This window comes from Cannabis sativa, chromosome 7 (assembly GCF_029168945.1).
Source record: "Cannabis sativa cultivar Pink pepper isolate KNU-18-1 chromosome 7, ASM2916894v1, whole genome shotgun sequence".
NCBI classification, from domain to species: Eukaryota; Viridiplantae; Streptophyta; class Magnoliopsida; order Rosales; family Cannabaceae; genus Cannabis; species Cannabis sativa.
The window spans coordinates 23,771,910-23,843,998 of NC_083607.1; the positions used below are offsets into that span (position 1 = coordinate 23,771,910).

The 72,089-nt window shown below is 34.0% G+C and overlaps 3 protein-coding genes and 1 long non-coding RNA gene across 5 annotated transcripts; 1 reads left to right on the top strand and 3 right to left on the bottom strand.

Moving 5' to 3' along the window:
- Positions 1–443: 443 nt before the first annotated feature.
- Positions 444–6,858, bottom strand: LOC115697936 (uncharacterized). 2 transcript variants are annotated; one of them, XM_030625111.2, is made up of 7 exons: positions 6,668–6,858; positions 6,471–6,562; positions 6,311–6,377; positions 6,197–6,227; positions 5,947–6,087; positions 851–876; positions 444–732 (listed from the first exon to the last, which is right to left on the bottom strand). In XM_030625111.2, the coding sequence occupies exons 1-7, from the start codon at positions 6,788–6,790 to the stop codon at positions 673–675; spliced, it is 540 nt and encodes a 179-aa protein (XP_030480971.1). In that variant the 5' UTR covers positions 6,791–6,858; the 3' UTR covers positions 444–672. The 2 variants fall into 2 exon arrangements, with proteins under 2 accessions (XP_030480971.1, XP_060974755.1); XM_061118772.1 differs by lacking the exon at positions 851–876.
- On the top strand, positions 673–3,183 carry LOC133039815 (uncharacterized). Its single transcript, XR_009688726.1, has 2 exons — positions 673–928; positions 1,048–3,183. It is a non-coding gene; the product is annotated as an uncharacterized LOC133039815 (long non-coding RNA).
- A 19,527-nt stretch (positions 6,859–26,385) lies between the features above and the next one.
- On the bottom strand, positions 26,386–37,527 carry LOC115697102 (uncharacterized). Its single transcript, XM_030624008.2, has 2 exons — positions 37,437–37,527; positions 26,386–27,590 (listed from the first exon to the last, which is right to left on the bottom strand). The coding sequence occupies exon 2, from the start codon at positions 27,521–27,523 to the stop codon at positions 27,098–27,100; it is 426 nt and encodes a 141-aa protein (XP_030479868.1). The 5' UTR covers positions 27,524–27,590; positions 37,437–37,527; the 3' UTR covers positions 26,386–27,097.
- On the bottom strand, positions 28,154–30,812 carry LOC115697101 (protein ALP1-like). Its single transcript, XM_030624007.2, has 3 exons — positions 29,099–30,812; positions 28,793–29,018; positions 28,154–28,689 (listed from the first exon to the last, which is right to left on the bottom strand). Exons 1-3 carry the CDS (start codon positions 29,615–29,617, stop codon positions 28,241–28,243), a joined length of 1,194 nt encoding a protein of 397 aa, XP_030479867.1. The 5' UTR covers positions 29,618–30,812; the 3' UTR covers positions 28,154–28,240.
- Positions 37,528–72,089: the final 34,562 nt, after the last annotated feature.

Consider the following 72,089-nt stretch of genomic DNA (forward strand, 5'->3'; position numbering starts at 1 on the left):
TATATATGAGACATTTACTTTGGTGACTTTTCCAGTGACTTTTCCAGCAACGTTGATTTTTCTAGCGACATTGACTTTTCCGTTGACTTTCCGACGACTTTTCCGACGAATTTTCTGGCGACCGTGATTTTTCCGGCAACTTTTCCGTTGCCGTTGACATTTCCGGTGCCTGCGACTTTTCTGGCAAAACTTATTATTATTTTACAAATATGGAATTTCTATTTTTTTTTCTTTTTTATAAAAATATGGCATAAAAAAAACCCATATAAATGTAAAAAAATAAAAAAACCCATATAAATGTAAAAAAAATAAAAAAGAAAACTCATAACCCTGTAGTGTTATTTATTTATGCCATAAAAAAGTAAACTATACCCTCACTTCCCATATGTATGAAAAACCCATAACCCTATAGTGTTATTTATTTATTTATGCATATGTAAAGAAGCTACTGAAACTATCAAAAATTTTGATTGAAGAAATGATTCAGTGTATATACCAAGTGGAGATCAACACAACTTATGTACTTGCCTTTGGGCACCACCTTCTCATCAGAAAAAGAAAAAAAAAAAGCCATATGTACTCTTTAACAAAGATTTGAACAGTCAAATATAAATTGAAATTATACTAAAAAAATGAGAACTTTGTGCGGATCAATGATTCCGATCACTGTGCTCATTTAGGCAATTGCGAATCTAGCTGCATTGTGACTGGTCCATCATTAACCAAACTGACCTATAAAATAAGAAAAATAGAAAGTGAAAATCTAGTAAGTGATCTCTACAGAATAGGTCAAAAACGATAACTCCAACAACAAACATAACACAAGGAAAACTGGACAAGGTAAGCTCACCTTCATCTTTGTTCCAAAGATACCATCTACACACAGCCCAACAAAAGGAAAGGAAGTCAACACAAAAACTGATGCAGGGTATTTCTTGCAATTAGAGTTTGGGTGGTTTATTAGATTTAATATAATTTTATGTAATTGAACATTAAATTGTAGCTTCTAAATGCCGTTTGTCTTTTTTATTGTTGTTGACTAAACAGGTCGTTTGGCCTTTATCTATTTGCGATCAGATCCTTTAAGGCAATTGAGTTTCTACAGCACTCATTTTATTTGAGTGGTGTTGAGAGAGAGGTAGAAGAACTCACTTGATCGAATTCCCAGAAGAAAGCCTCAGATATAAAATAAAAAAAAAAAAAAAAGAAAAGAAAAGAAAAATTACCTGTTTCACCACTGCTACTCCACTGTCTATTATTAAGATTGTTTTGTAAGGAGTAGTGTTAGTTGAGTTAGTTACAAATTCAGTTAGAGGTTGGTGAGAGTTTGTTAGGTAGTTCTCCTTCCTTGAATCATGTGTATAAATACTTGTATTCCTCTGTTTTGAATTAATGAAAAATTAGTTCATGTTTTTCATTCTCTTTCAATCTCTCTCTCCAGAAGCTAAAATAGTATCGGAGCCAACCGATTGGTGAGCTCTTGCTTTTGCTTTTCTTCTTCTTTTTTGTTCTCTCTGCTCCTCCATGGCTCGAGGAGGAGGAACTCAAACTTGAAGTAACAACAATGGAGCAGCTGAACACTCTAATCTTTTTGCAGCTCTCGATGAAAGTAACAAATTTCCCACCATTAATCCACGTAGCCCTTACTTCCTCTCCAGTGGTGACAATGCTTCTTCATCTCTGGTTCCTAAGATACGTATTGGTGCGGATAATTACAGTTCATGGCGAAGGTGAATGATGGTGGCATTGGCGAAAAACAAGATCAAGTTTATTAATAGAAAGATTTTCCAGAACCTGATAAAGATGATGAGGACTATGACTCATGGATCATATGCAACAGTTTGGTAATATCATGAATTTTCCCTTACAATTGCTGATAGTATCACGTACATGAAAAATGCCTCACGAATCTGATTTAAATTGCAAGAAAGATTCCACCGAAAGAATGCTCCTAGAATTTTTAAAGTGAAAAGATCAATGCAGAAGTTGACTCAGGGATCTAATGATGTGACATCATACTACACTCGACTTAAAGGATTGTGGGATTTGCTGCAAAAATACAGGCCACAACCTGTTTGTACCTGTGAAGCAATGAAAATCATTCAAGAGTACCAATATGAAGACAAGGTTCTTGATTGGACTCAATGAATCTTATCTCAAGACTAGATCTCAGATCCTACTTCAAGATCTTTTTCCTAATGTCAATAAGGCTTTTGCTTCCATAATCCTGGAGAAAAAACAGAGAGGAATCATCATTCCTTAAGCTGAAAACAACCAACCTTCAAATGACAATTCCAATCAATTTGCTGGAAGTACACATGACAATCGTGGCAACAACAGATCTGATAGTCACGTTCACAATCGTTGTGATCGATCTGACAATCGACCTACTTGTTCTCATTGTGGTATTCCTAGCTACACCATTGCGAAATGCTGTAGAATTCATGAATATTCCTTGGTCATCATTTAAATGGCAGATTTCCAAGGGAAACTCTTAATCAACCTATCAATCAGCAAGGCTGATCCTCTTGACAATTTCACAACAGGGAGTGAAATGAAGGAAGGCACTAATGAAGAACATGACCTGGCTGCACAGTGTCAAAGGTTGATGGCAATGCTAGCACAGAAAATACAAGGAACATCTTCCCAAACTCAGCAATCTGATCAGCCTATTGTATCAAATGTATCTAGTAAGGCATCTCTTATTCTCAAATCTAGTAGGATCATCGACACTAGTGCCACATATCATGTGTGCTCCAATCTTTCCTTATTTTATTCCATATAGAATAACCACAAAATTACATCAGTAAGTTTGCCAAATGAAACTAACACTAAAGTTTCTTTTGTTGGAAATGTTAAGTTTCGTAATATCATACTTACTAATGTTCTGTGTGTACCTGACTTCCAACATAATTTAATTTCTGTGTGTGCCTTGTCTAATTCAGGTAACTACTCTTTTCTTTCTCTTCCTCACAAATACATTGTTCAGGATATCACCAAGAATCAAGTGATTGGGATGGGTGAAAGGATTGACAATCTTTACTATATGTCTGAGCAAGAATCTCTTATTGTTTGTTCTATGTATAATTCCAATATAAGTGATGAGAATTTGTAGCTTTATAGACTTGGTCATGCCTCTTGTGTAAAGAACCATTCCTTAAATAAAAGCTTACAATTTCAATATTCATATTGTTCTGGCTTTCATTGTTCCATATGCCATTTTGCAAAACAAAGAAAGTTACCTATTGTTAGCAATCATAACATTTTCAAAATCTGTTTTGACCTAAATACATGTTGACATTTAGGGGGCATAAAATACTCAAACTGTTGAAGGCTTTAAATATTTTATCACTATTGTTGATAATTGTTCTAGGTACACATGGGTTCATCTCATTAAAAGCAAATTTGATGCTCAATTAGCTATACCAACCTTCATACATTTAGTAAAAACTCAATACAATGCCCAAATCAAAAGATTTAGGTCTGATAATGCCAAAGAGTAATAATTTCCCACTCTATTCTCATCCTCAGGCATTGTTTGCCCAAATTCTGTTGTGGAAAGGAAGCATCAACACTTATTAAATGTTGCTAGAGCCATTCTATTTCAATCTCATATTCCTTTACCATATTGGGGGGGAATGCATAAGCACTACAACCTACCTCATAAATAGAATTCCCACACCAAACCTTAAACACAAATCACCGTTTGAAATTTTGCATTCCAAAGTTCCTAGTTAAGAATATTTAAGGGCTTTTGGTTGTTTAGCCTATGCCTCTACTTTAGGTGCTGGAAGGTCAAAATTTTCCCCAAGGACTGCTACTTGTGTTTTCCTGGGATACCCTATCGATATGAAGGCTTACAAATTGCTTGATCTTAATACCAAAAAAGTGTTTTGTTCTACGGATGTTATTTGTCATGAGCATATCTTTCCTTTTGTGATCAATGGTCCTACGTCTTCTGAATTCTCTGATTTTTTTCAAGCTGATGCTTCCCAGAATTTCACAGAAAGTTCTCCTCAATCTCAACCAGCACCTTCCTCTTATGTTTCTAGTCCTGATGTCCTTGACATACTTGAATCTATTGTCACTAATAGACCAATAAGGCACACTCAAAAACAGTCTTATCTTCAAGACTATCACTGTTTTCTTTCTACTAACAGTGTTCACTCTCAAGTTTCCAAGTCTTCAACTTCTCATCCTCTTTCTGAGATTCTTGATTACAACAGGCTGTCACCAAAATTTCGAGCAACTGTGCTAGCAATCTCAATCCACTATGAGCCAGAATTTTTCCATCAAGCTAGAGGCGTACTTGTTTGGGACAATGCCATGGACAATGAGCTTGAAGCTTTGAGTCTAATGGCACATGGATTCTTGTTAGCCTTCCTGTTGATCACCATGCCATAGGATGCAAATGGATTTACAAGATTAAATACAATGTTGATGGATCTATTGAAAGGTTCAAGGAAAGACTGGTTGCCAAGGGTTTCAATCAACAAGAGCATTGACTGCAACGAAACTTTTGCTCCTGTTACCAAACTTGTTTCTGTGAAGCTCATCCTCGCTCTTGCTGCAATTCAAGGCTTGTTTTTACATCAATTGGATGTTAATAATGCTTTTCTCCATAGAGATCTGCATGAGAAAGTGTTTATGACTCTAACTCAAGTAAGATTGTTCATCCGATCCAATTCGCACTTTTTTGGTCAACAACATCCAATCCGCACTAAGTGCGGATTTTATATTTTGGATCGATTCCTATCCGCATAGCAGTTTAAATCCAATCCAATCCTTAATAGTGCCGATAGGATCGGTTATTTTGGATCGGTTACTTTTCCTTAATGATAAATTATTTAATATTTCATTAAAATGGAAAAAAATTAAAAAAAAAATATTGTTTTTTAATGTCCAACAATCATCTCTTTTCATCACCATTTACATACAAATCAAAACAATATACATATATGTCAGTATATATATACTCATCTCAGATGAAAAATAAATAAAATAATCATTACAATATATATTTAAATTTACACTAGAATATATATGTATCCATTACTAAAATAAATAAGCTAGTATATATATATCTAAATTTATGTGTATGTGTCATGGTGAATAAGTATGATTTTTCTCGTGTCTTCCATTATAAAAACAAATAAAATGCACCAACTCAATATATTACTAGAAAAGATTTTAGCAGGTTAAGAAATTAAAAGTTTGTATTTTTGTTTAATATTATTAGAAAATTAATATATATTATATATTATAATTTTTTAAAAATATACATAATTAAGTGTTGATTGGAATGGTTACTTTTTGAGGTCAAACAACATCTAATCCGCACAAGTGCAGATTTTAGATTTTCCAATCCAATCCAATTCGTGCAAGTGCGGATATCCACATTTTGCGGATTGAATTGGATTAGATCGTGCGGATTAGATTGAATCGAATACTTTGTGAACAATCCTAATCTCAAGGGTATAGTCCTAAGGGGGATTTATCTCCTAATGTTGTTTGCAAGCTGCAGAAATCCATATATGGTTTAAAGCAAGCTTCTACGCAATGGTTTGAGAAGTTTTCTACACACTTGCAGAAAGATTCCAACACTCAGCTAGATATTAACTATTAATGATCAACGAATGTGATCTACATGGGACTATCAACTAGATGCCCAAGTTTTCCATAGGTTTCTCGCGATCACATTCGTTGAATCATGTAAATTGTAGTATTTTTGTTTTTATATGTAATTTTGATCTGTTTTTTCATTTGTATTCAATTTGTCTGTGGCTAATTATATCAACACAAATAGAAGGTTGGTTTGGTGCTTTTAAATATCATATCGTATCAAAATTACTTATACTGAGATTGTTTTACCTGTCAACTACTTCTAATCTATTACAAACAAGTAAGACTACTGTGACTAGAAGGAAGTCCAGAGCAAAAGCATACCTTTTATTACGTCAGGATTATAAGATTTCTTGAACCTATCAACCAAAGAAGCATAAAAAGGCTCTGCTTTCTGGGGTGCCATTGCAACATGAAAATCTGGTTTGTTACCCTTCAAGAATCCGTACAATGTAAATTGACTCACTGCCACAAAAAAAAAAAAAAAACATTACAATCACCTCATCTTCTAATAATTCTCTTTACCTAGTAGAATTTCATATTTCTCAGTAGAATTTTTTTAAGAACAGTTTACCTAGTAGAATTTCATATTTCCTCTGCATTACCTGCAAAGATAAATAAACTAGATGAAAATTTAAACTTGAAATAATCTAAAAATGTCAGAGACAGAAAGAGAGTTGAAAATTACGTTTAGGTCCCATCCTCTGCCAGTATCCTCATTTGGGAACAATCTCATGTTCAAGACCTTCCGGCATCTACCAAGGATTATTATTGACTTTCTGTATTTTTAATAATAAAATTCGAAAAAAAAAAAGAGAGAATAGATTAGATTAGTAAAAGAAGAGTACATGTATTCGGCATCGGACTCGGAATCGGAGTCATGGATGCCGACGAGGACGAGCAGGCCCGGCCCAATCTGCGAAACAGTGCACCCTTCCACCTGAAATGAAATTGGTGACATTGGTGAGGGTGGTTGTGCGATAAACACGAATGATGTGAAAGAGTAGTAGTGCAGTGAGTGAGTGAGTGAGTGGCTGTAGCTGACCTCGACGCTGGCAGAGGCCACTCGCTGGACCACGGCTCGCATTGCCCTGACTGGCGCCTGTGGGTGGCTTCGCTTGATTCGTGTTGTAGCCAAAGAAGGAAGTAGAACGGAAACAGCGTACATAATGGTCTGTATGTGTACAATGTATATGCTAAGTATGACCCTTACTTTTGGTTGGAGCTAATAAGAGGAATCAAATGAGTTTTTATTTCATTATATGTATTTTAAAGTATTGGAAAAGGGAAATTTTACTATTTGACTCTAATAAAATACCCCATATCAAAATTTATACCTTCCATTAATTTGTACAAAACAATTCCACTATTACTCATTTCTACCCAAAATACCCCTCAAATTGAATTTTCCTATTCTCTCTCTCTTTCCCTCTCTTTCCCTCTCTCTTTCTCTCTCTGTCGTTTGCTATTCGAACGCTGCCCCACGACGACGACCCAACGACCCAATAACGCAATCCACGACCACGACCCCACTCCGGCCACCCACCCACGACCCTGACCCAACCCTCTCTCTATCTACTGTTCTCTTTCTCTCTTTCTCTCTTTCTCTCTGTCTATTGCTCTCGACATTGGAACCCAACCCACCCACACCCACGGCCGACATTGGAACCCAACAAATTTTCAGAGAAACCACCACGAACTGTCGCCACCACCAAGGTCCGTGTTCGTCGAAACAGAACAGAGGTCGTAACCACCAAAACCACGAACAGTCAAAGGTAAGTTTTTTTCTTATTAAAAAATAGAATTTTCATAGATTTGGATGGGAATTTGTGTATGTTATTCTGATTAGATTGTTTTAGGTTGTGTATACGAACTTGTGCTTGTTTTTCTGCATGTTAATCAGTAGTGTTTTATTGTTCAAACAAGTTATCGATGACATATCGATAGGTTATCGATATAATGTCGACAAGATTGAAAGTTGTTTGACCATTAGAATTGTCTGTGTTGTTAGTGTATGTCGATAGGATATCGTTGGTGTATCGATAGGATGTCGACCTTTTTTGGAATAAAAGTGCAGGTCTATAACGTCGATAGCCTATCGACCTTATGTCGATATCTTGTCGACCAGTTGATTGAATTGTTATGTAGTTGATATATGTTTGATAATGTCGATCGCATGTCGACATGATGTCGACCTTATGTCGACGATTTTTGTTTACTGCAAATATAATGTCGACAAGATTGAAAGTTGTTTGACCATTAGAATTGTCTGTGTTGTTAGTGTATGTCGATAGGATATCGTTGGTGTATCGATAGGATGTCGACCTTTTTTGGAATAAAAGTGCAGGTCTATAATGTCGATAGCATATCGACCTTATGTCGATATCTTGTCGACCAGTTGATTGAATTGTTATGTAGTTGATATATGTTTGATAATGTCGATCGCATGTCGACATGATGTCGACCTTATGTCGACGATTTTTGTTTACTGCAAATATAGTCCAGGTTTCTTTGTATGTCGACAGGATGTCGACAGTTTGTCGATATGTTGTCGACAAAGTTATTTTGTTACTGCTTTTGTGATAATGTCGACAACATGTCGACAGTATATCGACAGTTTGTCGACCAAATTATTTGTTTACTAACTGTTTGATAATGTCGACTGAATATCGACATGATGTCGATGTTATGTCGACCATTTTTTAATTTTTTTGGCAGTTATATTGATTTGTTTTTTGTTTTTTCAGATGGCTCCCAGACTCATAATTCCAGCACCCGAGCATTTTACTGGCCGCGTGACATATAGAGGCACCGGAATTTTTGCAAAAATCAAAGCTCGGTTTGAGGAGTTCAATCTGAATAACACGGCGAAGGAAAGCCGTTTCGGCAGCTTTCGGAATGTCGTACCCTTGACATTCTCCTCGGTGTTATTTCACCAGCTGATGCTCCACAAAATGAAAGTGGATGCTCAGGAGGAGTTGAGGATGCGGTTTTACGTTGGTCGGAAGGAGGTCAGATTTGGAGTGCTGGAGTTTGCACTCATTACAGGCCTGGACTTCTCCTCGGAGCCAACAGAAGAGGAGAAGGCTGCGCAGGTCGCTCGCTCAGGGTCAGACTGATTGATCAACAAATATTTCAGCCGGTCTGATAGTGTGAAGACAGAAGCACTCCAAGATAGGTTCACAAACTGTCAGAACCCGGAAGACTTGTACAAGCTCGGCTTGTGCTTGTTTGTGGAGTCAGTGCTTCTGGGCCGCGAGGCAAACGCGCTGATTACGCCTCACATACTTAGATATGTGGAAGACCTCGAGTTCTTCTTCTGGATTCCTTGGGGGAAGCACTCATTCGCCAGACTCATGCACTCGCTTCAAAAAGACATGTTGAAACAGAAGGCCAACTACGAGAAGAAGCTGAGTTCGGATGTTCAGCACGAGTGCAAATACACAGCATATGGCTTCGCACCTGCAGTACAATATTGGGCGTACAAGGCCATTTTGGAGGTTGGGAAGAGGTATGGCACGAATCACGGGATTCGGTTCCCCAGGATGCTTAGCTGGACGAGCAAAGGCGATATTGGGAAGAAAGACGTCAGCGTATTATTTTCTAGGCGGGTATGATTTTCACTTATGTTCAGAATAATTATTTAACATAAATGCTTGTAATAAATGCTAAATAGTTTTATTTTGATATTTTTTGAACCATAAACAGAATCTTGAAGTGGTGAAGGGGCTACTTCCACGGACAGAGGAGGAGGCATTTGTGAGGACCATATCTTACGATGGTGTGGAGAACCTGGTTGATGATGGTGTGGATGACACAGAGGCTGAGCTAGGTAGTCAGGTACCAGAGACTCAGGTCCCAGACACTCAGGAAACAGACACTCAGGTACCAATTTTTGGAACTTTTTTTTTATGTCTTTATTTTTTATTATTTTTGTTTTGTGATATTTGTTACATTGTGGAATTATCGTATGCTTACCGTATTTTTTTGATATATTTTTTTTCAGGCCCCTAGTTCAGAACCTCAGCTCAGTGCACCATCTTCATCAGGCGTTCGGGGTGTCGAGTACACTGATTTAGTGGCGAGGTTGGATAGGATCGAGGCTGACACTCAGGGTCTGTATGCTGCTCATGTCGAGCTGAAGAAGGCATACGAGACCAGCCATGTAGAGCTGAAGGGTGGTCAGAACGTAATTATGGAGCAGCTCAGAGACATATTGGCCATGTTGAATCGTCCGCCAACGACAGCTTCAGCACCGGAGGCCCCAGCAGATCCATCTACCCCACCACCAGCTGCTTCACCCCCAGTAGAAGAGGAGGAGGTCTTCCCCGACGATTACGATCCTTATGAGGGAGCTCCAGCGACTCTGATTGAGGCACAACCTGTTATCCATGTACATGACACCGAGTCGCAGGGTGAGATTCTGTCGATAGAGGCACAACCTGCAGTGGTTAAGAGTCGGAAGAGGAAGAGAAAGCCTCCTGTATGGTTCGGTGACTATACGGAGATGAAGAGGAGACATAGGCCATCTTCGACTTTTGATCCCCTGGAGCCACCGGATGAGAAATTGTTAACCACTTTCCGAAAGTGGTGTGTTGGACTCATTCCAAACCACCGACTTCGTGATTTGAGAAGTGGTGATTGTTGGGTTTTATGCCCTAAATAAAACTCATTTCAATATAATCAGATTTACTTATTAATATAGATCAGAAATAACATTTAATGTTGCATGGTTCACATGATTTATTTCATGATTATATGTACATAATGTATAGATTCATCTGAAACCCTTTTCACATACTTGATCCTGTTTATTGTGCCGTCAACACATTGGAAAGTAAACATGACTATGTGAATAAAGTTTCCTAGATTTATCAGACACAGGGTTTTACTGATATGATAATCTACAACAGAGTTTACTTGCATTTGAAGAAGTGCTATGTTCGTTCCAGGACATTGGTTAAAGTAAAGCTCAGGTTGGATGCATGGAGTATGCATCGGAAGGGACCGATATTGAACTTTGACTTAGATTTAATTAAACTTACCGTAAAATCTATTCAAGTCAATATCGCCTAGTTGATCCTAGATCAAATGATCTTAATCCTGTTATAATTAGGCTCAATCTTGAAAGGCTATTCGTGTTCCTTGAATTGTTAGTTAAGCCTACTTTTAGGTCAGGGTAATACGTACTTTTTGGGAACACGGTAGTGCAATTGAGTGGGAGCGCTAGCATAAACATGGAATCTATAGCTTCTATCTGGCGAATAGTAAGCAAAGGATGATCACCTTCGAGCTTGACCAAACGAAAATAAATGGTGGAGATCTCATTTCACATAAGCTGAAATATCATTTATACGGGGTCAAGTGTTTTAAGGATAAAATACATAGTAGGGTGTTACGATAATTTAATCCCTTTACTGTGTAGATCATTCATATAGAGGATAATTGATCACATTAGGATTATAACAATGGATAACTAATGATGTGTCTATATGGTGGAACATATAGAGCATTCTATATACTGAGAGTGCAATTCTAAGTTCTATGCGTGGATTCAACGAAGAATTAATAAGTTAGTGACTTTTAGTGCTAAATTCTTGATCTACTTATTGGAAGCTCGGTTATATAGACCCATGGTCCCCCCACTAGTTGAGATAATATTGCTTGTAAGACTCATGTAATTGGTTTTGATTAATCAATTATAATTCACAAGTTAGACTATGTCTATTTGTGAAATTTTCACTAAGTAAGGGCGAAATTGTAAAGAAAGAGTTTATAGGGGCATATTTGTTAATTATGATACTTTGTATGGTTCAATTAATAAATATGATAAATGACAATATTATTTAATAATTATTTATAGTTATTAAATAGTTAGAATTGGCATTTAAATGGTTGAATTAGGAAATTGGCATTTTTGAGAAAATCAGATACAAAAGGTGTTAAAATTGCAAAATTGCAAAAAGCAAGGCCCAATCCATTAGTGTATGGCCGGCCACCTATTGTAGTATTTTAAGTTGATTTTTTCATTATTTTAATGCCATATAATTCAAATCTAACCCTAGTGGAATGCTATAAATAGATAGTGAAGGCTTCAGGAAAAACACTTCTTCTGATTCAGAAAACCTGAGCTTTCTCTCTCCCTATCTTTAGCTGCCACTTCTTCTTTCTCTTCCCTCTTGATAATTTCGAAATTACCTTAGTGTATGAGTAGTGCCCACACACATCAAGTGATACCTCAATCATAGTGAGGAAGATCGTGAAGAAAGATCATCAGCAAAGGAGTTTCAGCATCAAAGATTCAGAGAAAGAGATCCAGGTTCAGATATTGATAATGCTCTCCTACAGAAAGGAATCAAGGGCTAGATATCTGAACGGAATGAGTCATATTATTCCGCTGCACCCAATGTAAGGTTTCTTAAACTTTATATGTGTTTAATTTATCGTTTTAGAAAGTTCTTATTTAGGATGTTAATAAACATACTTGTGAGTAGATCTAAGATCCTGGTAAAATAATTTCCAACAATTAGCCTCAGAGCCATGGTAATTGATTTACTTGCAAGAAATTTGGACTTTAAAACGATTGTTTGTATGTTCTTTGGATGGTATCATGTTGTATTGAGTGTTATTTGATGATTGATTGATGTTTGTAAAGTTTCGTGAAAAATAATTGCGATTTTGTTTCTACAATTATTTTTATTGGATAGTATGGGAAAAATTAAGCAAGTTAGCCTTTTACAGAACTCAATTTCGATTTTATTTGAATTAGTTATGAATTTTTAAAGATTTGAAAAAATCGAGTTTTGTCTTTGAAATTTTCTTTGCGATCGCGAAACTGTCCGTACAGTTCACAATTTTTTTGTATTTCTTCGATTTTTCATGCTTTTTCATGGAATTAACTTCCGATTTTTGGTATAGTTTTGTATTTATACTATTACTATTCCTAATTCAATTCTAATTATCTTTTTGAATTAATTTAATATTTTTTAAATTTAATTCAAGATATTAGTGTAATTTGAATTTGAATAGAATTAGTATCTATCTTCTTGCTTAAAAATCTATCTTATTTTAAAATTTGATTATATCTTATCTTATTTTAAATTTAAAAATAAGATATTTATAATCACGTAATTTTTAAATGATATAAGATATTTTGCTAATTTTTTAAATTTTGTTATTTTATTTATTTAAATTACATTTAAAATTTGAAAAAGATATTTATTTATCTTTTCTAATTTTTTATTTAATTTTTATTTATAAAATAACATTTAAAATTTAAAAGTAGTTAGCAAATTTTTGAAATGATATTTAGGTTGGTTGAAACCTAATTTTTCAAAATTGTAGGTTTAATTTTAAATTTAAATTGTTTTTAATTTTCGAATTTTTCAAAAAAAAAAAAAATTCGAATTTTTTTATTATTTTCGAAATTAAATATTTAATTTAAAATTAAATAAATCCTACATCCAACTATCCAACTAACCTTGTTGCAGGAGTATGTGTTTTAGCTTATGTGTAAGTTTTCAAAACCTATTATTACTTGATTGCAAATAGCCATGGTTACTTTTTGCCAGATCTAATGATCTGATGGCTCCCTTGGTCAAGATAATAATTTGTAACAGGTATATTTACAATCTTCTTTCATCTGTGTATGACCTAGCAACATGATAGGACCCATCCAAAGTGTGCCTCTGTGAGCCTATGTGTTTAATTTGATTATAGATACATATAGGTTGTTGTTGCTAAAATAAATTATCATAGTTCTTGATAGAATTTATTTAGGCCCATTTAGTTATTGGGCTTATTCAATTAATAACAATTGTTCTTATTAAGGTTAAATTCCTCTCTTTTGGGCCTTGTGTGAGAGTTGGGAGCCATAGAAGTGGGTACGACATACTGAACCCAGCACCCCCTCACATGAACCACCCCAATTGTGAAGGCCCATTTGCCTGATTTGAACAACTGTACTAGGTTCATTACACTAGTTTAACCTAATAAAATTGATTAGCAACATAATTAATTTCATTTATTTTGAAATTAATTTAAGAAAAACATAGTTTAAAGAATTTTTTATTCTAAGCTAAACTATGTGTATTTTCTTGTATTTAATTAAATATAGAATTATAACCATCTAGATTCTTTCTGGAACTTAATTTAAATTTTTCATTAAATATTCTTATTTAAGTTGATATTTAGTTATCTACAACTAACCAACTTAAATCTGAATATCTTTTGAATTTCAAATTTCAAAATTAAGTTGAGGAATTTTAGGCATTGGTTATTAAGATTCTTTAGATATTTTTTAAGTTAATATCTTTTCGAATATTAACTTAAAATGGAATATTTTCAAATTAAGTGGTTACAACTTAATTTTTGATATTTAATTAAATTTAAATTTGAAAAATATTTAAGTTCTATTTTTTTTTCTAATACAACTTAAATTAGATATTTTTTCAAATTTTGTGGAAAAGATACTTAGTCAAATAAGATATTTTCTAGATAGTTATTTCTAGACTACTTATTATTTCTAATATTAAATAGGAAAATATTATAAATTGTGAAATTAATTATTTAAATAATTAATTTTGGTATAATTTATTTTAAGTATTTTTTTTCCTAGTATTAAACTAGAAATTAATAATTAAGCCTTCTCTACACTTAATTATTTATTTCTTGAATTTAATACATTTAATTAATTTGAAAATTAAAATATCTAAGTTGATTTTTATCATCATACTTAAATATTTCTTTTTCATGACATTTAATTAAATAGAAAATTATTTTTAGTTGAAATTTATTTTTTCAACTAAATTTAAATAATTTTCAAAATATATTTTTTCTTTATTTTATTAATCAATTTTCGAAATTGTATTTCTTAAATGCTAGAATTTCGAATTTTATTTGAAAAATAGATTAAGTTGTAAATTAATTATTTATTTTAATTAATTCTTAAATAAACTTAAATCAATGATTTTTTCATTTATTGATTAATTTAAAATAAATTGAATTAAAATATATTATTAGAAATTGAATTAATTAGTCAAAGGAAAATCTAGATAGGTGATATTTTTGCTTGAAGTATTTTTCTAGTGTATTTAATTAAATAGAAAATTAATATTTAAGTTGATTTTCATCATCATACTTAAATATTTGAAATTTTTCTTATATATATTTAATTAAATAGGAAAATTATATTTTTTTGTTGTAAATTAATTTTATTAATTAATTTTGGGCCAACATTAAATTAGAATAATTTTTCCAGGATTTATTTTTTTATTTTAATATGCATTTTTCGAAAATTGTATTCTTATATACTTTAATTTTTCGAAATGCAATATATATTTATAGAAAATTAAATTTGAGTTGTAAATTAATTTAAATTAATTTTGTAACAACTTAAATTGAATATTTTTCTAAATATTTATTGGAAATTATTACTAAGATGGAAATAATTCATGTTATTTTCATATCCATCTAAGTAAAATTTATAAATATTAAATTAAAATTTATATTTGGAATTTTTCATTCTAAATTGGAAATTTTAATTAAATAAATATATATTTAAAATAAATAAAATAAATAAAGAGAATCAAAGAAAATACAACTCACTTCAAATAATGAGCTTGATTATTATTAAGACATTCGATCCCCATTGTGGGTTTTACACCGCGTTTGTTTTAGTGAGTAATCCTCCCTAATGGAGGAACGTTCATTAGCAATTTCGCACCGTTTAACCTCGCATGATAAGTAGTTTGTAAGTGTTTTGTATGGTATAGATCACCCTAATGGTGGCGACCATACTTGACTTGCAAATTATGAAACAATGGTGGAAGCTCATAAGATAAAATTGCCTTGACTCTCGCCTAAACGGGACAACGCTGAATTCCAATCTTGATCGAATAAAAGATTGCTAGAATGGTTATCATTTTAGATGAGCTGACAACTCTATTCAATGGATGATGCTTTGACTCTCGCCTAAACGGGACACTGTATCAGTTTGTTGAAAAACCTTGGAAATTATTTAGGATTGTAAGTTTTAGTATTTTCACTTGTCATTCCTACTTGCTATATGTTTATAATTTCTGAATTGTGTATGAATTTATATTGAACCATGTTATTTTCTGTTATTAAGTTGTAGTTTAATTTCGAATCTTCATTGTTGGTCTAACATGTTTGTTTTTCTAATGAGATAAATCCCTAATGGATTTTCACCATTAGACATACATAATAGTGTAAGATCTCGAAAGATAAATATTGTATATGCAACATCTAGCTGTTCATCAATTGATGACACCTTAGACTAGTATTTTTACAATATGAAACAAGAAGATTACATAAATAAGATTACTTTGTCTTTCGCTAATCGAAGCATCGTTGGATTCTTATTTATAAACAAAATTATCCTAATTCCTCTTAGCTTATTCACTTCGAATTAGCTTCAAAACATATCATTGGATGAATGGTCTATAAATCATTTCATGTCATTCTATATTTTCTCTTAAGAAATTTAATGACGCATATGATTATAATCCCGAAATTCTATTCCCAATTGATATAAATCCTCAATCTTAGAAATCTCCTACTTGTATGGGCAAATCTGACTTAGAGTTTGTATTAGTAGTGCTGGTCCAAGATAGAATTACTCATAATATTTGGTATAAATTTAAGTCTTTGACTTTAATTTTAGATTCCAAATAGAAATTTTCTTATATTTCTAATTCCAGAATACAATACAGTTAGACTTTCTCAAGTGTTTAATATCCATCTTCTATTAATGGATTAAAACTGTATGGAATATGAGTTAGGTATTCTGTGACCAGGATCCACTTGCACTATTCTAAGAATTCTTTTATAAACCTATGTCATCAAAAGACACTACCACATTTTTTTTAATCTATGGCATTTGTATCTTGTTCATAGTGGATTTGACAAGATCAATCTCTGCAAAGAGTTAATATGCCTATATCCACTGAAAGTAGTTCATCTCATTCGCAGATGGATGTACATTCAGGGGTGGATATGAGTTTTTCGTTGTATTCTTCAAACGATAACTCTAGATTATACCTTTTAGCAAGAAATTTGAAATGTTTGAAAAATTTCATTAATTTCTAGCAATGGTTAAAACCATTAAGGTAAGTGGTTAAAGATCTTGCGAACTGATAGGGGTGGAGAAATAGTTAGTAGATATGCAGTTCAAAGATCATTAAATTGATTTTTGAATTATATCCAAACTTACCTCCCGTAAATTTCGAGTTGCATGTTGATGATTAGTTACTAGTCGTTGCCTAATTCCTTCTATGGTAATACAATTTCAGAATGATGTAATGGTTGTATACTTAATGTAAATCATTACTAGATTCATGGATGACCTAATCAAAATCTTAAGAAAAGCTAGAACTGTTAACCATGGTTTGTTAGCTATTCTAAGTGATTAGGGGTGGACCATCCCATTGTCAATAGATAAGAAAGTGTTTGTTCAAACAAATACTACTTTTCTAAGATAATGACTAAGTCTGAAAACAAGTAGCGAATAAAGGAGATATTTAATTCTTGATTCCAAAAGTGTTCTATCATCTTATATAACATATGATGATCCCACTGCCTCTGTTGTCTTGTCACAACCGAAGAGATCAATACCATTTAGTTTTCTTAGACATAATTCACGGTGCCTTGTCGTAGTGGGAGAGTTTCTAGAAACTCACCTTCTTATGACTTGGGAGACACTAGTGATTAAAATCCATTGTGAGTTTAAACAAGTAAAGGATTGTCAAGATAAGAAACTAAGAAGAAAGCCAATAGAACTATGGTTTAATCCATTCACATGGAGTAACCTAAAGTTTTCTATTACAAGGACATAAAAGGAAATTTTTCGTTTATAAGTCTATTCAATGGACTTAACAAACTTCCTGTTCCTAGTATTATAAGTTTGAGTTTATCTAAACCTATGGCTTGTGGTATACCTGCTAATTACTTACTCTAATGCAAGCAACTTACTTTAGTAAGATGCTGAAGCATTTTCTTTCTAATGGAAATCTATAGAAGCTTCACAACTTCTTAGACATAGATTTTATTTATCTAAGGAAAAGTCTTAACTATTCCAGAAAAGATAAAGCCATGAAAGAATTTCTTAAATCAACAGCGAGAGGTCTTAGACATGCTTTAGTATGCCTTAGACCATACACCTGCTGTTGAGTGGGAGTAATGAGTAGGTATCAGATTAATCCAGGAGAAGAAGATTGGAAGACAATCAAGTAAATCTTAAGATTAAGAAGAGGAACTATATGTTAGTCTATAAGAGTGTGTTTAAAACTCTTAGACTACACCATATCAGATTTCGAAATTTGCCTATGTGCTAGTAAATATTTCTGATAAGATGGTGGTTACTCTGGGGGTGGAATAGTGATTTTGGAGAAGTGTAAAAACCCATCTGAAGTCTCTAGGTCTACCAGAGAGGGACTGAATGTTAAGGTTGCAGGAAAGGTACTTATTCAGTCTAAGGAAAGTTCTATACATTTTTGGCATCATTCCAAATTGCCTTAAACTACTAGTGTTAATTTCCTAATTAACCAAATGTAGTTTCCAAAGATATAGAATCCAGTATCCCAAGAGAGTAGACATATAGAGAGGAATTTCACATTATCAATGATTTTGTGATTAAAGGAAGAGTAATAGTGGAGAAAAGGTTGTGGTTAATTCAACCTTTCAGATCCTATTACGAGGAGTTTACTACTACTACACTTGATTTGTATATCAAGGTGTTGAGATTATTTGAAACGCACTTTTTGTTTTATATTAGTGCAAGTGGGAGTTTGTTGGGTTTTATGCCCTAAATAAAACTCATTTCAATATAATCAGATTTACTTATTAATATAGATCAGAAATAACATTTAATGTTGCATGGTTCACATGATTTATTTCATGATTATATGTACATAATGTATAGATTCATCTAAAACCCTTTTGACATACTTGATCCTGTTTATTGTGCCGTCAACACATTGGAAAGTAAACATGACTATGTGAATAAAGTTTCCTAGATTTATCAGACACAGGGTTTTACTGATATGATAATCTACAACAGAGTTTACTTGCATTTGGAGAAGTGCTATGTTCTTTCCAGGACATTGGTAAAGTAAAGCTCAGGTTGGATGCATGGAGTATGCATCGGAAGGGACCGATATTGAACTTTGACTTAGATTTAATTAAACTTACCGTAAAATCTATTCAAGTCAATATCGCCTAATTGATCCTAGATCAAATGATCTTAATCCTGTTATGATTAGGCTCAATCTTGAAAGGCTATTCGTGTTCCTTGAATTGTTAGTTAAGCCTACTTTTAGGTCAGGGTAATACGTACTTTTTGGGAACACGGTAGTGCAATTGAGTGGGAGCGCTAGCATAAACATGGAATCTATAGCTTCTATCTGGCGAATAGTAAGCAAAGGATGATCACCTTCGAGCTTGACCAAACGAAAATAAATGGTGGAGATCTCATTTCACATAAGCTGAAATATCATTTATACGGGGTCAAGTGTTTTAAGGATAAAATACATAGTAGGGTGTTACGATAATTTAATCCCTTTACTGTGTAGATCATTCATATAGAGGATAATTGATCACATTAGGATTATAACAATGGATAACTAATGATGTGTCTATATGGTGGAACATATAGAGCATTTTATATACTGAGAGTGCAATTCTAAGTTCTATGCGTGGATTCAACGAAGAATTAATAAGTTAGTGAATTTTAGTGCTAAATTCTTGATCTACTTATTGGAAGCTCGGTTATATAGACCCATGGTCCCCCCACTAGTTGAGATAATATTGCTTGTAAGACTCATGTAATTGGTTTTGATTAATCAATTATAATTCACAAGTTAGACTATGTCTATTTGTGAAATTTTCACTAAGTAAGGGCGAAATTGTAAAGAAAGAGTTTATAGGGGCATATTTGTTAATTATGATACTTTGTATGGTTCAATTAATAAATATGATAAATGACAATATTATTTAATAATTATTTATAGTTATTAAATAGTTAGAATTGGCATTTAATTGGTTGAATTAGGAAATTGGCATTTTTGAGAAAATCAGATACGAAAGGTGTTAAAATTGCAAAATTGCAAAAAGCAAGGCCCAATCCATTAGTGTATGGCCGGCCACCTATTGTAGTATTTTAAGTTGATTTTTTCATTATTTTAATGCCATATAATTCAAATCTAACCCTGGTGGAATGCTATAAATAGATAGTGAAGGCTTCAGGAAAAACACTTCTTCTGATTCAGAAAACCTGAGCTTTCTCTCTCCCTATCTTTAGCTGCCACTTCTTCTTTCTCTTCCCTCTTGATAATTTCGAAATTACCTTAGTGTATGAGTAGTGCCCACACACATCAAGTGATACCTCAATCATAGTGAGGAAGATCGTGAAGAAAGATCATCAGCAAAGGAGTTTCAGCATCAAAGATTCAGAGAAAGAGATCCAGGTTCAGATATTGATAATGCTCTCCTACAGAAAGGAATCAAGGGCTAGATATCTGAACGGAAGGAGTCATATTATTCCGCTGCACCCAATGTAAGGTTTCTTAAACTTTATATGTGTTTAATTTATCGTTTTAGAAAGTTCTTATTTAGGATGTTAATAAACATACTTGTGAGTAGATCTAAGATCCTGGGAAAATAATTTCCAACAGTGATTACGGTCCAGGATTCTTTTGGATAATGCTCACACCAAAGGAATGGCTTACAGATGACGTAAGTAAAGTATTTTATAATATTACTTCACTTTACAACTTTATGTGCAATTAATATATTTTTTTGTCTAACTGACATTTCCCTTTATATGCAGCATATAGATGCAGCAATGCATATGCTGAGGAGGCGACGCACCGACTATCCACTGACATTTCCTCAGAAGGGTGTCATTCTCTCCACATTCGTGACCAGCATGATCAGCAGTGCATGGACGAGCCACAAGGGTCCGAGGAGAAACTTTGTGTGGGAGGATTATATCCTGGACTACTGCAGAGGGGTTCATAAGGTATTGTTTTAGTAAGATTTTAAATGTTAATTGTTTGGGAGGATTATTATGGTTTGTTAATTGTTTCGTTGTTCTCTGTAATTACAGTCTCAAGTCTTCGAGAGATGGAGGGGTAACGAGTTTATTTACTTCGTTCTGAACCTTCCCAAGGCAAGGCACTGGGTCACACTTGAAGTCGACATAGAGCTGTGGAAAATTAATGTCTACGACTGTGATTCCAGCGTCTGTCATTGGACCGCCATGGAACCCATCCTGAAGACTTGGGGAGAACTGCTGCCCTCGCTAATCCTTGCAACCGAGGAATTTCCACATAACAACCAGATTATGACGTTAACTAACAAGGACATCACGGTGCTTCCAAAAATGCACTCGACTCGAGCCACTCACGACTTAGTTCCGAAGTCAACAACCAGGTACATAGCGATAAAAAAGTACTATAGTATTAAAATATGTTTTACGTTAGACTGACTTTACATTTTATTTTGCATTTAGTGGTGATTGTGGCGTCTATTGCATTGAGTATATGGAGCATCTCATGATGCAACGTGGATTGACCGATGGGACGCCAGGCCGGATAGCTATGTTTCGTCAACGGTGGTGTGTTGATTTATTTTACCAAAATGTCGGCTGATCATATGTGTAATTATTGGGACATTGTATATTTTGTGTAATTAACATTACAGTTATGTATATATAGACTTTCTCTTCGTTCAAATTTTGATAATTATTCGTGGGTTCAAATATAAAATATCGATATTATTCAACAAAAATAACTATTAAACCTAAAAATAATTAAAATATTTGAAAAATATTCAACCTCAACAAAAATAACTATGACAAAATATGCATCATTACAATATATCAAATTTCCCAATAGAAAAAATGTTATTACAACGAATAAGTACAGGACGCCTCAAATGTGGGCTTTGCATGTTGCTCTGTTGTGGCACAGAACCGGCCACGGCGAGTGCCGGTTTCGTGGTACAGAACCTTTTTTATCACCAGACGAGAAACGGTTCTCCCGTCTTCTTCCAGCGTTGCTTTTTCTTGGACGACCTACAAGCTTCTTTTCCACAGGTACCCCAACTTTCATATTCTTGATGTGTTCTGGGAGAACCCAATCATCCTCGTCACCAGCAAGATTGATGGTATCATCGTAAATCTTCCTCCACGTTTCTTTTGAATAATAAGGTGAGCAAAGCGTGTACACACTTGTGTTCGTTTTCAATGCCGCGGCACATGCATGAAGGCAAGGGAGTTTCAATAACGTGAACACGCCGCAGGTGCATGTTCTTTCAACTAGATTCACATCACCACCTCTTTCACCGTTAGGTCCCCTACCAACGTTATACAAATTGGCTCCATTTCGTTGGACGCGCCTGTACCTTGCATTTTCATGAATTTTTGCCAAGTTTTTTTCAAAGAGCGTGGCCAAAGGGGTGGTACATTTGTCAACATTTTCGAGGCGATCAGCGAACCACGATTGGAGTGTGAACCTGATAAATTCAACCAAAGTAGTTATTGGATATTTCCTGAACTCTTCTGTGACACTATTGAAGCTTTCAGCAGCGTTGCTCATCATGATGTTGTATCTATCGCCCAAACAATAAGGGTGAGCCCACTTCTCAAACCCTATACTCTCCACATATGCAACAATGGCCGGATTCATCTTTCTAAGCTTCTCGAACTCTCTATCGCATTCAGTCTTCGACCATGCGTAAGCAACATTATATATTTGGTTGTGAAAATCATCAGTCTTGAATTTGGCGTTCACGTTCATAACAATGTGGTGATAGCATGCACAGTGGACTGCTTCGGGAAAAACGAGTTCAACAGCATGATCAATGCTTTGATGCCTATCTGACACAAACACTAAGTTCTCAACCACGCCAATTGCTACCCTCAACTTCTATAAGAAATACGTCCAGGAGTCGTTATTCTCACTGTCAACGATACCATAAGCAACCGGCAACAATTGGTTGTTCGCATCGTATGCCACAGCAACTAACATTATACCGCCGTACTTCGTCTTCAAGAAGGTGCCATCGATACTCAAAACAGGACGACAAAAAGAAAAGCCCCTTCTACATGCACCGAGTGATATAAAACAGTACTTGAACCGCTCATCCTCTAAGTACAAGTCAGTAATGGTACCTGGATTCTTCTGTTCCAGCATGTACAAGTACCCAGGAAGCTTCATGTATGAAAACTCAGGCGTACCCCTAGCATACGTAAGTCCCATCTCCCTGCACCTCCACGCCTTCACATAACTCATACTGATACCATAGTTGTCAAACATGTCCCTCTGTATGTCTTTAGCCTTGTACTTAGTTCCATCTTGGGTGTACTTCCCCTTAATAAGGTGGCCAACTACCCATGGTGCTGCTTGACGGTGATCTGAACGTCTCGCATTCAAGTTACATGTGTGTTCATTGTGAAATACAGTGACCTCAAAGTTGTCAGAATGTATCTTCTTCCTCCCCCTCAATCTCCATTTACAATCTGGAGCCTTGCATGTAACGTACAACACATCAGGGGATGACTTCTTCACCATCCACTCGAAATTGTTATTAAGTGCAAACCTACCCACTACTTGTCTCAGTTCTTCCTTGTTTTCATAAAAATTACCAAGCTCTATCACCCCTGCTTCCTTACTTTGTAAACAAGTAGTTAGCTCATGATTTTCCATTATATCTTCCTTTGTCCACATGGGAGCTTTGAACTTGGTACAAACTTCAAAAGAGGAGAACGTTGAGAAGGTTGCATGACGAGCATGTTCTTCAGTTCTGCCTTGTCGACTACTGCTAGTTCCAGGTGTAGTGCGATTTTCACTACGAGGTTGTCGTTCTCGCTGTGTACCTTGGTTACTCGGTACACACTCTAACCTCAACGATGGTCCCGCTACGGCTTCATCGACTGCCAAATCATGTTTATCGTCCATATTCAAATCTACAATAGGATCGTTATTGTAGAAGGGTGTATCGAACTCTTCAAACTGATGAAATCCTGTCGCTTCTTGTTCTTGCCCTACATTGATCGGAACCTCTAAATTGGTCAGAACCTCTAAATTGGTCGGAACCTCCTCATTCACACCAATCCCAACATCTGTTTCGGGAACGCAAGACCCTACCACACTTCGAGGGAGAGGATTAGTAGGCGGCGTAGGCTCTGAATTCCCAACTTTTCTCACCTTGGTCACGAATAATGGCATAAACTCTGTATTTGACATTGTTGCCCTCATCTCTAAGAACGTTCTCAGTTGGCGTTCTCTCTTAATAACCTCTGGCGCAACCATTTTTCCCTTCATGTACAAGGAACAAATCTCAAACTTTAAATCATACGCTACCGGATCAACTTCCAACTCTTCATATAAAATTTGTCGCAGTTCTTGTAGGGTTGTCTCAGTTGTAACTGTCAACGTCAAGCTGCTATTTGCTTTGTAGATCCCATTATAATTCTCACATAACCAAATGCCATCGTATGATACAACAAGGAACACTTTCTCTCCTGCAATTGCAAACCAAAAAAACAAGGTGAGTAAAGGAAAAAACACCCAAAAAAAAAATAAAAATCGACATCCCATCGATATCAATCGACATAATGTCGATAATCACAATAGCAGAAATTATGGCACTAATTGTCGACATTGTGTCGACATAATATCGACATAACGTCGACAACCATTCCAAATGCTCGCCATTGATATAACATCGACATACCATCGACATTCAATCGACAAACACACAGTGCATGCGTTTCGTGTTTTACGGTTACACATTTAATGTTAATAAATTTTACCTACGTTCCCAACAACCCTTCCCAACTGACACGTTGCATGTCAGACACGTGTCCTATCGACAAGCTATCGACATGACGTCGACATGGTATCGACAAATAAGTTAGCAGTGTCACTAAATTGGCATGTTGTCGACATCATATCGACATAGTATCGACATTCAGTCGACAAATACACCATTTCATGTGTTTTACCTGTACAGTTACACATTTAATGACCATTAAATTTTCCTACATTCCCAACATGTTTACTACTCTATAAAAGCAAATCCCTTTCTTATTCATAAGTGCTCTTGTCTTCTACTTCTCTCTTACTCTTAAAAATTTCTCTTATTCTTAAGTTCTAAATATGGCCCCAAGAAAGAACAAAGGCAAATTCCCCATCTTAACTCCTGAAGAGCTGAAGCAGGAGCCTGATGTTGGCATAATTACTCCTGAAATGCAGAAAGTTTTTGATGCCCAAAGAGCTTTTGAAAGAGAACGATGTGGGAACGAGTTCAGGTTCAGGCAACTTGAAGCACATTTTTGCAAAACTGGTGTATGGCCGGCTCCACCACCAGGGTTCCCCGAAGGATGCCGTCGTTGCAAACTAGGCATCTTTAACGATGGCAAGTGAAGCACGGAACATTATGCAAGTATTGCAAGGCTCACCCACAAGCCAAAGAATTTAAAAAAAAAAATAATTTGTTATGTTATGGCTTGTGGTGAGATTTATTTAATGTTTGTTTTTTTTTTTTTATGAACTTTATTTTCTGTTTTTTTAATGTTTTTTTATGTTATGTTTTTTTTCTTATTTTAATGAAATTTCCCTTTTATTTTATGTTATTTTAATGTTATGTTATGTTATTTACAGCTTTTTTTCATTTGCATCGATATTTTGTCGACATGGTGTCGACAAAATATCGACAACTTCTAAAAAAAGATAAATGCTTGTTGTCGACATGCTGTCGACAACTATCGACAAAATGTCGACAAATTGTAAATAATATGTTTGTTGCTTAATGTCGACATAACGTCGACATTATGTCGACATAACGTCGATAATGGTCGTCACTGACCTTTCCTTTTGTAATCATCGACAAACCATCGACAAATTATCGATATATCATCGATAACACTGGAAAACCCGCATTCGATCGAAAACCGGATCCGCTGCATCTCAACAATTTCAGACCAAAAAACAGCAGTTCCAACAGATAACACACATATAACAATTTTAAACTACATAAAGTCAAACAAAATGCTTAAAACACAACTTACCCATTATAATAGTGTAAGATTCTTGAGTGATATTGGGTTGTGCTTCGGTTTTCCACCAACACCCACCGAGAAAACAACCATTCAAGAGGGAAGAAAGAGAGGGACGGACAGAGGGAATTTTTTTGATAAATTTTTCAGTTTTTTCTAGAGAGAGAGAGTGGTGCACGAGAGAGAGGGAAGAGAGAGAGAGAAAGATCAATTTCAGATTTTAGCTATTTTATTTTTTTTTTTGAAAAAAAAGGGTAAAATGGGAAGTTCATGTAATTAATGGACTAAATTTGTACAAATTAAGGGAGGGTATAAATTTTGATATGGCTTGTATTATTAAGGCCAAAAAGTGAAATTTCCCTTGGAAAATTCTACGCACTCCTTCTTAAAAGGATATATTGATGCACTCTTATCTATTTTAGCACCTGAAATATTTTTTCAGTCAAATTTTTTCTGGTCATGTACATTATAGTTATTTAAGACATCCTGCAAAATTTTAAGAAATTTAGAAAAGTTTAACACGCTGAAAAATACGTTCAAACAGTGTGTTGCACTCGTGACTATTTTATTTTATAAGCGTATAAAATAGACTGTTTGAACATTATTTTCTATATTGTAAATTATTCTGAATTTCTCAAAATTTTGTAGGTTATATTAAAGAGCTATAACGTACATGAATATGAAAAAAAAAAACTTAAACTAAAAAATTCTTCTAGATGCCGAAACAAATCAAGGGTACATCAGTACATAATCACTCTAAAGTATTTATGGTACTTTTACTAAATTATAATTGGAATCAGAATAAATGAATGAGAGAAATAAAAAGGAATAAAAATTTAACAATTCGAATCATTATTTTATTATGTTGTTTATAAAATTGACTAGAAAGGGAATCAGAATCATTTAATTTTATTTACATAACTAGAAAAGGTAATCAGAATACTTTAAATTGACTAAATTACCCTTCATAGTAAATATTTATTTTTAATTTATTTATTATAAAATTAACTAAATAAATTCATAAATAAATATATACTATAATTAATATTTATTTTTTAATTAATAATACAATTGCGAACGTTAAATATAACTAAAAAATATTTATTAAAGATTTAATAAATTTCATAAACAAACATAATATTACTCAAAAAAGAAAAACTATAAACATTTTATTGGAATAAAAAATATAACTAAATATTAAAACAAGCTCCTTACAAAAAAAAAAAAAAATAAATAATGATGTTCTAATATGTTCAACCAAAATACAAATATCTAAGGAGTATATGATTATGCATCGTTTTGCAACAAATTCATAGTATATTGCATTTTTATCTCATATGATATTGCATAAAATACTCGCATCAATACAGGTTCTTTAACCAATATGTTGGTTGCTCAAATACACTGCATTATAGTAAGACCTTCGATCTTGCTTATTTCTGTGTATAAATTGTCTTGCATCTCAGTTACATTCTTATTTGATAATGCATCTGTCAATCCTTGAAGCTTCGGGACAATTTCAGATACAGATTCTGCCAATGCACCATTATTTGTGGAAATACTATCGATAACCTTAGATTTTTTATCCTTACCAGACTTTTGATTATTGATAGTACTCTCAGTAGATCTACGTCGACCCATATTAGTTGGTTGTTGAGTATTTGAGATACCATCAAACTCATCTATTTCTTCATCATCTCCACCATCATTTATGTTATCATCAACTCCAAATTCCACACTAGTTGCATCATCATGGCATATTTCTTCTTCATCGTCATCTGCATTACCAGCATTTTGCCCTAGTAGCACGATCTCGTCCATATATTTCTGCTAGCTTGTGGTAGTAAGGGAATGATTTTCCATATAAACCACTTGCATCTTTTCGTTTCTGTATATTCACAAATTAAAGCATATTAAGACTATGTTCTCATAAATAAGCAATATTCACATATTTACATATATATATTTATAATCATAGTATATATTTATCTTCAGATTCTCATCAATTACACTTTTCTCGCACACTTCATCCCAATTGAAACCACTTAATAATAATAATTCTGCCAGACAAGAATACTTTCCCTTCAAAGTCTTAATACGTGATTCAATATGAGGTGATGCCTTCAAGTTAGAACTTGGTAATTTTGCCTCTAGCATACTCTCCATTTGTTACAAATAACCATTTTTAAATCCACAATCAGCTCGCCATGTATGATTTCGACTCAACTCTAGAAGGCAGTCGATCAATGCATTATCTTGTCCTAGGGTCTAATAATGTTTATTTTTACATCGTTCTCTTTGATCAACATTAGAGTTCGAACTCATCTTGTACATTCATTTAAAATTTCTCATTATAAAAATAAAATCATAAATTTATCTATGCATAAACACATCAAAGCATAAATTTGAAGACTTAAAATACTCATAAATTAATATTAAAAAACAAAAAAAAAATTACTAAAGCAAACACATAATCATATGTCTTTCATACATCAAATCATTATTAGAATTGTTAAAATATAAATACTAGTATTCTAATCATCTATTTGCTAGCCACGTATTATGCATTTTTTCTGCCAAATTTTGTCTCCAAATAGTCCATAAATATGAAGACTCGATATTATTAATATAATTATTATCTGTTATGGGATGATTTCCCAATACACTGTTCATCTCATTCTCCACTGGATCAATGTTTATTTCTCTTCGAATAAAATTATGCAGCATACAACAAACAAAAATCATACGTCGTTGTGTTTTCGTGTCATAAAAGGATGGACTTCTGAGAATAGCACATCGCATTTTTAATAATACAAAACAACGCTCAATTACATTCCTAGCACTTGAGTGCTTCATATTAAAGAACTCTTCTGTTGTGTTTGGAAGGTATCCATCATTCCAATCATAAAGATGATATCGTGTCCCTCTAAAAGGTGCAAGAAAACCTTGACCATTGGTGTACCCAGCATCAACTAAATAATAATAGCCTATCAACGACATAAAAAGAATTATGTTATTTACTCAAAAACTGTATAATATTTTTAGTTTGATGAGATCAAACTTCTATAAATTTTCTATAATTAATTTTACCATTAGGGACTTTTAAACCATTTCTTCTAGAAAAAGCATCTCTCAATACACGTCCATCATGTGCTGAGCCTTCCCAACCCGGTAGGACATATATAAATTGCATGTCCTGTGAACAAACTCTTAAAACGTTGGTTGCAGTCTCTCCTTTTCTTGTTCTATACCTTGGCTTATCAGCTTCGGGTACCCGAACTCTTATATAGGTTCCGTCTAATGCTCCCAGGCAATTCTACATTACATTTATTGCACTAATTAGAAATTATTAAATTTAACAATCAACAACTATAATTTTGAATCTATAATTCTTACCTTAAACCATTTCCACCTTGGATCTATTGAGGTCTCTAATTTTGGCTCAGGTGTTTTCCAAAATTCTTTTTGGCAACGAATCATTGCATTTAAACATTCATGAAAATATTTGCTAACAGTTTTTCTTGATCTTTTGAAACTATAACCAACAACTCGATTCTTATGGTGGTGTGCTAGAATGTATAGGAATATTGCTACCATCTCCTCGACAGAGACATTTCTTGTTTTTCTTAAATTTCCCCTACTGCTAAGTATGTTACATAGCCTTTGAAATGTTTCTCTATTCATTCTCAATTGTGAAACACAATTGAGATCACTTGCAAATACTAAATCATGCAAGTTTTCTAACTGTTTGTAGACTCTCATTATGGATAATGGTTGATTGAGGCGTCTTCTAAAATTTATCCATACATAAGCACTCACAATAGTACATACAGTTAAAATAACATCTAAAATTACAGTTAAATTCTGCACCACAATAATTAACTTTTGCTTTCTTGCTAAACTTAAACAAGCCATTTTATCTACAAATAATAAATAATAAAAAAGATTACATGACAATATCTACATATATACATAAACCACACATAAATATATATGTACAACATATAAAGTAATATGTAAAATTTATTAGTAAAAAATAATATGTGTAAACAAGTAACTAACAAATATGTTAACAAAAAAAATTAAATAACAAACACAAAATATATAATATAAAAAAAAGTAATTGACAATATAGCAATACAATATAATTTTTTTCATGTACTCATAATGAATAAATATATATGTATATGCATATGTATATACATATAGGGATATGATTTTGTAGCGTTATTGTACTTTCACGGATTGTAATCCGTCAGATGAGAGAGTTATTTGATCTGACGGCTGAGATTGATCTAGGGATAATTAGGGTTAAAAAGTAGAAACGTACCCTAACACTCATTTAATGTACCCTGAGACCCATCTAATGTACCATGAAATACATTCCGTGAAAGTACATCACGGGACAAAATCATATCCCTATTTATATATTTTAACAATAAATTTTATCAATTTCTCTCAAAAAAATTATAAACTAAAAAGTTAGGGGGCTATGCAAAGATGGCACCACTCCAATCCCTTGCCCCAACCATTAACATTTGTATATATACTAGAATACAAGAGAAAAAGAAAAACAAGAGCACAAAATTAATTATTGTTTAACAATAATTTTTGGGAATAACATACGTAAAAATGACATATTCGTAATCATAAATTATATTATGATTCCAAGTACTATTTTTTATGGCAATAAGCTAGTTATCAGAGATTAGTATAAATTTAATATACATACATAATACATATGTATATATATTATAGTTTTTTGTACTAAAGAATTTTAGTGAAAGGAATTAATGAATGTTTTCATCATTTGAGCTACCTTTAGAATTGGGCGCAAATGGCATAGTACTACTGTATTCTTCTTTTGAGAAAAAGTTAAAAAAAATAAATTTGTATTTTAAATTTCAAAAGGCAAATATAGCTTCTTATAATGATCAATAATAGAATGTCCCCAAGTCGGGTCTGGTCTATTTTAGACATAGTTGCCTATACTAAACTCTAAGCACCTGGGGCTAGTGTTTTTACTGATTTTCAAGTCCTTTCGTTTCTTGTTTAGTTGTGCCTGATACTGGTTTTTCAAGTTTCAAAGTCTCTCAGTTTCAAGTCATGGAGAAAGAGCCAACGGGTATAGTGAATGTTCCAGTGGATGTGATTGACACTGAAAATGAGAAACTTCTTCAAAGAGACAGTGCTATGGAGATGGAAATGCTGGAGTTGTTCGAGGATATCACTTTGGAAGATGTTGTTCTTAACAAGGCCTGTGTTGGGAAAGTCATGGGATGCAAAGATATGCCAGCATCAGTTGTTAAGAAAATCCTTATGGGAATCTGGAGGAATGTTGGAGGCTGGCGGATGAAGAAATGTGGCGAAGGAGTTCTGGGATTCTTCTTTGATACAGAGGAAGACTGCAAGTTTATCATGGACAAACGGCCCTGGCTTGTTAATGGAATGCTTCTCAACCTCAAGCCTTGGCCTGTCGAGGGAGAAGTAAGAGTTGCAGATTTTGAAGTGGCCAGATTCTGGGTTCAGTTTCATGGCCTCCCAACTAGGTGTTTATCAAATGAAAATGCAATTATCATTGCAAAAAAAGCTGGCCAGTTCGTGAAATCTGATGATAAATCCAAAGTGGAACTGGTACGTAGAGGCTACCTGAGATGCTGGCTCGATGTTTGGATCGCCCATCCGTTTGTGGTGGGATTCTTTCTTAAAGCTGAAGGAAGGGAGGAGACATGGATACAGTTCAAATATGAAAAACTGCCATTTTTATGTTTTAACTATGGTAAACTAGCGCATTTGGACAGGGTTTGCCATGTTCCCACGGCTATGGTATTTCCTAAGAATGGTGAAGCGGTTCAGATGTATGGGCCATGGGTCAAGTCGGAATCGGGCAGAAGCAACTGTTTCTCAATGGCGGGAAAAGGGATCACACGCAGTCTGATAGAGCCATCGGAGAATGCTCTGATTGACCGGAAAACGGAAAAAAAAGGGACATGGAGAAGAAGACATAGCAGGAAATCGGTCGGAGAAGACGATAGTACACTGGCCTGCAAGAAGGACTCTGAAGCTGTCAGTGCAATGTCGAGGGGTGTTGAGGCCTCCTCCTCTGAGAAGGACAGAGATCGTGCCTTTGATAGTAGTACGAATTCGTAGAAGGTGGTGTTTGACAGAATGGTGGGAAACTTTGGTTATGTGAGAGACCCTATTCCTATTGGGCCCAACTACTTGGACCTACCCAATCCGGACTTTGCAAATGTAGGAGAAGGCAAAATACCTGATATCGGGCCTACCTTAGCCCAATCTCTTGAGATACCCCATTCTTGGGTTTGTGCTTCTCAAAGGCCCCATAACTATCCTGATGAAGTACCCATTAAGTGGCCCACTAACGACCTAGAGATGCAAAAGGCTTTCTTGGCTTTATATGGGAGGGAGGTAACAAACAAATTCCAAGCCCAACAGACTCTTATAGCTAACCCCCCTGATCTTTCAGAATTAATAAACCATTTGCTAGGAACACACAAAAGGAAAGCTCAAACTTGGTATATCCCGGTCCCGTCCCGTCCTCACTGTTCCATTGGCAAAAGTGATATCCTGATCGAGAATGAAACTCCTCCGTCGACTGAGATTGAGAAGCAACTCTCAGTGGATACTGAAGCAAGTTTCTCCATGGGAAGTTTTGAACAAGGGGAGTCATCGAAGAGTAAGGTGCGTCGAAAGTATAACTCTGCTAGCAGGAAAAAACAGAGCTCGGGAGTTAAAACTCGCAGCAAGAGGAAGGCGGCTTTGGAGATATACGAGATTAATCAAAGGAATTTGGGAGAAATTCTGGAAAACTGTGTTGAGATACCAGTCACTTATGTGCAGAATTTTGGGCAAGGCGAGGAGGCGGCCGAAAGCATGCCCCCACCTCCCCAATGAGGTGCTTATCTTGGAACTGCAGGGGGCTCCGTCGGCCGTCTGCAGAAAGGACTCTTAGGAGTCTAATCCGAGAAATGGATGCGGATTTCATCTTCCTCTCGGAAACTAAGGTGAGGGCGGACTCTATGATTAATATAATTAACAGACTTGGCTTTCTCAATATTTGTTGCATTCCTGCTGTGGGCTTGGCTGGGGGAATGTGCATCGCTTGGAGAAGAATTCAAATAAATGTTTTGGAGACTTTCGATTCGGGATTCAAAGTTAATGTGCTAGATATGCCGGGATGCGCATCTTGGGTTCTCTTCTGCATCTATGGTCCACCATATGGTGACTTAAAACAATCTTTCTGGGATCGGATGCTCTCTAAGGTGCAAGGTAGTCCACTACCTTGGGCTCTTATGGGGGACTTAAATCTCATTCTTGAAGCAAAAGAGAAGATGGGTGGTCGCCCTTTTCAAGTAAATGAGGGCAACATGCTGAAGGAGTTTCTGTTGGGTTCGGGTGGAATCGATTTGGGGTATGTTGGGCCCCCTTGTACTTGGCAGAATGCGAGAACTGCTACGTATCATATACGCAAACGGTTAGATCGAGTAATTGCAGATTCGCAATGGTGCTTACTCTTCCCGAATGCTTCTGTCTGCCACCTTCCCATCTACGGGTCAGACCATGCTCCGTTTTGTCTAAATGTGTGGGGAATCAATGAGAAACTGTGCTACCCGTTTCGATTTCTGGAGGTCTGGACTTCCAGCAAAGAATGTGGAGAAGTTATAGATCGGACGTGGGCACAACATATTCCTGTTTGGCATTCTAACAGATTTCAGAGGAAGCTTCAGATCACTAAGCAAGAGCTCAAATGTTGGAATCTAAATAAGTTTGGCTTTGTTGATCGTAGGCTAAAGGATTTGAAACACTCCCTTGGGTTGATTCAAGGGGCTCCGGTAACTCAAAGTTTGTTGGAGAATGAGGCTGGCATTCAATTGGAAATTTTAGAATTGGAAGCAAAGATGGAAAGAATATGGAAGCAAAAATCCAGAGAGAACTGGTTGAAGTATGGTGACAATAATACGAAGTTTTTTCATGCATCTACGGTAGTGCGCCGAAGGCAAAATCGGGTTAGCTGCATTGAAACCAGTCCCAACGTCTGGATTCGCAGCAGACACGACATCGGCCAATACTTCCAAGATAAATTCCAAGAATTGTACCAATCTACTAACCCTGTCATTAATGAAGATCTTGACACTCTCTTCACCGTCAAGGTATCGCCCGAGGAAAACTTACTCATATGCAGAACACCGGAAGACTCTGAAATCAGTGAAGTGATCTTTAAAATGCACCCTCTCAAGGCGCCTGGTCCCGACGGATTCTCTGGAATTTTCTACCGTAAGTACTGGAATACTGTAGGTCCGGAAGTCTGCAAATTGGTGAAAGAGTTCTTTGATCAAGGATCAATGTCAAGGCAGATCAACCGTACGTTCATTTGTCTCATCCCAAAGGAAAACAATGCAAGTTCGTTCGACAAGTTCCGCCCCATTAGTCTTTGTAACTTCTGCTATAAGATTGTGGCTCGAATACTTACGGATCGATTGAAGCACATAATGGACAAACTTGTGTCTCCTAATCAATCGGCATTCATTCCCGAGAGATGGATAGCTGAATGCTCAGTCCTTGCCCAGGAAGTAAACCACGCAATCAAGAACAAGAAGGGGAAGGAAGGAGTCATGGCTGTCAAGACGGACATGAGCAAAGCCTATGATAGGCTCGAATGGAATTTCATCAAAAGAGTTTTGAAAGCTAACGGTTTCTCGGACAAGGCTACTATGCTTTTGATGGCTTGTATCTCCTCCGTTAGTTTCTCAATTCTCCTCAATGGAGCACCACTTGCTCCCTTCAATCCTAATAGAGGGCTAAGACAGGGAGACCCGCTTTCCCCTTTTTTATTTATCCTCTGCAGTGAAGTTCTCTCAAAGCTAATTGGAAAAGCGGAGGTTGACAAGAAACTTAAGGGTATAAGAGTTAGCAGGAATGCCACTGCAATCTCCCATCTCCTTTATGCAGATGACGCCATCTTCTACTGCCAAGCCTCTGAAGCAAATGCTACTTGCCTAATGGAAGTTTTCGAGAAATATGAAGCCTGGTCTGGTCAAAGAATTAACAAGAGTAAAAGTGGAATCCTTTTCTCTCCAAACACCTGTGATCGAAAGAAAGGAGAAATCATTGCAATCATGTCAATGGAAAAACTTCGGGCGAAGGAAAAATACTTGGGCAACCCGTTCTTTTTCACTGGAAGAAGAACGAAAGACTTCCAATTCTTAAAACAGAAAGTTCTCAATCATATCGACGGATGGAAAGCTAAGTGTCTATCTCAAGCGGCGCGAACAACCTTGGTGAGTTCTGTTCTACAAAGTATTCCTACTTACTTTATGTCAACCTCTCTGGTTCCAAAATCAACGTGTGAAGAACTAGATAAGCTTGTGGCAAGATTTTGGTGGGTTGGTTTGCATCCGGACAAGGATCGCTTCTGTGCGTTGAAATCTTGGGGGGACTTATGCCAACCGAAGAATTGTGGGGGACTGGGTTTTAGGCGATTTCAAGATATGAATATAGCTTTACTCTCAAAGCTTTGCTGGATGGTCCTTCAACAGAAAGAAAAATTATGGGTGAATGTGCTTTTGGGAAAATATTGTTCTTCAGTCAATGCTTGGGTGGTGGAGAAAAAGGATCAAGATTCTCTGATCTGGAAACGCATTATTCAGACTAGAGATGTTTGCTTGAAAGGGGCTGGGGTAGTCATAGCTAATGGAGATACAGATCTTTGGACTACACCTTGGGTTCCGTGGAAGTCTATGCAAGAAATCAAAGACAGCTTTAGCTATAATAGAATTCATGCTTTTCACAAGGTTTCCAATCTTTTTGTGGATGGCACGCGTCAGTGGAACGAAGGTCTAATTCGTTCCTGCTTTGAAGAAGATGTTGCGAAGGCCATTCTCAACGTCAAGCCTCTTCGAGAAGGGAAAGACAAGCTGTTTTGGAAGGCTGCGAAATCGGGGAATTTTTCAGTTAAAAGCGCCTACTGGATCCATCAACATGAACGATTTAATGAGTCAAATTCTATATGGAACAAAATATGGAAAACAAAGTTACATCCTCGGTTGCAACTCCTTATGTGGAAAGTTTGAACGACTGTGTTCCAACATTTGGTAGGCTCCGCTTCCTCAATATCCAAGATAGAACCTGTGTGTTTTGTAAGGAAGAGACCGAAGACTTAATGCATATCATAACAAGGTGCAACATAACGCGTGGACTATGGTTTCAAAGCAGATGGGGACTTCAGATAGATCAGATAGGTTGGAATACTATCTTTGCCTTCATAAACTGGTGGGCAGACATTGAAGACCATGAGCTAAAGGTGTTTGCAGCGTGTCTTTTGGATGTCTTGTGGTTTTGGCGCAATAAGATTGCTCACAACTACACACCATGGGATATGAATCTGCTGGCTAAGGAGTGGCTCTCCAGAGCAACTGAGTTCTCGGTTCTGATGCAAGAGGTGGAGATCTCTCCTCCGACTTCTTCTCCATCTCACCCTTCACATGTCTGTCGAAACATTCCAGTTTTCCAAGTAGATGCTTCGGTGAGCGGCAATGATTCAGGCATTGCTGCAATTCTGAATACTGAAGGTGATTGGAATGATACTCTGATTGCTCTCGACTTTGGGATGGTGCACAGTGTGATTGAAGGGGAATTATCGGCAATTTCTCTTGCTCTGTCTACAGCGGCTTCTAAAGGATTTCATAAGGTAGCTATTGAATCGGATTGTGCCGTGGCAATACAGGGATTACAGTCCGGGTGTTTTCCAGTTGGTTGGGGTAGTTATCCAGTTTTTATGGATTGTATGTCTAAGAGCAGGGAGTTTGAATCAGTTGTCTTTTCTTGTATTAAGAGATCTTCTAACCACTATGCAGATTTCTTAGCCCGTAGGGCGCGCATAGGGAAAATCCATGTTGTTGGCTCTGTTAGGGAAGTAGCCCCCCTTTGTGGCTACTAAGTTTGTGTTTGTTTCAATAAATGGATTTAATTATGAAAAAAAAAAAAGTACATAGAATAGAAATATAAAAAACCACCACAATAAGCAAAAGAAAATGACTGGAATCTGAAATTTTGATATATATGCCGCTAATAAGCCCTTTGTCAATCACATTGCAGCTTAGCATGACTGTCTATTGATTATCCAAGCAACTTTTTTTTTATCTTTCAATAAACGAACAAAACTTTTCAAATATTCTTAATGGAAAGGACCTTTCTAACCTTTGAATTTCAACTTGTACTAACAGTTAGATATAAATCAAATGAAAAAAAAAAGAAAAAAAATCTGACATAATAAAATTATATAAATTCATATATAATTACAATTATAAATATAAAAATATATTTTGTTTGATAGAAAAATAGTTGTAATATATAAGAATTTATAGACTATTATAATAATAAGAACTTTCATAAGCTATAAAAGAAAACAATTAGTGATACAATTTTATATGGATTATGAAGCCAATAAATTTATATTGATTAATACAATTTTTACAGGTACAAATTAGCAGCTTGAATCATGAAAATCTAAAAATAATGAATAGAAAACTCAACCATTACTGCTTGTATTTTACACACATGTAAATCACCACATAAATAAATATTTTTCAAACTATTTTAGCCATAGCTTAATTAAAACAAAATTGTATCACCATAGTCAAAAAAGTTTAGGTTGAGTAATATTATAAATAAAAATAGTAGTGATATATATTAGAAAAAATGATAGAAAACTTACTTGATAAGTTCTTGAGAGATTGATTGAGGCTGTTTTGGAAAAAAAAAAAAAAGAGAAACTGAGAATAGCGAAGAGGGATGCGGCTGTGAAGGTTAAAACAAATGAATTATTAGGGTAAAGGATAGATGGTTTTATATGATGGCAATATTGTCTTTTAATTTTTAATAATAAAAAATAAAATAAATTTTTAAAATCCTCATTACCCGTAATGGTATACCTAAACAAAATAAGAGGAAAAGTATTCCTTTAATTTTCTCTTAAATTTATGTTAACCCATAAAGCATTCCTATCAATCAATATCAATATCAATCTATCTATATCTATATCTATATATTTATATAATTCTATTGTTAGGGTTAGTGATGTGGCATGATATATGGGCTTTCTTTTCAATTCTCTATTTTCTAACATTTTCATATTTTCTTCTTATTATTATTTATTATTTCATGTTATTCAAAAATTAATAGAAAGAATAAATAAATAAGTGATATAATATCATTAATGTACTAAAATGATTAATATTTATATATTGTGCGGTTACATTGAGTAAGTGATACATAACGGAAATAATATTATTTATATTTTTCTTTTAATGTGTTGTGTGCAGTTATAACTTATATAACTCACAACCTTTCAGTTTTGTAACATCTTAATATCTTTCAGCATATAAATATATATATTGTCATATTTGACTATTGATGTATTAACATATTTTGGATTTTGTTATCTTTTATATAAAAATATATTTATAGATAGAAAAAGAGATATAAAGAGAGATGAATTTATCGTTATTCTAGATTGATTTTTTTTTGGATTGAGGAAGTGTTAGATCATCTCTTTTGCAAAGAAAAAAGATTAAGTGTTAGATCATCTTCTTTGCAAGGTAAATATAAATTAGTATTTATTTTTTCTCAATTCATTATTTATAAATATATGAGTTTTAAATGCTGCAACTTTTCAAGACTTAGATTTTTCTTTTGATTATTATAGCTTTTGTTTTATTCCTCTGTTTTTCTTTATATAATAGTGGATATTTCTATGTTAGTATAGTTTTTTTTTTTTAATTTAATTTGCTTGATTAACCTATAAATATATTAAAATAGTTAATTTTTTTATAAGGATTATTATTATATGACTATTGTATCTTCTAATATTGTTTTACTCGAATGCAAGAGAAAATAATCTTAAGCTAAATTTTTTGGTGACGAAGAGCAATGACTTTGGAACTATTTAATAGTATTTTGATTTATTAACAAATTATTTAAACTATACAACAGTATTGTTCGGTTAGATTGCAGGTGTTAGTGAACAACTTCAAGAACATTAAGCGGCTCAACCATTGGGAGGTTGAGATTATTTCTCGAAAGTGTAACTTCATGGCCCCGGCAAAATGGGAAAACATTCTAACTGTGAAGGTAAAGGCTCTTCCAAGCTCCCTTCTTGTGGAGGTTCTTTACGAAAATTACAGGATTCTATTTCAAAACTCAATGAGTGGAGTAGCTCATAATTCTTTATATGACTCAATATTAATTAGTTCTAAAAGGTTGTTCTAAATTTTAAATCCACTCACGTGTATTAGTTTGAGAGTTTTATTCTTTATTTTTTTTTTTTGTAAAATTTGTTGTTTTCTCTCAGCTTTGTTTGTCTCTCTTTTTTTTTTTTTCACTTATTTTGTTTAGGTTGTTACTTTCTGTTATGTTTGACATTTCAATTAAACGAATATAACCTCTGTTCAAAGGCTTTTTTTTTATTATTATTATTATTATTATTATTATTATTATAAAATATACTAAATATTTTTTTCATTTTTTCCTTTTTATTCTTTTTAAAAAAATATTAACTTAGTAAAAAAAAAAAGATATATTAACTAATTTAATTATTATACATGATCTTAATGTACGATCAATATCACTATTCGTCTTCTACAAGTTAATTTTTTTACATTAATTTATTATACGAAAAACTATTTGTGTTCTTTTATTAAAAGAAAAAAAATATTTTGTATTTTTATATTAAAAAACAATATGTATATTTTTTGTATCTCTTATTTATTTGGTATTTAATACACATAGATAGGAAATAAAAGAGTAAAATGTACTATGTGCCACTAATTATATATAAAATTTAAACAAGATAACAGTAAATGTCCCCTTGGTGTTTATATGCATCTCCACTCTTATACATTCGCTTGACCACATCAATTTCTTCTCTTAAGTTTTAATAAGATATATTGCTTAATTAAATTTGAATTGTACATAAAACTATACAAATTAATAATAATAAGAAGAAAAAATAAGAAAATGTTAGAAAATAGAGAATTGAAAAGAAAGTCCATATGTCCTGCCACATCACCAACCCTAATAATATAATTATATAGATATATAAATAGGTATTTAATTATAGTTAGTTTTTAAAAGTTTTCATTTACCCATTGAAAAATAATCTATATATATTTTACTGAAAGTCTTTTAATGGATGCTTTCAATTTTTTTTATCAAGTTAGTTTGTAGCTATGTATGCAATAATTTCTCTCTAAAACTTTTGTCATTCATAATATTTTTTTGGTATATTTAAAGTAATTTGGTTTTAGAAAAAAATCTTTTACATATTTTAACAAATAATTATAGTTGTAATTAATATATAGACATTAATATAATAATAATTCAATAAAGGCTAATTAGGTTTTTTGCCTCTTAAACTTTGACATGTACCAAATCATGTCCCCTGAACTTTTAAGGTTGTTAAAAATGCCCTTGAACTATTGAGATTGTTGGATTTAAGAATTTTTGTCCAATTTTAGAAAAAGAGTCTAACATGAATGAAAGTTCAGAGGACATGATTTAGTACATGTTAAAGTTTGAGGGGCATGATTTGGTAGATATCAAAGTCTAAGGAGCATGGTTTAGTACATAAACAATCACTGAAATAGTAAAATTGAACGAAATTAGACAAAAGTCCTTAAATCCAATAATTTCAATAGTTTAGGATGCATTTTTAACGACCTTAAAAGTTTAGGGGGTATGATTTGGTACATGTCAAAGTTCACGGGACAAAAATCCTAATTAGCCTTCAATTAAATAATGTGACTTAATATTTAACCTATTAAAATTATTTTTTATAAATAAAAAGTTTCTAAACAACCGCGCAAAGCGCGGTATCGTTGCCTAGTATATATAAATAAAGGAAAGCACAAAAGATCTTAAGTGGCATCTTATCTTTTTTTCTAACTATTTTTACTATTTTCTAACACTTTCACATTTTGTTAAAGGAAAAATAAAATAAATTACATATTATTAATACCATTATTATTAAAACATGTATATAGTGACTTCTTATATTTTATAACTCTTAATCATTCATTATTATTATTACTATTGTGATTATTATTATTATTATAGAGAACTTTTTATATTCCTTTTAAGGCTAATATCATGTATATATAACTCTCTCTATAGAGAAAAATATCATCATCATTTGTCATTGCTTTCAAATATTTGAGGTATGTATCATATTCTTTTCCTAAGTAGTAGTTATAAAAAATGATAATTCTATTTCTATTCATAGTTTCATCTCTTTCTATTCTAATAAATCAATCAGATATCTCATTTTTGATTTATAATTTTTAACATTATAAAATTCTAAATAGTATTTATAGTGTGTCTATAAGAAAAATAAAATTATATATTGCATTATAAATAAGAATCAATATTATTATTTTATTTTAATTTTTATTGTTATGAATATTTTTCAATTTTATCATGAACTTTATGTAAAATATTTTTTTTTTAGAGAATTAAGATTGGAATAAAAAAGTAATAATTAAGCTTTTCTTGCTACAATTCTAAATTTCATATTAATGCGTTTATAAAGTTTTTTTTATTAATATTTTTCGTGAAAATTTTATGAAGTTTAGGGATTGTAGGACTTTTACAACACACAAAAAAATTTCAAAATATGTACACAAGTGATCAACATGCCTTTTAATACAAGTGAGAAATCTTTTAATCTTTTAATATAGTGTATATGCACTTGATTAATATTGTCCTCGCAATTCAATTGATCATAATGTATTAGAACCCTTTGACATATATATATATGTGTCTATGTGGGAGAACACATTATTTATCCTGTAAATTTTTTTAAAATTTATTATAATTAGATATCAATCATGTATGTTAAAAATATTAATTTATATAAGTTAATAGTGTATTTTTTTATTACTTTTTTTTAGATGACAATACAAATAATTATTATCTACTATATATAATAAATTATGTTGAAATTAGAATACATATATGAAAATAATAATAATTTATTACACAAATGTTTATTCTATTTTTTAATAATAATTAGTAATATATTTCTATATATTAATTATTGAAAATAATGATGATGCGTTTATGAAATTATGTATTTTATGTATGGGAAGTTATATAGTTTTTGTATATGATATATAGTCATGACCATTTAGTTCTCACCATTAAAACAACCATTTCAACTTAAAATTATTATTGATTATATATACTATATTTTTTCAATTATTAATAAAAAAATAAATTTTATAAAAGTGTCCGTATATAATTTATATCTATATTTATTTATCTATCTATATCTACATAATCTTCAAATTAAAAGAGGTGATTCTATTTTTATAGTATTGTAATGTTTTAATTTTGTGGGTTTTTTTTATATTTTTTTTATTTAATATAAACTAATAATAATTATTAATTTGTTAGTTGAAGAGATAAATCTAATATATAATTGAGACTCTTCATTATTTATAATGGGATTAATTTAATTTTATTATGTATTATTACTAAAATTTTAATCATATTAATAGTAATCTTAATAGCAGTTATATAATTAAAAATTTCTAATATAAATGAGAGAATTAGACTACTAACAATAATATATTTAGTTAAAGTGTTTTATCTACCACTTTTATTATTTTAGAGCAATATAAGAAACTAACAGTATCTATATCTATATTTATATATAAATCTGAAATTTTGAAAAAATAAATATTATAGGTAACATAAAACAAAAAGAAAAAAATAATTCACGTCCGAAATTTATTTTTTTGTCACTCTAGATTCATAGAATAATGTTATGTATTATAATTTTATATATTATAACAATTAAATTGAAATATTGTGGAAAACAAATCACATTATTATTAATAATTAATTTTAATGTGAACTTCTTAAAATATGGAAATATTTTTCTTGTATTTGACATAATATAAATACACGTATATGAGATTGTCCTATACATACAAATATTATTATACGTTTTAAAGAGAAGCATGCAATAATAATGCTTGACAGTTAGAGTCTTATTTAAAAAAATAGTGCTAAATCGTAAAGTAATCGAATTATAATCTCTTATGTATTTTTTTAATAATTTATATACAATTTAAGTGTTTGAAGAAATTTTTAAAAACGAAAAATATATTCCTATCAAATATATTGACCAATACAGAATTATTATAAGAAAAATCAATTGTAAAATATATATAGTCCAAAATAATAATTGGTCAAAACATATAAATTCTTTCATAAACATAAATTTAATCATTTATAATTTAGACGCTTTATAAAAATATTGTAAAAAATATGAGTGAATGAAAAATTACATAATGTATGAATTATTCATCGAGATTATATGTGTATTTAAAAGATTATCATTAACTAAATAAATATAAAACTAAATATGTATTCATAATACTTTTATTATTACAAAACGTCGAAAAAGTGAAATTATTTATATATAATAAAAAAAACCGAAGCAAAAACATGTGATATCTTTTTTTTTTTTACTCTGTATTTTTTCTTTCTTTTTTTTTTTAATAAAATTTTGAATTTTTTGTAATTTTTGGTGAGTTATGCTTTTAATCTCTATATCATAATTAATAGATAAAAAACTTCTCTTAAAAATTGATAACTTATAAACATCTTCATCTACAATACATAATATTAACACTAATAAAAAATAAAATCAATAATATAAATATAACTTATAAAAATATTAATCATCAACAAAATCTTTATTTAATATAGATAGGTTGATTTTTTAATCTTCACATATTCTATACTTTCTTTTAACTCATAATATACAATTCAATATATAATAACAAATTCATAATTTTTAACTATCTTAAACTTATGTATAATAGCTTTAAAATATAAAAATTATAATTAATTTATTTAGTAAGATATAATACATGTATACACATTTTTCTTAGCTCTAACTATATATACACTTAAAAATAATTGAGTTTTTATTGATCTGATTATTTAAATAATTTTAAAAGTTAATAAATTTAGAGAGTACAATTCTATTTTTTTTTTTTAAATAGAGACGGCAAAATACTTATTTATTTTATACATATTGCATTGATATTACTAAAACACGCTAGGATTTAATGTGCCAAATCAGTTTTATATTAACCATATAAGATGAAAAGTAAGAGAAAGATCACAACTCAGTATCGAGAATATTTAACATCAGTAATAGTTTAGAGAATTTTTTTTTTTTTAAATTAGGAGAAAAAAATACTTACTAATTTATTTTTATAATAATTTAAATTGTACAAGCTGTAAAATTAATCATGAATTTCAATCATAAAATATATAAACTTCACTATAAAATATAAAATTATTTTAATATATGTAATTTTCAATTATTATTAAAACCGCGCGAAGCGCGGTACCATTCCCTAGTTATTAAATAAAAGTAAACAAAAGAAAATGAATCATTACCCTACATCACATTCCCAATCCTGATAAGGAAACATGCCATTAAGGGTGTATTTAGAAGCAAGTGTGTAATTACTATGCAGTGTAATTACTATGCATAGTAATTATATTGTATTTTAAAATACAAGGTGTGTTTGGATGTCAAGTGGTAATTACACGTGAATTTCTAATATCATGTTTGGCATGATAGTTAGTGTTGACCGAGGTTTTCGGCAACCAATAAAATATTATAAGATTAGAGAGCTGTAAGAAAATTAGAGAAGGATTTTTACGTGGTTGGGGCGTTAATGAGCCTTAGTCCACGAGTCTGTGTTATTTATGGATGTATTTAATATAGAGAATGTCTTTGGTGAGTGTTTACTCTTATAAATACAGAGAATGTTCTTGGTGAGTATTTACTCTTCTTGCTCTTATGCAACCCAAGATTCTCGACCCCATTTAACGAGCTTTGAGGGGGTATTTATAGTGTTTTTGGTGGGGTGATCCCCAGAATTATTGTACATGTGTATCTGTAAGTATCCATAAAGTTGGGCATTCCCAATGAATATACCATGAGTAATGCATGGTCAAATCCCTAGGTGCTGTAGGGCTTTTATGTGGAATGTCCTTATTGTCTTATGACTGATGTGACTCTTCACAGTGTAGCCGTCAATAGACTTAAATGATCATTACTTGTAGCTGCAGATTGGGGGTTGTGCCGTCAGACTTTATTGCGTGTAGCAGTCCCAACACGTTTCCTCCCATGCGGCATTAAATACGACTTGATTGCTCAGGAGAAGCCTGACACCTCGCGGAGATGCCTTAGTATTACTTGGGCTTCCGGGAGCGTATGGGGCTCCCTATGTCTTCTCCGGAAGGCATGTCCTGGATGCTGCCTTATTACATAAAGACTTAGCAAATAATTCAAATGTTAAGCTGTTTGATCCACGTGTCCTTGTCTGGTTGGTCCACGTATATTGGGCAAAATCAGGGGCAACATTTACCCCCCAAGCCTTGTTTATTTGAAAAATAAAACAAGGCTTGTTCAAGTGCCTCCGGTCGACTCCTCGGTTTCCTGGCACGAGCTTTGAGCGCGTGAAGGTGTATTTAATGATAGCTTTTAATGCAGCGATTCACTTTCTGCAGAGGTCGATTCGTTTCATGCCCATTGATTGATACAGTGCATTAATGGTGTCAGACGGATACTCAAATGTTTCCACCGCCTTAATTATGAATCAATCCAACCGTTGATCTTTGGGAATTCGAATCGTGCGCCTCCCCAACCGTTCGATTGGTAGGTGATAGTGCCTGTTCCTCATGCATTTTTGCCTATAAAAGCCACCACCTTTCCTTCATTTCGGTTACTTCCCATTTCTTGCCAACTTTGCTCGAGTTTCCCAGGGAGAAAAAATCCTCAGGCCAAGAGAACACCTTCGAACACTTTACACATTTCCCTGTTAACCTTCACTCTCCACTGTCAATCTACCTTTCCTTTGTTTGATCGACAACATAACCCCCAGTTTCAACACTTCATTGTAAGTTTCTCGCATCCCTTGCTTTAATGTTTGTGTTCACGGCATGCTTTACTTATCTGTTTGTTGTTTCTGGGTTTGGTATTTGAAGTTTTTGGGAATATATTCTTTTGGGTTTTTCACGTAACAGGTCTAGATTCACCATCTCTGGTGTTAGGGTTACTCTTGTTACGTACTTGTTGTTATTTTTTGCAAAGGACCATACGCTCTTCGTGTACTGGCCTTCTAGGGCATAGAGAAGACTTTGTTTTTCTCGATTTTCTGCCCTTTCTTTTTCTTTTACGCGCAATGTCGCCTTTTGTGAGTTCTTTGCACCCGACTTTTGTCCAGAAAATCCTTTTAGGGTTTTCTGGTTGACAGATGTACGGAGGGGGCCTCTTTCCAGCGGTTAGGGTGTTGGAAATTATTTTACCAGGATCTTAGATCTACTCACAAGTATGTTTATTAACATCCTAAATAAGAACTTTCTAAAACGATAAATTAAACACATATAAAGTTTAGGAAACCTTACATTGGGTGCAGCGGAATAATATGACTCCTTCCGTTCAGATATCTAGCCCTTGATTCCTTTCTGTAGCAGAGCATTATCAATATCTGAACCTGGATCTCTTTCTCTGAATCTTTGATGCTGAAACTCCTTTGCTGAATGTCTTTCTTCACGATCTTCCCCACTATGATTGAGATATCACTTGATGTGTGTGTGCACTACTCATACACTAAGGTAGTTCGAAATTCAAAGGAAGAGAAAGAAGAAGTGGTAGCTAAAGATAGGGAGAGAGAGAGGCTCAGTTTTTCTGAATCAGAAGAAGTGTTTTTCCTGAAGCCTTCACTATCTATTTATAGCATTCCACTAGGGTTAGATTTGAATTATATGGCATTAAAATAATGAAAAAATCAACTTAAAATACCTACATAGGTCGCCGGCCATACACTTAGTGGATTGGGCCTTGCTTTTTGCAATTTTGCAATTTTAACACCTTTTGTATCTGATTTTCTCAAAAATGCCAATTTCCTAATTCAATCATTTAAATGCCAATTCTAACTATTTAATAACTATAAATAATTATTAAATAATATTGTCATTTATCATATTTATTAATTGAACCATACAAAGTATCATAATTAACAAATATGCCCCTATAAACTATTTCTTTACAATTTCGCCCTTACTTAGTGAAAATTTCACAAATAGACATAGTCTAATTTGAGAATTATAATTGATTAATCAAAACCAATTACATGAGTCTTACAAGCAATATTATCTCAACTAGTGGGGGGACCATGGGTCTATATAACCGAGCTTCCAATAAGTAGATCAAGAATTTTGCACTAAAATTCACTAACTTATTAATTCTTCGTTGAATCCACGCATAGAACTTAGAATTGCACTCTCAGTATATAGAATGCTCTATATGTTCCACCATATAGACATATCATTAGTTATCCATTGTTATAATCCTAATGTGATCAATTATCCTCTATATGAATGATCTACACAGTAAAGGGATTAATTACCGTAACACCCTACTATGTATTTTATCCTTAAAACACTTGACCCCGTATAAATGATATTTCAGCTTATGTGAAATGAGATCTCCACCATTTATTTTCGTTTGGTCAAGCTCGAAGGTGATCATCCTTTGCTTACTATTCGCCAGATAGAAGCTATAGATTCCATTTTTATGCTAGCGCTCCCACTCAATTGCACTACCTGTTAGACATTTATATGTATAAACTGAAATATATATGTTTAAGTATAAAGTGCGGAATTAATCAAACATATATACACTATAATTTAAGGATCGAAATACCTCCAGCCATTGATTCTTAAGCTTCAAACCCACATAAGCTTTGATCTGCAAGGGAAACTGGTTGATGTGGGTAATCGGGCTTCCTCGCTCTCTCAACTCTCTTTAGATGGATTTTGCTGTTATGAACAGAATGAGTGAGGAGCTCGGGGACCGAGACCCTATATTTATAGGTGAGATACTCCATCAGTATTTGTGCCACATTAATTGTCAGAATATTTTGACAATTAATTCAGGAAATCAAATCAGGTAATGAATATAGAAATCTGACCATATATAGAATATTACGTAATTGATTTCGTTCCGTATTCAATGAATATAAAATATTCATTTATCAGAATCAATAATATTATTTTATTTCCTTAATTAGAAATATTCTAATATTCTCCTACTTGGTCAGCATTTAAACTAAAACATTCAAACCCAAACGTTCCTCATTATATAATAAACATACGAATCATAGCGACATGTCCTCATTATAAGTCGAGTATTATCTTCCATGTATTACGATATATTTATTATATAACAATGTACTTTATGTGGCAATGTACTTAAGTGAATAAACCCTAACCCTTATGTTTATTCAGGTCCTCTTACGATAATTTTCTCAGATGAAATTAAGGTGCACATAAATATGAGAAAATATCGAAATTAGAGTTTCATTAAATAATTTTTGGTTGTACAAATAAAAAAAACTGCATATGGGTTAACTGAATCCCATATTTACTTTATGATCCTTGAATTTGTGTTGCGGCATGCCTTTAGTCAAGGATCTATGCGATCACCCAATTCAGTTTGCGTGATTAATGACCACTTATCACGCCTTTTTATGGCTAAATACTTAATGTCGATATGCTAGCTTCGACCAGTACTCTTAGAGTTATTAGCCATAAATATTGTAGCTGAATTTATCGCAAAATTTTCTTAATGGCCTAATGAAACTGTAATTCTGAACTCTAGGCCTACTATGAAACTCTATAATACATCATACGAGATGTATCCTCAAAACAATAAATGAATCTGACTTCTATAGTGGAAATAACAATCAAGATTCTCCATAATATAACTTACTGGTAATCTTAAGGACGTAATAAAATATTGATTTACGTGAATCAATACAACCAGTGAAGTATGTTAGAATCTAATTGGTTAACTATATTTCCAGATGGTCAATTCATCTTAAAATATGTATGAATATAATTTTTTAGTATCTTAAAGATACCTCATCACTTTATATGAAAAATAAAGTGGTCTTAACTTTAATTATTCTTATACTACTTAACGATCCTGAAACAAATGTAATGCAAAGTCTTATTCAGACTCTTAGGCATACATTAGGCTTCTAAAATAGAAGCAAATGAATGTTCTTAATTTATTCTCACTTCAGATCATTTTTCTGATGCTGGTTCGAGTTGAATTTATCACACTTAAAGATAAAAGTTATATCTGATGAATAATACATAATTTTATTTAATCAGAGATGCTGTGGCTACTCTCTAATTAATTAAAATTATATATATTATTTATATTCCTTATCTCAAAATAATAATTTAAGATATGAATGATTTCAACTTATATAGAAAACTTTTATCATCATTTGCAAGTAACATATTGTCGACGTATAAAACAAATATTACTCCCACTAACTTTCTGGTATATAATTATTTCCATAATTCTCTTTTCAAACCTAAAGAAAAGATGATATAATACCAATTTGTGAGATGTTTGTTTTAATCTATAGGTAGACACTTTAAGCTTGCATATGTTCACCACTATTAGAGGAAAATCTTTATGGCAGTCTATATACCTTCTCCTCTAGTTCACTATTTGGAATTGATTAATGAATTAAAACAAGCAACAAATGTCAAGGTCTATAATAGAATCTTTTATAAAAACAATTGAGAATGTAAATCTCTTTTGTTATTGATTCTTAGTTCAAAATGAACTTCTTAGCAATGAATATTCTTTTATATCTTTATGTTTCTCAATGTTGCCTAATGAATATTATTGGTGAAAAAACTTATGCTTAATTATTGTTCTCCACCCCATTAGGCAACTTTACTAAAGATAAACTTTATTGCTCTTTAAGATATTCATTTCTTCATTCATGGCATGTTGTACTACAACTTCAATTCCTTATCATTCTATAATTTAATTTGTGTCTCAAATTAATATTGTAGTTGAACTCTTATTGTACAAAATGTAATCACTAGAAAACATTGATCTTACTGTTCTAATAAGTCATCTTAAGGATGGACCAACAAACTCTTAAAAGAGCAAATGGTTCAATAACATGTTATTTTAGAAATTGTAAGCAATTACTAAATAACATAACTTATTAGAATTTTACCAATGACTTGTATATTATTAATGATTAGTTATGAATTCCCAATAACCATTAATCTTAAGGGTTGTTGTGAATCATAATTAATCTAACACTTGAGGTGGAAGTTTGAGAAAATATGAATGATCTTTCTCGGGAACTAGGTTCCTAGATTGATCACTCCCACTGATCAAGTCAATTCTTAATTCCACAATTCTAGTGTTGTGAGATGGATAATAAAATATGTAACCCTTAAACCTTATAGCTTTTCAAATGAAATATGCTCAATAATGGTTTAGGGCCCAGATCTTTTCTTTGATAATTGTACTCTAACTATATATGGGTATTTATAAAATGTGTACATGTCATCAAGTCGGTTTTCAACCTTATCACAACTCAAAATATGTTTAAGAAACAACTTTGGTTAGAACACGATTCGATATGTACACCCCATTGTTGAGTATCAATAGACAAAGATTTAGGAAAGATTGGAGTTTGCTATGTAGGCTCCACCCCATGTCCAAAAAATGCTTAGTTTCTTAAATCTGTTACACACTATAATTTGGGTGTACCAAGCATATGTATCGGGCAATGAACCCATGCTTTTAAAGAAACTTTACAAATAAACTGGGAGTTTATCCATACTCACGAATTTTAATGTAGTATTCTCCATTTTATATTTGATCTCACTATCTTAATATGCAAAATGCACCATTTCTCTACTTAAGATTTAAATGTCTTTGAAACATATAAATCTATACTTTTGTAGAAAAATTATTTATGTGAGTAATCGTTAAAAAGGAGATGCAAAATTTGAGTCCATGTCTTCAAAATTAATTGACTTGTATGATTTCTAATATGATAGAATTCTAGTATGCACCGATTTTGACTTGTTGGAATACATATTCTTAATGAAATTCACACAAGTTCTAAATAAAGTTAGTAAAATCAAGTGTAATGAAGATCCCCACCATTTACTAACATTTATTCTATTTATGGAGATATGTTCCATAATTTTTGGTGCTATAATGTAGAAGAATTCTTATTAATAACACATTTCTTATTGTCAGATTGAACTTGCATATCTTTATGAGTGACATCATTTGTAGTAAAGACCTCTAAATGTGTCTAAATCAAGTTTCAATAGAATCTTGGAACATAAAGATCTTTGCCAATTTTAAAACAAAGCCACTACTATATTGCTTGTTCCTTAAACTTCTAAATGTGAGAACTTATCTTGTCTGTGGATAAGATTTGCTCACAAGCTATCGACTTTCTTAGGTTTATTTGTAAACCTTGCAAGAAATTATGAATGTGGAATAACAATCTAAAATAATCCACTATGTGTTAATAATCACATTAACTATATTAGAATGAATTCATACACAATAAATTAAAATTTATTGGTGATAATAAAGTGTGATTTATTTTTCTTAATTATACGGTAAAACCGTATATGCTAGATGAAGTTATCGTAATAAATTTTGAAAATTTCTACTGTTATGGAAGAAATTTTCTACTAGTATGGAAGAAATTTATGAATAGTGATGTAATAAAATTACATATATAGTTTTGAGGTTTAAATGAATCATGTTTTTACCAATGAATAAACATGCTTAAATATGAAATCTTATTAAACAAAAATTGCCCGTGGGCTAAATTTTTAATTTAATAAGATTAGATTTAGATGTAGATTATGATAGATTTACACAATTTATGAAAAACTTAAAGTTTAATATTTCTATCTCAATGAAAGGTATGAAACACTTAATTATTTATAAATGTTTCAAAATTTTATACTTTATGATAAAATTATTAAATTAAATCTACATAATTTCCTGTGGGATAAATTAAGAGAATTTAATTTAACATATTAATCATGTGAATATAATAAAATCCCTGTAGAGTAAGATTATTATGTTCACATAATTCATGTCCATTATGTGATCTTAATCCACTTAATATATATAATTTTATATAATTAAGGATGCTGTGGCTACTCCCTAATTATTTAAAATTATGTGGTTCACTAGACACCAAAGTATAAACTGAAGATTAAAATTTTGCTAAATCCAAAATTGCCTGTGGGCTAAATTTTAAATTTAATAAAATTAGATGAACTTTATGATAGATTTAATTAAACAATTAGTTTTGGAAAATGAAGGTTTATTATCTATCTTTAATTAAATTTGTGATAACACTATTAAATTAAATCCCCATAACTCCCTGTGGGGTAAATTAAGAGAACTTAATTTAACATATTATCCTAATTAATTATACAAATATAATAAAATCCCTGTGGGGTAAAATTATTATACCTATATAATTAATTACAAGTTATGTCCATTAAGGTGAATTTTAATTAATATATAATTTTATACAAATAAGGATGCTGTGGCTACTCCCTAATTATATAAAATTATATTTTCACTTTGACATTAGGTATTGGGCTCTACCTAAAAGTAATTTCGTTATTAACATAGTAGACAATCACTGAGATTAGTGCTCCTAGTGTGGTCGTCCGAAGATCATTAAAAACCGTTCTAGATATGAGCAGTTGTAAGTTCATGTTTTCTTATGTCAAACCACAAAATTACTTACATTTTATTCATATTTTATTCATTTTAGGAAGTTTTATGAATATTTTATGAATAATTTTATGAAGTTTTATGAAACTTAATGTGCTAGATAAAATATTCAACCTATCTTAATGTTTGAACATTTCTAAATATATCTAGCACTATAAAAGGAATTTATGTATAGCATTTAAATCATACAAATCAAAATTAATTGTATTAAAAATAAATTTTCCAAATAAATACAAATTAAAACAATTATTGTATGATAATATATTAAATGCTTAATTCCATGATATGTAATTAATTATGCATTTATAACCATATAATATCTTAATTATTTGTACTAATAATTAATTTGTATAAATAAGGTAAATATACAAATTAGTACAATTAATTATATGAAATCAATTAAATGCAAAATTAAAGAATATACTTAATGGCAGATTATCAATTAATTTAATCAATAAATTACTTAATTGGTAAATAAATATAATAATTGCGCACTTAATTGTAGAATAATTAAATATTCACATTCTTAAAATATCACAATTATTGTAATTACATGTAAAAATAAAGCATGTAATTAATTTACCAAATTAAAAACTTTCCATAATAATTTATTACTAAATAACATATAATATATGAAAATATATGTTAAATAAGAATGGAAAGTTAAACAAATGTAATTTAATTGACTAAATCAACAAAAATAAGGAAATAAAATAAAATTCCAAAAATAAATCAAAGTAACAAAATTTCGGAATTTTCTTAAATTTTTCTTAATTTTCCTTTTTTTTTTTTTTTTGAAACACTGCCATGAAAAACAACACCGATGACCAAAATTCATGAAACCAATTCCAAAATAATCTAAATGAATAAATTAAGAGATCCATATTGATTTCAAGCATCAAAAACACGTAAAATGTAGACTTTAATTTCATAAAAAATTCTTTCGGGTCTGATCGTGTTCTTAAGAGAATTTTTTCAGTTTTCAAATGGGTTTTAAATCCTTTTCATTCATAAAATCGATCTAAAATATTATATGAATGTAGTAATGAATAGAGGATTTAAAATAAATACCGAAAATGAAAAGGAAAAATTATAGACCGAAAAATAAAACTTTCATGTATATATATACTCGTATACAATGTATATATACTGCATAAAATCATCATTAATGTATGAAAGAGAGTATTACATGCAATTTTATGCAACAAAAATATGAAAACATTGAGTATTATACATAAACATATATACATGAAAATTATATGTATACACACAGTATATGAATATAAATATGAATGTGCATATATATATGAACATATAAATTATGAAATATTAATATAAAAGTATATATATAAATATGAATATATATACGTAAATGAAAAGAAAATGTATATAAAATATATATACAAACAAAAACTAATACTGGATATGTATATATATACATATATACTTACATATACACATTAAACTATATAAAATATCATAAAGATATATAAAAGAATATGATAATCAATTATATGGAAAGAAATCAATGAATATAATATGAAAGTGTATACTCAGAAATATATATATATATTATACGGTATAAATGAATGTATATAATATATATATATGAACATAAATATGAAGATGAATATATATATATGCATATATAAAAAATTGAGTATATGAATATATATAATCGGGAATTATATAATATGAAAGTATATATATAAAATATATATTATATTATAAATGAAGAACCCCGTAAATGTATGTATATATATATATAAAACTCAAAATAAATCAAGGCAGAGATATATAATCCGCTCTGATACCAACTGTTAGACATTTATATGTATAAACTGAAATATATATGTTTAAGTATAAAGTGCGGAATTAATCAAACATATATACACTATAATTTAAGGATCGAAATACCTCCAGCCATTGATTCTTAAGCTTCAAACCCACATAAGCTTTGATCTGCAAGGGAAACTGGTTGATGTGGGTAATCGGGCTTCCTCGCTCTCTCAACTCTCTTTAGATGGATTTTGCTGTTATGAACAGAATGAGTGAGGAGCTCGGGGACCGAGACCCTATATTTATAGGTGAGATACTCCATCAGTATTTGTGCCACATTAATTGTCAGAATATTTTGACAATTAATTCAGGAAATCAAATCAGGTAATGAATATAGAAATCTGACCATATATAGAATATTACGTAATTGATTCTGTCCAGATTCAATGAATATAAAATATTCATTTATCAGAATCAATAATATTATTTTATTTCCTTAATTAGAAATATTCTAATACTACCGTGTTCCCAAAAAGTACGTATCACCCTGACTTAAAAGTAGGCTTAACTAACAATTCAAGGAACACGAATAGCCTTTCAAGATTGAGCCTAATCATAACAGGATTAAGATCATTTGATCTAGGATCAACTAGGCGATATTGACTTGAATAGATTTTACGGTAAGTTTAATTAAATCTAAGTCAAAGTTCAATATCGGTCCGTTCCGATGCATACTCCATGCATCCAACCTGAGCTTTACTTTAACCAATGTTCTGGAAAGAACATAGTATTTCTCCAAATACAAGTAAACTCTTGTTGTAGATTATCATATCAGTAAAACCCTGTGTCTGATAAATCTAGGAAACTTTATTCACATAGTCATGTTTACTTTCCAATGTGTTGACGGCACAATAAACAGGATCAAGTATGTGAAAAGGGTTTCAGATGAATCTATACATTATGTACATATAATCATGAAACAAATCATGTGAACCATGCAACATTAAATGTTATTTCTGATCTATATTAATAAGTAAATCTGATTATATTGAAATGAGTTTTATTTAGGGCATAAAACCCAACAAACTCCCACTTGCACTAATATAAAACAAAAAGTGCGTTTCAAATAATCTCAACACCTTGATATACAAATCAAGTGTAGTAGTAGTAAACTCCTCGTAATAGGATCTTAAAGGTTGAATTAACCACAACCTTTTCTCCACTATTACTCTTCCTTAATCACAAAATCATTGATAATGTGAAATTCCTCTCTATATGTCTACTCTCTTGGGATACTAGATTCTATATCTTTGGCAACTACTTTTGGTTAATCAGGAAATTAACACTAGTAGTTTAAGGCAATTTGGAATGATGCCAAAAATGTATAGAACTTTCCTTAGACTGAATAAGTACCTTTCCTGCAACCTTAACATTCAGTCCCTTTCTGGTAGACCTAGAGACTTCAGATAGGTTTTTACACTTCTCCAAAATCACTATTCCACCCCCAGAGTAATCACCATCTTATCAGAAAGATTTACTAGCACAAAGGCAAATTTCGAAATCTGATGTGGTGTAGTCTAAGAGTTTTAAACACACTCTTATAGACTAACATATAGTTCCTCTTCTTAATCTTAGGATTTACTTGATTGTCTTCCAATGTTCTTCTCCTGGATTAATCTGATACCTACTCATTACTCCCACTCAACAAGCAGGTGTCTGGTCTAAGGCATACAAAAGCATATCTAAGACCTCTCACTGTTGATATAAGAAATTCTTTCATGGCTTTATCTTTTCTGGAATAGTTAAGACTTTTCCTTAGATAAATAAAATCTATACCTAAGAAGTTGTGAAGCTTCTACAGATTGCCATTAGAAAGAAAATGCTTCAGCATCTTACTAAAGTAAGTTGCTTGCATTAGAGTAAGTAATTACCAGGTATACCACAAGCCATAGGTTTAGATAAACTAAAACCTATAATACTAGGAACAGGAAGTTTTGTTAAGTCCATTGAATGGACTTATAAACGAAAATTTCCTTTTATGTCCTTGTAATAGAAATCTTTAGGTTACTCCATGTGAATGGATTAAACCATAGTTCTATTGGCTTTCTTCTTAGTTTCTTATCTTGACAATCCATTACTTGTTTAAACTCACAATGGATTTTAATCACTAGTGTCTCCCAAGTCATAAGAAGGTGAGTTCCTAGAAACTCTCCCACTACGACAAGGCATCGTGAATTATGTCTAAGAAAACTAAATGGTATTGATCTCTTCGGTTGTGACAAGACAACAGAGGCAGTGGGATCATCATATGTTATATAAGATGATAGAACACTTTTGGAATCAAGAATTAAATATCTCCTTTATTTGATACTTGTTTTTCAGACTTAGTCATTTTCTTAGAAAAGTAGTATTTGTTTGAACAAACACTTTCTTATCTATTGACAATGGGATGGTCCACCCCTAATCACTTAGAATAGCTAACAAACCATAGTTAACAGTTCTAGCTTTTCTTAAGATTTTGATTAGGTCATCCATGAATCTAGTAATGATTTACATTAAGTACCCAACCATTACATCATTCTGAAATTGTATTACCATAGAAGGATTTAGGCAATGACTAGTAACTAATCATCAACATGTAACTCGAAATTTTTGGGGAGGTAAGTTTGGATATAATTCAAAAATCAATTTAATGATCTTTGAACTGCATATCTACTAACTATTTCTCAGCCCCTATCAGTTCGCAAGATCTTTAACCACTTACCTTAATGGTTTTAACCATTGCTAGAAATTAATGAAATATTTAAACATTTCAAATTTCTTTGCATAAGGTATAATCTAGAGTTATCGTTTTAAGAATACAACGAAAAACTCATATCCACCCCTGAATGTACATCCATCTGCGAATGAGATGAACTACTTTCAGTGGATATAGGCATATTAACTCTTTGCAGAGATTGATCTTGTCAAATCCACTATGAACAAGATACAAATGCCATAGATTAAAAAAAATGGTAGTGTCTATTGATGACATAGGTTTAGTTACATCAAAGAGTTCTTAGAATACTGCAAGTGGATCCTGGTCACAGAATACCTAACTCATATTCCATACAGTTTTAATCCATTAATAGAAGATAGATATTAAACACTTGAGAAAGTGTAACTGTATTGTATTATGGAATTAGAAATATAAGAAAATTTCTGTTTCGATTCTAAAATTAAAGTCAAAGACTTAAATTCAACCAAATATAATGAGTAATTCTTTCTTGGACCACCACTACTAATACAAACTCTAAGTCAGATTTGCCTAACAAGTAGGAGATTTTTAAGATTGAGGATTTATATCAATTGGGAAAAGAATTTCGGGATTATAATCATATGCGTCATTTAATTTCTTAAGAGAAAATATAGAATGACATGAAATGATTTATAGACCATTCATCCAATGATATGTTTTTAAAGCTAATTCGAAATGAATAAGCTAAGAGGAATTAGGATAATTTCGTTTATAAATAAGAATCCAACGATGCTTCGTTTAGCGAAAGACAAAGTAATCTTATTTATGTAATCTTCTTGTTTCATATTGTAAAAATACTAGTCTAAGGTGTCATCAATTGATGAACAGCTAGATGTTGCATATACAATATTTATCTTTCGAGATCTTACACTATTATGTATGTCTAATGGTGAAAATCCATTAGAGATATATCTCATTAGAAAAACAAACATGTTAGACCAACAATGAAGATTCGAAATTAAACTACAACTTAATAACAGAAAATAACATGGTTCAATATAAATTCATACACAATTCAGAAATTATAAGCATATTGCAAGTAGGAATGACTAGTGAAAATACTAAAACATACAATCCTAAATAATTTCCAAGGTTTTCAACAAACTGATACAGTGTCCCGGTAGGCGAGAGTCAAAGAATCATTTATTGAATAGAGTTGTTAGCTCATCTAAAATAGAAACCATTCTAGCAACCTTTTATTCGATCAAAATAAGAATCCAACGTTGTCCCGGTAGGCGAGAGTCAAGGTTATTCTCATTTTATGAGCTTCCACCATTGTTTCATGTTTTATGAGTTTATCTCTAAGTAGTCACCGTAGGGGATAGTCTAAATAGAGACGAAAACTCACAAAACACTTATCAAATGAAATCTTACGGTGTTAAATGCGTTCAACGAATAACCATCCATAAGGGGACGAAGTCTAGCGTCTCGAGGTTATATTGGAAACATTTAACTTTTGTAAGACCAACAATGGAGATCGAATATTTGAATAATAATCAAGCTCATTATTTAAAGTGAGTTGTATTTTCTTTGATTCTCTTTATTTAATTTCTTTATTTTAAATATATATTTATTTAAAATTTCCAATTTAGAATGAAAAATTCTAAATATAAATTTTAATTTAATATTTATAAATTTTACTTAGATGAATATGAAAATAACATGAATTATTTCCATCTTAGTAATAATTTCCAATAAATATTTAGAAAAATATTCAATTTAAGTTGTTACAAAATTAATATAAATTAATTTACAACTCAAATTTAATTTTCTATAAATATATATTGCATTTCGAAAAATTAAATTATTTAAGAATACAATTTTCGAAAATGCATGTTAAAATAAAAAAATTAATCCTGGAAAAATTATTCTAATTTAATGTTGGCCCAAAATTAATTAATAAAATTTATTTACAACAAAAAATATAATTTTCCTATTTAATTAAATATATAAGAAAAATTTCAAATATTTAAGTATGATGATGAAAATCAACTTAAATATTAATTTTCTATATAATTAAATACACTAGAAAAATACTTCAAGCAAAAATATCATCTACCTAGATTTTCCTTTGACTAATTAATTCAATTCTAATAATATACTTTAATTCAATTTATTTTAAATTAATCAATAAATGAAAAAATCATTGATTTAAGTTGATCCAAGAATTAATTAAAATAAATAATTAATTTACAACTTAATCTATTTTTCAAGATAAAATTCGAAATTCTAGCATTTAAGAAATGCAATTTCGAAAATTGATTAATAAAATAAAGAAAAAATATATTTTGAAAATTATTTAAATTTAGTTGAAAAATTAAATTTCAACTAAAAATAATTTTCTATTTAATTAAATGTCATGAAAAAGAAATATTTAAGTATGATGATAAAAATCAACTTAGATATTCAATTTTCAAATTAATTAAATGTATTAAATTCAAGAAATAAATAATTAAGTGTAGAGAAGGCTTAATTATTAATCTCTAGTTTAATTTCACAATGTATAATATTTTCCTATTTAATATTAGAAATAATAAGTAGTCTAGAAATAACTATCTAGAAAATATCTTATTTGACTAAGTATATTTTCCACAAAATTTGAAAAAAAATATCTAATTTAAGTTGTATTAGAAAAAAATCTAGAACCTAAATATTTTTCAAATTTAAATTTAATTAAATATCAAAAATTAAGTTGTAACCACTTAATTTGAAAATATTCCATTTTAAGTTAATATTTGAAAAGATATTAACTTAAAAAATATCTAAAGAATCTTAATAACCAATGCCTAAAATTCCTCAACTTAATTTTGAAATTTGAAATTCAAAAGATATTCAGATTTAAGTTGGTTAGTTGTAGATAACTAAATATCAACTTAAATAGGAATATTTAATGAAAAATTTAAATTAAGTTCCAGAAAGAATCTAGATGGTTATACTTCTATATTTAATTAAATACAAGAAAATACATATAGTTTAGCTTAGAATAAAGAATTCTTTAAACTATAATTTTCTTAAATTAATTTCAAAATAAATGAAATTAATTATGTTGCTAATCAATTTTATTAGGTTAAACTAGTTGAATTAACCTAGTACAGTCATTCAAATCAGGCAAATGGGCCTTCACAATTGGGGTGGTTCATGTGAGGGGGTGCTGGGTTCAGTATGTCGTACCCACTTCTATGGCTCCCAACTATCACACAAGGCCCAAAAGAGAGGAATTTAACCTTAATAAGAACAACTGTTATTAATTGAATAAGCCCAATAACTAAATGGGCCTAAATAAATTCTATCAAGAACTATGATAATTTATTTTAGCAACAACAACCTATATGTATCTATAATCAAATTAAACCCATAGGCTCACACATGCACACTTTGGATGGGTCCTATCATGTTGCTAGGTCATACACAGATGAAAGAAGATTGTAAATATGCCTGTTACAAATTATTAACTTGACCAAGGGAGCCATCAGATCATTAGATCTGGCAAAAAGTAACCATGGCTATTTGCAATCAAGTAATAATAGGTTTTGAAAACTTACAAATAAGCTAAAACACATACTCCTGCAACAAGGTTAGTTGGATAGTTGGATGTAGGATTTATTTAATTTTAAATTAAATATTTAATTTCGAAAATAATTAATTAAATAAATTTTTTTTTTTCGAAAATTTAAAAAAAATTTGAAAAATTCGAAATTTTTAAAAAATTTAAATTTAAAATTAAACCTACAATTTTTGAAAAATTAGGTTTCAACCAACCTAAATATCATTTCAAAAAATTTGCTAACTACTTTTAAATTTTAAATGTTATTTTATAAATAAAAATTAAATAAAAAATTAGAAAAGATAAATAAATATCTTTTTCAAATTTTAAATGTAATTTAAATAAATAAAATAACAAAATTTAAAAAATTAGCAAAATATCTTATATCATTTAAAAATTACATGATTATAAATATCTTATTTTTAAATTTAAAATAAGATAAGATATAATCTAATTTTAAAATAAGATAGATTTTTAAGCAAGAAGATAGACACTAATTCTATTCAAATTCAAATTACACTAATATCTTGAATTAAAATTAAAAAATATTAAATTAATTCAAAATGATAATTAGAATTGAATTAGGAATAGTAATAGTATAAATACAAAACTATACCAAAAATCGGAAGTTAATTCCATGAAAAAGCATGAAAAATCGAAGAAAAACGAAAAAATTGTGAACTGTACGGACAGTTTTGCGATCGCAGGAAAATTTCAGCACAACCCCGATTTTTTCAAATCTTCAAAAATTCATAACTAATTCAAATAAAATCGAAATTAAGTTCTGTAAAAGGCTAACTTGCTTAATTTTTTCCATAATATCCAATAAAAATAATTCCAAAAACAAAATCGCAATTATTTTTTACGAAAATTTACAAACATCAATCAATCATTAAATAACACTCAATACAACATGATACCATCCAAAAATCATACAAACAATCGTTTTAAAGTCCAAATTTCTTGCAAGTAAATCAATTACCATGGCTCTGAGACCAGTTGTTAGAAATTATTTTACCAGGATCTTAGATCTACTCACAAGTATGTTTATTAACATCCTAAATAAGAACTTTCTAAAACGATAAATTAAACACATATAAAGTTTAGGAAACCTTACATTGGGGGCAGCGGAATAGTATGACTCCTTCCGTTCAGATATCTTGCCCTTGATTTCTTTCTGTAGCAGAGCATTATCAATATCTGAACCTGGATCTCTTTCTCTGAATCTTTGATGCTGAAACTCCTTTGCTGAATGTCTTTCTTCACGATCTTCCTCACTATGATTGAGGTATCACTTGATGTGTGTGGGCACTACTCATACACTAAGGTAGTTCGAAATTCAAAGGAAGAGAAAGAAGAAGTGGTAGCTAAAGATAGGGAGAGAGAGAGGCTCAGTTTTTCTGAATCAAAAGAAGTGTTTTTCCTGAAGCCTTCACTATCTATTTATAGCATTCCACTAGGGTTAGATTTAAATTATATGGCATTAAAATAATGAAAAAATTAACTTAAAATACCTACATAGGTGGTCGGCCATACACTTAGTGGATTGGGCCTTGCTTTTTGCAATTTTGCAATTTTAACACTTTTTGTATCTGATTTTCTCAAAAATGCCAATTTCCTAATTCAATCATTTAAATGCCAATTCTAACTATTTAATAACTATAAATAATTATTAAATAATATTGTCATTTATCATATTTATTAATTGAACCATACGAAGTATCATAATTAACAAATATGCCCCTATAAACTCTTTCTTTACAATTTCGCCCTTACTTAGTGAAAATTTCACAAATAGACATAGTCTAATTTGAGAATTATAATTGATTAATCAGAACCAATTACATGAGTCTTACAAGCAATATTATCTCAACTAGTGGGGGGACCATGGGTCTATATAACCGAGCTTCCAATAAGTAGATCAAGAATTTAGCACTAAAATTCACAAACTTATTAATTCTTCGTTGAATCCACGCATAGAACTTAGAATTGCACTCTCAGTATATAGAATGCTCTATATGTTCCACCATATAGACACATCATTAGTTATCCATTGTTATAATCCTAATGTGATCAATTATCCTCTATATGAATGATCTACACAGTAAAGGGATTAAATTACCGTAACAGCCTACTATGTATTTTATCCTTAAAACACTTGACCCCGTATAAATGATATTTCAGCTTATGTGAAATGAGATCTCCACCATTTATTTTCGTTTGGTCAAGCTCGAAGGTGATCATCCTTTGCTTACTATTCGCCAGATAGAAGCTATAGATTCCATGTTTATGCTAGCGCTCCCACTCAATTGCACTATCGTGTTCCCAAAAAGTACGTATCACCCTGACTTAAAAGTAGGCTTAACTAACAATTCAAGGAACACGAATAGCCTTTCAAGATTGAGCCTAATCATAACAGGATTAAGATCATTTGATCTAGGATCAACTAGGCGATATTGACTTGAATAGATTTTACGGTAAGTTTAATTAAATCTAAGTCAAAGTTCAATATCGGTCCCTTCCGATGCATACTCCATGCATCCAACCTGAGCTTTACTTTAACCAATGTTCTGGAAAGAACATAGTATTTCTCCAAATACAAGTAAACTCTTGTTGTAGATTATCATATCAGTAAAACCCTGTGTCTGATAAATCTAGGAAACTTTATTCACATAGTCATGTTTACTTTCCAATGTGTTGACGACACAATAAACAGGATCAAGTATGTGAAAAGGGTTTCAGATGAATCTATACATTATGTACATATAATCATGAAACAAATCATGTGAACCATGCAACATTAAATGTTATTTCTGATCTATATTAATAAGTAAATCTGATTATATTGAAATGAGTTTTATTTAGGGCATAAAACCCAACATAGGGGACCCCCATTCCCTTTTTCTGTTTTAGGGTTTGGTATGGGGCCTGACTGCTGGAATCTTAACTCTTTTTTCAGAATCAAAACATGTCTGCGTCTGGTTCAAAGTCGTCCAAGAAGAGCAGTAAGCGTCTGGCTACCCTCGAAGACGTCTCACTGGGTCCCGTTGCCCAGGAGGGGTATAAGTCTCGGGCCACACGATGGGAGGCGGCTGAGCTTCATTCCACCCTAACCTGCCCCCTCCAGCTGGAGAACATTGTGGAGGTGGCTGGAATCAAGCCCTCGACATCCGGGACATATCACCGACCGCGCCGAGATGCGGAGACGCCCAACCACAACTATGGCGGCTTCGAGGCCTGGAGCCAAACGCACCTGATGGCCGGGGCCATGCTTCCTCTTCAAGACTATTTTATTAATTTTTTAGTTTTTTTTGGCCTTGCGCCATACCAACTGATTCCCCAAGCATACCGCCTGCTTTCAGGCTTGTTCATTTTTTACTCTGCCCGGGGATGGGGCTCTCCCACTCCGGTGGAGATTTTATATTTTTATGAACTTGTTTCTGTCCCCAAGAAGGGGGACAAATTTAAAGATGGTTTTTACGGATTTCGGGCCCACCCTTCCAATGATGGGGTGGTCCCTTATAATAGGCAAACTCCTGTTAAGGAGTATCGCCGCCGCTTCTTCTTCTCCTCCGGGTTCCGAGCAGTGGAGCACCCGGAGCTTCTCACAGAGTGGGTCAGGATTCCCCCCTATGAGCGAACCGCACCTACTCAGGTCTTTCTCCGGAGGGCCCAGGTCTTTGCAACTTACGACCGGGCGAAACTTGATGTCGGGGGCCTAGTCACGATGGAGAATTGCCGGAAGGCCAAGCTTATCCTGCCGCATCAATCAATGGAGGACTCTAACCTTTCTAAGGTTACCTGTCTGAATGTGAGGGTGCCTGCTGCGGAGAAGACCTTTCGGGATGAACTCATCGCCACCGCAGAGAAGAAGTACGAAGAATATCTCTACCGGAAGGCCCAGGAGAAGGCTTATTCTAAGGCCCAGGCAGCTTCCCGGCTGAGAGGAGGGATCCTAGGCCATAGCCTTCAGTTCAGGTGCCGAACACTGGGGCTCCTGGCGCCAGCACTTCCGGCTCTGGTAAGTCTCCTTTAGCAGTACATTACGTTCCTTCCGTTGGCGAATATGCCAGTCTTAGGCCCGTAGGGTTCGATGAGCGTCTTCATAGGTTTAGGATGCCCTCAACCCGGTGGGGAGACCATATGAAAGATTATTATTTTTCCAACTTAGGAGATTTCCTAGGTCGGTCCCGGATGGGTTCTGGTCCTCCGCAGCCCGTTCCCTTAGACCCTTCGGCTTACATTTCTTCCAGCTGGTTCCGGCCTTCGGACAGCTATCTTGGAGACGATGCTGCCAGCGTTAAGATTCGGAACTTTGCTAGGGCCAAATTAGAGAGTCAGGGTAGGACTAGCTTGATTGCTTTATTCGAGCGTTTGCTGTTTCCATGGATATTCTAACACTTGCCTTTTTTCTTTTGTTGTAGCAGGTACTTCCATGGATGCCATTTTGGCCGAACTTGTCGGAGCTCACACTCCTGACGCTCCCCTTCCTTTAACTTCCTCCCAGGTGGCCACTCCCTTGAAAGCTTCTTCCAGTGCCCCTCCAGACACTATTGACTTAGTGGATGAGGAGGAGGCGCTTCCGAAGAAAGCTAAAGAAGGTCAAGAAAAACAATGGGGCCTTTCTGAGGAATTTGAAGAAGGTAAAGAAGAGCAAGAAGTTGCTTTAATTCGCAAGCGCAAGGGCAAGATGGTTGCCGAGGAAGTACCCAAACGGCAGTGGAGAGCTGATACTCCGGCCCCTGGCGTTGATTCCGGGATCTCTCCCGAGGTGGAGGAACACACAACGCCTCCCAACATAGTGCTGACTCCGGTTCTTGGAGATGAGGCGAGACAGGAACTCCGGATAGCTAAGCACAACTACGCCATGGACGAGTACTCCCGGGGGCATGCTGACGTGGAGGCTTTGAGGATGGTTTTGCGAGTTGAAATGCAAAATACCCTCAACGATTCAAACTACCAGAATCCATGGGATCTAAACTTGGATCCCCTGGCGGATTGGTTCAATCGTTTCCTTGGGCCCACGCTGGCTCCCTTTGCCGCGGAGATGACCAGCGAGTTTGCGTCTCAGCTTACCCGGTGTGCACCCAAGCGGTTCGCTGCTTGTGCATCCTTGAACTCCATCTTTCAAGTCCAGGATCTCAGCCATTCCCTTACTGTGGTAAGTATTTCGTAGTTTACTATTTTCCTCATCATTTTCTCTTAAGGACTTTTACTCATACTTGTATCCTTTTCCAGCTCGCTGCCGAGGCCGGCCGCCTTTCCAAGAACTTTATTAACCATGGCTTCGTCCCGTTCGACTTTGGGGGCATGGATGAAGTCATGAAGATCCTTCAGGATTTGACTGCTAAAAGGTAGATTTACCAGGAGGATGCCGAGCGCCGGGAGGCCCTTGCCAAGGCCAGTGAGGAAGAGGCCAGGCGGAGGGAGGCACAAGCGGAGGTGATGATCCGGGAGGAGGCCCTTCGGAGGGATAGGCTGGAGGCCAAGCACCAGGAGGAGCTGAGGGCAGAGGGCGAAGCTGCTGCCAAGGCCAAGCGTGAGCTTCGGGAGGCTAGGGAAGCCTTGGATGAAATGGCTGCCAAGGTGAAGTCCTTAGAGGAAGTTCACCAGGCAGACTTGGAGTCTAGGGCCAACCTGGCCGTGGAGCTGAAGGATCTCAAGGACTTCAAAGACCAAGCCTTGAAGAAGGCTAAGAAAGATGAGCTCCTTTCTCCTACCTCCTGCAGCCGGTGCGTCAAGCGTTTCGACGATGGCGTCTACATGGCCTGGTCTACAAATGACCAGAATATCAAGCTTAACTTCTATCCCAAACCCGCGGAGATGATTGCAAAATTCCGAGAGAAGAAGAAGAAGCTCGATGCCATGCTGGAGGCGCGCATTGGTCCTCGCCTTCTTCCTCGCATCGACTAGGCCGCTCCAAGTTCGACCAAGATTTTTCTTATCTCACTTTTCTCTTTTTTTTTTTTTTATTTACAGCCAATTATCTTGTATTTAAGAAAATTTTCATTTTCATAGCTGTTTTTATTTAAGGGGAAACATTGGTTAAGGCCTGTCCCCGAGCCCTTTGTATATATTTTTTGACCTGCCCTTAGGGCTAGGATTTTTATATATTTATATATGATCTTATTTGATGCACATATCTTTCTTTTGGACCTGCCCTTTGGGTCAAGATGTTTATACATATGCTTCTTTTTCTTTTTTGTGCATACTTTTTTTTTGACCTGCCCTTTGGGTCAGGATATTTTACTTAGCCTGTTTTTTTGTCTGTCCGTGTGGTATACCTTAGTACCCCCCTGAGTGGCATAGAAACTTTGTTTTTAAGGCACTCAGTTTTATTTAACATGCGGAGGCTGTATACACTTAGACGGTACAAACTCTTTAAACAAAGTCTAAGTTACATTTTTGGCTATTGGTAATATTTTCTGAGGTGATCGGCGTTCCAGGCCCTTGGCACAATGGTTCCATCCATCCTTTTTAGCTTATAAGTGCCTGAATGATTTCGTCGTCGATTTCATATGGTCCTTCCCAATTTGGCCCAAGTAGCCCCACTCCGGGTTCTTGGGTGGCTGGGAAGACTCTTCTTAAGACCATATCCCCAATAGCAAATTTTCTGTTTTTAACTTTGGAGTTAAAATATTTGGTCACCTTCTTTTGATAAGCTGCCATCCGTATTTGAGACTCGTCCCGGAGTTCTTCAACTTGATCCAAAGCTTCTTGAAGTAAAGCTTGACTCGTGGCTGGATCGTAAGTCGTTCTCCTGTGGGACGGGAATAACGTTTCTACCGGGACCATCGCTTCATAACCGTACGCCATTGAGAAAGGCGAGTGGCCGGTCGTGGTTCTAGGGGTCGTCCGGTAGGCCCATAACACTCTTGGCAACTCTTCAGGCCAGTTGTTTTTGCAGGCAGCTTTTTCTTTAGGGTAACCTTTAGAATTTTATTGACTGCTTCTGCTTGTCTGTTTGTTTGCGGCCTTGCCACCGTGGAGAAGCTTTTTACTACTCCGTGTTGGTTGCAAAAGTCAGTAAATTCTTCGCAATCGAATTGCTTTCCATTGTCAGAGACTATTTTGTGAGGCAGGCCATATCGACACTTTATGTTTTTGATAACAAAGTCTAGTGCTTTTTTAGCAGTTATAGTCTTCATGGGCTCAGCCTCCGTCCATTTGGTGAAGTAGTCTACTGCTACTATTGCATACTTTACTCCTCCTTTTCCTGTTGGCAGGGACCCAATAAGATCTATTCCCCAAACCGCGAAGGGCCAAGGACTAGTCATTAGGGTAATTTCATTGGGAGGAGCTCTCGGTATGTTCGATAACCTTTGGCACGAATCACACTTTTGGACGTAGTCTATACAATCTTTTTTCATTGTTGGCCAGAAGTATCCCTATCTCAATATTTTCTTTGAGAGATTGGGTCCTCCTGTATGATCTCCACAGAACCCTTCATGGACCTCTAGCATGATTTGTCTAGCTTCAGGGTCCGATACACACCTTAAATAAGGCATGCTGAGTCCTCTTCGGTAGAGAATTTGATCCATCATTACGTAACGATGAGCCTGATACTGAATCTTTCGAGACAGTGCCCTTTCTTGGGGCAACTCACCTTTTGTTATGTATTCTATGATGGGGACCATCCAGCTGGGTTCTTGCCCAACCGTTGTCATGGCCTCTTTTACTTTGATGCTTGGCTCTGCCAAGCGTTCCACTGGTACTACCCCAGCCCTTCGATTTCACTATCTGAAGCTAACTCAGCCAGACAGTCCGCGTGAGCGTTCTTTTCCCGGGGGATTCTTTTTACATTGTAGTCCGTGAACTCGTGGAGCAGTTCCCGGACTATTGTTACATATGCGGCCATTCGCTCGCCGCGTGTTTGGTACTCTCCTGATATCTGATTCACGAGCAGCTGTGAGTCACTGTAGACTTCCACTCTTTTGGCCCCTACGACTTTCGCTAGCCTCAGCCCTGCTATCAAGGCCTCGTATTCGGCCTCGTTGTTTGAAGCTGAGAAGTCAAACCATAGGGCTGCCTGGAGTCGTAGTCCGGTCGAGGATATCATCGCCACCCCTGCTTCGAATCCATTTTCATTAGAGGCTCCGTCCACAAATACTCTCCATGTGGGGACCGATGGTGTTGGCGAATTCGCAGTTGCCTCTGCTTCATTACATTCGGTAATGAAGTCTGCCAAGGCTTGGCCTTTTATGGAGATTCGGGGAATGTAGTGTAAGTCGAACTGACTTAACTCCATTGCCCACTTGAGGAGCCTTCCGGATGCTTCTGGTTTTTGGAGGACTTGCCGGAGTGGGTGGTTGGTTAGTACCTTGATCGGATGTGCTTGGAAATATGGCCTTAATTTCCTTGAGGCCATCAGGAGGCAGAAGACCAGTTTCTCGATGATGGGGTACCTTGTCTCGCTCCTATTATGCGCTTGCTAACATAGTACACGGGATGTTGAGTTTTCTCTTCTTCCCGGACTAGGGCAGCGCTGACCGCGTGCTCGGAGACGGCCAAATATAGGAATAGGTCCTCTCCGAGGACGGGTTTTTATAGGATAGGAGGCTTGGCCATATGTTCTTTCAATTTTTTGAATGCCTCCTCGCACTCGTCTGACCACTCAAACTTTTGACACTTCTTCAGTATGTTGAAGAAGGGGATGCACTTGTCTGTAGACCGGGAGATAAAACGGCTCAGGGCGGCAACCTTTCCGGTTAGGCTCTGCACGTCTTTATGCTTTTTGGGAGACGGCATACTCAGGAGAGCTTGGATTTTCTCCGGGTTTGCCTCAATCCCACTCTGGCTGACGATGAAGCCTAGGAACTTCCCTGATTTGACCCCAAAGGTGCATTTCTTTGGGTTGAGCTTCATGCCGTATCTCCGGACTACCTCAAAACACTCCTCTAAGTCGTCCGCATGGCTATTGCATGCTTTAGACATGACGAGCATGTCGTCCACGTATACCTCCATGTTTCGCCCCAAGAGGCCTTTGAACATTAAGTTGACCATTCTTTGGTAGGTTGCTCCAGCGTTCTTCAGTCCGAAAGGCATGACCAGGTAGCAGTATACCCCCTTATCGGTTCTGAAGCTAGTGCACTCTTGGTCCGCTGTGTGCATCTTTATTTGGTTATACTCGGCTTAGGCGTCCATGAAGGATAGTAATTTAAATTCGGAAGTGGCATCTACCATTTGGTCGATCCTGGGCAACGGGAAGCAGTCCTTCGGACAAGCTTTGTTTAGATCAGTGAAATCTATACAAACTCGCCAAGTTCCATTCGGCTTGGGCACCAGGACCGGATTGGCTAGCCATTCCGGATAGTATACGTCGCGGATCATGCTGTTCGTCAGAAGCTTGTCCACCTCTTTCTCTAGGGCCTCGGCCTTTACCGAGTCGAGAGGGCGTCGCTTTTGTTGGACTGGTGGCATGTCCGGGTTGACGTTGAGGACGTGGGTGATGTCGTGGGGGCTTATGCCGGTCATGTCCTCTTGGCGCCATGCAAAAATGTCGATGGCGCCCTTCAGTGTTTTTATTATTTTTTCTTTTTCCTCCGGATCTAGGCTCTTTCCCAGCTGTAGTACTTTGGTGGAGTCGAGGTCGCACACTAATATTTCCTCGACATCCTCCATTTGTTCCATAATTTTTTCTGACCCCACTCGGGGATCCAACTCATCTTCTTCAGCCCTTCTGGCTCAACGGTTTCCCGGACCATCAGTACGGGCAGGTGGGTTGCGACATTGTAACATTGCCTTGCCTCCCCCTGATTTCCTCTCACTGTCCCGATTCCAGCTTCCTGGGTAGGGAACTTTAAGCACAGGTGCCGATTGGATGTGACTGCGCCAAAGTCTACCAGGGCCGGTCGGCCGAGGATCGCATTGTAAGCGGTCGGGCAGTCCACCACCACAAAAGTGCAGTACTTGAATGTGCTTTGGGGGGTGTCCGGGCACAAGGTGACTGGAAGTCTCACTTTTCCCATCAGGATAAGCGTCGTTCCATTAAACCCCGTGAGTTGGGAACCACTGGGTGAGAGGTCTCGGTCCGTCAGGCCTATTGCAGTGAAGGCCTCCTTGAAGAGTAGATTCACGGAACTTCCGTTGTCAATCAAGACTCTGGCCACCACTTTATTAGCGATGGGGGTCTCGATGACCAACGGATCATGGTGAGGGAAGCGCACCGTCTTGGCGTCTTCTTCCGTGAACGTGATGGGTTGATCCATCAGTCGGGGCCTTTGAGCTGGGAGTTGAGTAACCTCCCAAACCTCATTGTGCTTTACGGCCCCCGCATACCACTTTAGTTCTTTGCGGGTGGTTCCTCCAATATGGGGTCCTTCGAAGATCATGGCTACGCTCCCGTTGGGTCTGGGCGGCAGACCGGGGATGTGCTGGGCATCGCCTGTGGGAGCAACTGGAGCCAATACTCCTGCTTCCCCCACCCCCCCCCCCCCCCCGGTGTTCCCTGTGGCACAACCCCTGTCGCCTGGCCCGGATTGAGGTGAGGCAGCCGATTCTTGATCCACTCATAGAGGTGGCCCAATCGGATCAGGTTTTCAATCTCGTCTTTGAGATTCTTGCATTTGTTAGTGCTATGCCCAGTGTCGTTGTGGTACTCGCATCTTTTGCTTGGGTCCCTCCGGGAGCTATCCTTGTACAAGGGAGGCGGTCTCCGGTAGTGCGTATTTTGCCTAGTAGCAAAGTACACACGCTCTTGGGAGTCCGTTAGCTCCGTGTACTGGGTGTATTGTGGAGTGTACCCCCTCTTTTGGCGTTTCTCCTCCGTCCGGGTGCTGCCTTTGGAGGATCTTTTACTCCTCGAGCCCTGGGAAGGGTTTGCTAGGCTAGCGGTTGGAGCGGAGTGCGAGGGAGCTTGTCCATTTATCCTTGAGAGATTTCCAAAATGAGATGATGCGGGTGCCAAGGCCTGGCCCTGACTATATCCGGGAGTAGCAGAGAATTGTATGCCGCTCATCGGTGGAGCCGCGGTCGGGACAGTACCTGAGGGCGGTGCTCCGGGCATGTACCCTGCTATCCCGGTGGGATAGTATCCTCCATAGGCCACTATTTGGGCCTCTTCAAGGTTGATATATTTTTGGACTCTCTTCTGGAAGTCCTGAAGGCTAGCAGCCCCCTCTTGTTGTAGTTCATTCGAGAAGGGAGTTCCTGTACGGATGCCTGCCTGGAGAAGGGCAAGTTGTTGTCCGTCATCAATTTTCTTGGTCTTCGAGGCTTCCTCTCGGAACCTCTTTATGTAGTTTTTCAAGGTCTCGGTGGGCAGTTGCTTGATGTTAGTCAAGGCACTGACCTGCATGTTGACCTTTCGTGCTGCGACAAATTGTCTCCGGAAGTTGGTCTGTAACTTGTTCCAACAGCCCACGGATCCTGGTTCTAGCTTTTTGAACCATTCCTCCGCGGACCCGCTTAGAGTAAGCGGGAAGCACAGACATTTCGCGTCATTGCTGACTCTCATGACTGTCATGACACGGTTAAACCGCGACAAGTGGTCGCTTGGATCGGAGTTCTTGGTGTAAGCTGCCATTTCAGGCATCTTAAAATTCTT

What these genes read in the sequence shown, in the direction of transcription:
- LOC115697936 (XM_030625111.2), bottom strand. Translation starts at nt 6,790, where the DNA reads ATGTACGCTGTTTCCGTTCTACTTCCTTCTTTGGCTACAACACGAATC. An exon ending in GAAATATGAAATTCTACTAG is followed by an intron (nt 6,088 to 6,196) that starts GTAAACTGTTCT and finishes TTTTTGTGGCAG; the next exon opens with TGAGTCAATTTACATTGTAC. An exon ending in TAATCCTGACGTAATAAAAG is followed by an intron (nt 877 to 5,946) that starts GTATGCTTTTGC and finishes GGCTGTGTGTAG; the next exon opens with ATGGTATCTTTGGAACAAAG.
- LOC115697101 (XM_030624007.2), bottom strand. Translation starts at nt 29,617, where the DNA reads ATGGCTTGTTTAAGTTTAGCAAGAAAGCAAAAGTTAATTATTGTGGTG. An exon ending in CAAGGTGGAAATGGTTTAAG is followed by an intron (nt 29,019 to 29,098) that starts GTAAGAATTATA and finishes AATGTAATGTAG; the next exon opens with AATTGCCTGGGAGCATTAGA. An exon ending in TGGTTTAAAAGTCCCTAATG is followed by an intron (nt 28,690 to 28,792) that starts GTAAAATTAATT and finishes TGTCGTTGATAG; the next exon opens with GCTATTATTATTTAGTTGAT.
- LOC115697102 (XM_030624008.2), bottom strand. Translation starts at nt 27,523, where the DNA reads ATGGACGAGATCGTGCTACTAGGGCAAAATGCTGGTAATGCAGATGAC.